The sequence below is a fragment of the Phocoena phocoena genome, chromosome 7 (assembly GCF_963924675.1).
Source record: "Phocoena phocoena chromosome 7, mPhoPho1.1, whole genome shotgun sequence".
In the NCBI taxonomy this organism is placed as follows: Eukaryota; Metazoa; Chordata; class Mammalia; order Artiodactyla; family Phocoenidae; genus Phocoena; species Phocoena phocoena.
This window is the reverse complement of record NC_089225.1, coordinates 62,306,963-62,379,051: the sequence shown is the minus strand read 5'-3', so window position 1 is coordinate 62,379,051 and position 72,089 is coordinate 62,306,963.

Genomic DNA, 72,089 nt, shown 5'->3' with positions numbered 1-72,089 from the left:
GATACTTCAGATCAAATGAGGAAGAAAAATTCATAGGAAGGTTGTGAGGGAAACAGTAAAGGGCAGAGATTTTGTTTCTGGAGTTTAAATTTTGCTGATTCTTTATCTGGATCAGAATCTGACTTGGTGACCCTAAGAGTAGTTTTCTCTACTCCGGTCCTCTGACAGACATTCTAGAAAGATTAAGGATGAGATCTTTGCCATTTTAATTTAAACGCAAAGAGTAATATTTGGGTTAAGAAGAATGACATCAAACCCAGTGCCAAAAGCGAAACATTTCAACTCTTTTATTTCATCTAACACTTGAAAATATTTTGCAGAAGGAAATATATTCTTGAGGAGGAAAATTTGGGAATGGAGACATCTTTGGGAAAACAGGCAATATAATTGTTAAAGTACCTAACTTGTAATGACTCAGAAGGCACCAGAGTATTTCCCCCTATCATTTTGCCTACCTCCTAAAATGAAAGCTTGCCATTTTTATTGTACTTGGAACAACTACTGGATATGTTATTAAAATGTCAGCCTTAAGATAAAAATTGTTTAATAATCTTAGTAATGGGCTACAGAAATGCCAAGTATGTATATATCTCTTCAGTGGCAGATTTTCACAAGAAGGCTGCACCAATACATGTCCCATCTTACATATTCTTCATATAATGTGATAGCAACACCTGTTCAAGAGATGCGGTCTATATTTCCTCTATTCTTTCTCTTTCCCTGCCCTCTCTCTCTGTTTCCAGTCACTGTGGGAAGCAAGCCTCCACACAGTAAGCAAGCCCATACTAGCCCACGTGGAGAGACCATATAGAGAGTTCCACGTGGAGAAAAACTGAGTCCTCTAACAGTTAGCTAGTCACAAATGACAGCTACGAGCCTTCAGATGATTCCAGCCCCTAGCCTTGAGTCTCCCAACTGAGGCCCCAGGCATTGCGGAGCAGAGATAAGCTGTCCCCGTTGTGCCCTGTCTAACTCTTAACTCTCACGATCCATGAGCATATTAAATGCTTGTTTTACTCAAATACATTTGCATAATGTATTATATAGCCACAGTAACTGAAACATCATCATATTTGAAACAGTACCAATGTTTTTGTTTTCTACTCTTGGCTTCTGTCATTAGTGCATTCTTTTTTTTTTTTTTTTTTTCTGCGGTACATGGGCCTCTCACTGTTGTGGCCTCTCCCGTTGCGGAGCACAGGCTCCGGATGCGCAGGCTCAGCGGCCATGGCTCACGGGCCCAGCCGCTCCGCAGCATGTGGGATCTTCCCGGACTGGGGCACGAACCCGTGTCCCCTGCATCGGCAGGCGGACTCTCAACCACTGCACCACCAGGGAAGCCCCATTAGTGCATTCTTGATTGTTCACAGAAATGATGAGACAGCGCTGCATCATCCACTCCACTCTTTCAGTGTTCCCAAATTTCCTATGCAGGTTCAATACACTTCCAGAGGTAGGACAAGGCACAGCCATATTCAAGATTAAATTAGCATTTTACAAGGCATATGGGAATAACATATTCTTTAGCCCTATCTGTGATGGTACGTAGATGCAGAGATATTTAACTTATTTCAACAGATACATATTGAGTATCTGCATGTGCAAAACAAAAGAAAGAGGGAATTAATGTTTATTAAGTAACTTGTACATGACAGGCACTATTAGTTCTTTAACTATTTACAACAACCTTATGAGATAGGACACCACCACAGATAAGATGCAGGAAGGTTAAATAACTTTCCAGATCTAATTCCAGTAGGTGGTTGAGTCAAGATTCTAGCTTATATCTGCATTATGTCAGATATATACCTTTTGCAGTCTGCCTTATTTTTATAATGGGAGAGTAATAGTATAACTTCAATGGTTGTGATGCAAATTAAGTAAGAGAGTTTGTGAAAATTGCCTAGAACATGGTAAACAATATTAAATATTATTATTACTGTTATTATACCATTTTGTCTTAACTTTTGACTTATACTAGATACTGTAAAAATACAAAAATGAGTAAGATATAGTCGTTACCTTCAATAACTTTACATTATAATTTTGGTGTGTTGAGTTGGTGCTCTAGTGATTTAGTTGTTGAGGCAAATACACTAAAAAACTATAATTGATTGAAATAAATTTTAATAAATAACTCAAGAAAGGTATAGGAGAGTGATTACATTCAGTTGAGATATCAAGAAAGGTTTCATGGGACTTCCCTGGTGGCGCAGTGGTTAAGAATCCGCCTGCCAATGCAGGGGACAGAGGTTTGAGCCCTGGTCTGGGAAGATCCCACATGCCACGGGGCAACTAAGCCTGTGCGCCATGACGACTGAGCCTGCGCTCTAGAGCCTGCGAGCCACAACTACTGAGCCCGCGTGCCACAACTACTGAAGCCCGCATGCCTAGAGCCCGTGCTCTGCAACAAGAGAAGCCACCACAATGAGAAGCCCACTCACCGCAACGAAGAGTAGCCCCCGCTTGTTGCAACCAGAGAAAGCCTGCGTGCAGCAACGAAGACCCAATGCAGCCATAAATAAATAAAAACAAATAAATTTATTTAAAAAAAAAGAAAGGTTTCATGGATATGGATACAAGGATTCCAACCTTGAAGGTTAAGAATTTATTTTAATGGATAGCAAAAATGGCTAATTCCATTTAGAAGGAACTGTGTAGCAAAAGAATATGAAGGTACTGGGAATATTTAAAAATTCTAAGACGTTCAGTATTCCCAGAGAAAAGAACTCATTAATTTTTTAAGATGGAAAAATTACATATGTTTATAGGCTTCGGGGAAGGAGTCAAGATTTTAAGGATAGATGTAGAAGGATGAAGGCTGTCATGGAAGAGGCGAGAATGAGGTGGGTTGAACGAGGTGAAAATGGAGTTGGTTATGAACAGAAAGTGGAGCACCTCATTTTCTGGGGAGTAGAGGAAACTATGGCCATAGATTAGGTGACTGTGCATGAAAAGATGGGGAGTGGAGGAAGGATGCATATGGCAACCTCAGGTTCTCAGTTGGGTAGGAAAGGAGATTATATAAGTGGTGGGAGTGAGAAGAGGGCTTGGAGAGGATGGGGGAAAGTTTAGGGTGGTTCTGAAAGGGAATAGAAGAAGCAACTGAATAAGGACAAACCCAGGGATTGTTGACAGTGTTGCTCCCACAATAAATATTTACTGGTTCACCTCCCATGCTAGATGCTGAGAGTATAATAATAAACAAAACAGATACTGATTCTGCCTTCAAGACAAAGATTAGGTAAGTAAATGGGAAATTACTATTCGGTGAGATATAGCCAAGGCACAGCTTAGGAGGGACACTGAGCTTCGAATTTGCAAGTTACAGGAACACTTTCCAAAGCACATGACATCTAGATTGAAAAGAACAACAATAACAAATCAGTAGGTGTTAATTAAGCGAAGAGAGAGAGGAGTGGGGGAAGTGTTACAACACGTGTGCAATGACCCACAATTATAGGAAGTCTGGCATATTTTTCACTGAAGATAGTACCTTCTTTCTTTATACATTACATCAAGGAATGTGAACGAAACCCCCAAGATATTAGAGAAGCACTATACGGTTTTACACTGGAGAAAAATTGGCTCAGATCTACATTCTGGCAAGACGTCTTAGTCAAAGCTCTCGGTGGTAAGAAACAGAATCCTACTTGAGCTGACTTAGGCAACAAGGAGAAAGTTCTTAACTGTATACTGTAGTGATTTTCCACCTTTTTTATGTCCTGGCACAGAAGGAAAGTGACAATCTTTATACAGCACCCTGAAGAAAACAGATGAGGCTGCTTGTGGCAGGAAGCGATCAGCCTGGGGACTCCAGCTGCCCTAAGGGCTCAAGAGGTGAATATCGAAGGACACATCTTCAGCACAGTGGCTGGGGAGCTTAGATCCATTCTATGAAATTACAGACTCACGGATAAATCATGAACCTGAAAGACTGGCTGAGCTTCATGAGGGGCTGAGGCTCGGAACTCTAAAGCCATCAGGAGTCAAGTTTGCCTCTCTCTCTTTCTGGGGCAATGGAGTATTATCTCTGCTCCTTTCTGTACACAGACTTCTTCCCTCATGAGCTAAAGTCTTGCTTCCTTGCGCGCATGGCAGATGATACTGCCTCATAACTACCACGTGTGCAAGTTCTTCCAGTTAAAATATTTAATAAAGCTAAATTGACAGCTCTTAGCGTTAACCCCAGGTTCCCATGAAAGAGCATCAGATTAGCCCAGGTGTCCGTCCTATTTGATTTTTGTTGTTGTAAGAGGTGAGAAACATAGGGCCACGGAGGCCCACCATGTGGTTGCAGGCAGACATCTCCCGAGAAGGAGCTGCAGAAGCTGACGCTGGAAGGTCCCTCTGACCGGACTATGTCCCAAAGGGAAGGCAACATGGAAGTCACGGAGAGGCGTTGAGAAGCTGCTGCTGCGAGCTAAGAAAGGGTGCAGAGTGGTCAGGGCTGGCGTGAGAGCAGCAGTACAGAAGTACAGGGACCTGGGCAACAGTGTAAAGGCAGAACAAGGCTTGGGGTTTGTCTACATGTGGGTATGAGAGAAAGGGAGCCAGATTTGTGGCTTGAACCAGGTGAAGAGGACGTTCTCTTTCACTGAGAAGGGACAAAAGAAGAATAACAAGTTTAAGAGATGAAAGAGCTTCAGTACTGGACACAAATTTAAAGTTTCCATGGGAAGTCCAAGTGGATATATCCAACAGGTGGCTGGTTAGGAGAAACTGGAGTTCAGAAGAGCCATCTAAGAGGATAGATTTAGGAGTTTATTAGATAATGACTGAAGTTAAAGATGCAAGGGGAGAAAACTGTACAGCTAGGGAGTTTAGGGTGACAAGGTAAGTGATTTAACAGTGGAAAGACCCCTAAGAAAACCCAGATTTTGAGGATGGTCAGAGTTAAAAAGGTGTCCAAAAGGATGGAGAAAGAACACAAAAATCAACACGGGGTGGGGGTAGGGGAATGAACGGCAAAAGAAAGGACTCTTTTTCTACAAGTAGGAAGTAGCCAACAGTGCCAAATGCTGCCAAGAAGTAAAAGAGAATAGGGACTAAAAAAGGCTCCATGGAGTTAGCAAAAGGGCCTTGGCAAGAAGGCAGTCTAAACAGTGGGATGAGTACTAAGGTCAAATTAGAAAGCATTTAAGAGTAAATGGGGGCTTCCCTGGTGGCGCAGTGGTTGAGAGTCCGCCTGCCGATACAGGGGACACGGGTTCGTGCCCCGGTCCGGGAGGATCCCACTGGAAGAAGTGAGGATCCCACCGTGGAGAGGCTGGGCCCGTGAGTCATGGCCGCTGGGCCTGCGCATCCAGAGCCTGTGCTCCGCAATGGGAGAGGCCACAACAGTGAGAGTCCCGCATACCGCAAAAAAAAAAAAAAAAAAGAGTAAATGGGAGGTGAGAAAGTAGAGCATGAATAAGATTTAAAAGAAGTTTGGCTGTGAAAGAGCAGAGAGATATGCCAATAAGTGTAGAGGGTTATGGGCTAAGGGAGTGTTTTATTTTGTTCTTAAATATGTCACACGCATTCCATATAATGGGGGTAGCTGGCTGGCATCCTCAGACTAGAGTGCAATTTGAAATGGTGTCAGTGGCTCAAAAAGAGTGCTGAACCTTTGCTACATGCACCTAAAAATGCAGAAAATGATGAAGTTCATGTCAGGATTCAGAAGTGGATTCTCTGATCACTGAACATATCAGGTGAACAAAGCCTCCAAGATGCTGACAGAGATCACTGTCACATTACCCATATGTGAGCAACCACAGCACATGGAGATGACCCTCACGGGAAAGCAACAGGTTGTTCCCTAAGCCAAAAAATGAGGCTGCTCAGAAGAAAAGATAACCCAAAAGAGACTGATGAGGGAAAATTCAGGGCTGTGAAATATACCGCACATGGTGCATGCAAATAAAGAGAAAATAAAAGGAGAGAGAGAAGGTGGTAACTAAAGGAACACAGAAGATCAAGGAAAGGGGTGCGTGTGTGTGTTTTGTTTTGCTTTTATGAAATGGGAGAGACCTAAGCCTTTAGTATCATATCCAGCACATAGTAGATACTCAATACATATAGTCATAAAGGAAAAAGAGAAGGGGGGAGAGAGAGGGAGGGAAAAAGGGGGGAGATGGAGGGAGGGAGGAAAAGTGTTTGAAGGCTCAGTAGAGAGACTCCTTCAAAGTTGGTGTCATCGAAGATACAGAAGAAAGAATAAATGAATGACAGTCCATAGTTCCAGGGAAGTTTGAAACGGTTGGGGTCCAGAACCCACAGGGTTTTTTTAAAAATTGATTGAAATGTGGGTTTTATAAGTGAAAGGTTTTGGAAGAGAAATAAATAAAAATAAGGATAGAAATATCTGAAAGAGTAGAACAAAGTCCCAGAAAACAAAGGCTGATAACACCAAAGATAACTGTAGCATCTTCAAAATGGTGTAAAAATTTAAACATAAACCCTAGCATTTGTTGATTATCTACACAAGAAACTAAACTGTAATCTTAGCTTTAGAGAACCAGATGTAACAGGATGTTGCCATGGACTGAAGCCCCCAAATAATTACTACCATATTCTAATTGAGGTACAAGATAAATATACAAGATTTCAAAGGAGAAGGCCAAGAACCAGTTCTGTGATTATTAATCTCTTCCCACATTTAGCACATAAAACGTTTGGGAGCTTGAGGAGAAGGCTGGAGAAAAAAGAACTCTTGCAGAGAGCTGGTTTTCTCAGAGATTCCCTCCTGAGTAGAAGTTGGAGTTGCCTCTTGCTCACCTCATGTCTAGGAAGCAATGCTCCTCAGGCAGCACTCAGGGGGTTTCATGTGTGTCCCTGGAGCCCAGGGAGACTCGGTGGGTTGTTGTCTGCCTCATACCTAAGAAATCAAGGCTCACAACACTGGGGCTGCCCAAAGCCTGGGGAGGAAGCGAGGAGGAAGTGGCTACACTGCGATGGCCTGGTGCCACATGTCTCTCAAGGCAAAGGGGGCCAGTATTTCCAGAGGGCCAAATGTCAGCCTCTTGTAACACAGGTAACAGGAGGCTTATTCAAACCCTGCCTTGAGGGATAAGAAGAGTTGAGCAGAGAGAAGGCGGAAGTCATCTGCTGGAGGCTGAGGAGCTCTAGGAGACATTGTAAGGCAGCAGTTTGAGAAAGATGTGTTACCTCTGTCCAGTCCACTGATAATGGGAGATCCCTACAGATGAGGCATCTCCAGGGAGCTCACAAAAGTAACATCACAGAAACTGTCACCAGGCCCAGACAGTGTTGATGCCAAATCTCTAACGCTTTCTTCAAGTAAAACTTTCCTGCCGCCCTTAATTTTATCTCCTCTGCCCCCATCCATATTCCAACCATGGAAGAATCAAAAACTATTAGAAAGGTGAACGAGGGGGAGAACTTCTAGACTGAGTGAGAGAGAATCTCGCCAAGACTTTCCCCTCGTTTCCTACTACAGGAGGCCAGCCTGGATAGGTCCAAGGAGGGAGACGATTAATTTATAAAGTTGGAGTGTTAATTATTACGCCAGGCTGGATATATTAATTATGGAAATGAGACTGTGATCCGTGCCTTGAAGTGGTTGGGAGAATTTTCACTATCTGTGAGTGACCGTGAAAGTCATGGGTTTGGCCAAGATTTCATCAAGGAGCAGGGTAAATGCTAACCTCATGCAATAGGTCTGAACAGTGAAAAAAAGTTGAGCTGTTTTCTGATTACCCCACAATACTCTCTTGTTCATCAATGTGTTTACACAGGTATTCATAACTACTTGCTCTCTTTCTCCAGGCAACAGAAAAACAGACATTTCTAGTTATCTTGCAATTTTTACCTGTCTTGCAACTTGAAATTTAAAAAAAGCAATAAAGGAATGGAAAGATCAGATGGAACCTAAAGTTATTTCACTTCATAAAATGCTGAAACAGTTTCTTTTCATTTATATGCTGGGAGAAATAACTTCGAAGTTTGAAGGAAAATTCCTTCTACCGACAGAACATAATCTTCGGTGCTGAATGTGTCCATACATTCCTGGATTAATTTACTCTCTTACTAGTGTTTTAATTCTTATTCTTGAAATATATTTTATTAATTACATGATCCCAGTGAAACATATTTGTTAGGAGAATAATGAAATCTGTCTTAGTGTTAAGGCCTATTTCCGTCCTGGCTGATTCTAGTTTGATAGACTGTAGATTACATGCTCTAGATAGAGAGCTCTTTCTTGCTTACATTCTGAGAATTCATGACTTAACTGTGGAATGCTTATTTCCACAAGCAACACTTGAAGAAGTGAAAGCCATCATTTGGAGGTGAACCAAGCTCTATGTCCATGCGAAGCACTGGACACTCAAGCCTAATATTAGAATTTGAGGAATCATCTCTGTCAAAATCACACATTGATTAGCTTAATAGTCAAGTAGTGTCTGACCCAGGCATTTTGAAATAAAGCAGGTTTGCACTGACTGAATAATTCTTGCAGTAGAATGTCTCCACAACATATTCTCCACCAAAATCAATTTTTGGTTAATAGCTTGTTGGCATATGGATGATACATTTTTTATAGAGGTCTTTTCGAGGCTTTAAATTTTTGAGAAGTAAAAGGTAAGTTTATTTTATCCTGCGACAGGTAGACTTGTTCAATTTTTCATTTGAGGCATAATGTTTTCTTAGTTTTTTCTTAGTTGTTTTAGGATGCTGAAATTTTTGCTGAGTTTGAATGATAAATTGAAAGGGTAAAATATGGTAAAGGTGTTTCATAGAATAGTTTTACTTGAAAAGTTCACAATAAATAGAAAATATTATATCTCTTAAAACAAAGGTTCACATGCCTTATTAAACATTTCTTTTAATATGTTTCCTTCCAATGGAAATAGTCCCGTAATGCTACAAAATGGAATAAAACAGATATTAACAAGGTCAAAGAGAAATCTGAATCATATGGTAGCTCTATTTTTGGTTTACTAAGTCAGACAGAGAAAGACAAATACTGTATGATATCACTTATATGTGGAATCTAAAAAATACAACAAACTAGTGAATGTAACAAAAAAGAAACAGACTCACAGATACAGAGAACAAAAAAGTGGTTACCAGTGGGGAGAGGGAAGGGGGGGAGGGGCAAAATAGGGGTAGGGGATTAAAAGCCAAACTACTATGTGTAGAATAAATAAGTACAAGGATATATTGTAAAGCACAGGGAATATAGTCAATATTTTATAATAACTATAAATGGAGTATCATCTTTAAAAATTGTGAATTACTGTATGGTACACCTGAAACTTGCATGCTATTGTAAATCAACTATGCCTCAAAGAAAAAAAAATTTTAAACTAAAAAGTTTAAAAAAGAGAAATTTGAGAATAGAATTTGCAGTAATCTGAATTCAAAAGCCTGATCTAAACTCCAAACAGGTGTTCTTTTTTACAGTCTACTGAATGGAAACTTCTTATTCATCACAAATCTGGAAGTCTCATATTTAGTCTCTAACTCCAAAATACATTTCTTAACTTGGCACAGGGTCTAGAAAGTACAGAGGCAGTGCTTCATACGAGAGAGGAGTGTCTCTGGGAAGACATTAATAACTGCTTAGCTTGATGTTTTTACCTTCTGCCAGAGAATGCCTTTGCATGGAAGCAATTTTAAAAACTTCCTGCTGTAATCATTAAAAATAAAATATACACACAGCATTGGAACTCAGAGCCCATTTGTTTACTTCTTCTCAATTCATATTCCCCAGGAAAAGGGCATATGACTTCTGGAAGGAGAGTACAGCTCATGGCCAAAATGGAGCCAAGGTCCTCCTTCAAGACCAGCGTTGTTGCAAAGACAATTGCCTCCTTTGCTCAGTAAGTCATTTCATTCTTAGAATTCTGAGGAAAAAAATTACCTGACAAATGCTGATCCACACAAGTGGCATTAGGAATTTCATGCCAGAAAATTGAGAATACTTTATTTCACATAAAGTTGGAACTCTTGACTATGTTCCCAGTATTTTATTGTAATTTATGCCCTGAAAGACTCGGAGTTTTTTGTTTTTTTTTTTTTTTTTTTTTAATTTATTTTTGGCTGTGTTGGGTCTTCATTGCTGCGCGTGGGCTTTCTCTAGCTGCGGTGAGCAGGGGCTACTCTTCATTGAGGTGCGCAGGCTTGTCATTGCGGCTTCTCTTGTGGAGCACGGGCTCTAGGCACACAGGCTTCAGTAGTTGTGGTAGGCGGGTTCAGTAGTTGTGGCTCGTGGGCTCTAGAGCGCAGGCTCAGTAGTTTTGGCGCACGGGTTTAGTTGCTCCACAGCATGTGGGATCTTCCCGGACCAGGGCTCGAACCAGTGTCCCCTGCATTGGTGGGCAGATTCTTAACCACTGCGACACCAGGGAAGCCCAAGACTCAGTTTTTCAAACAAAAACTTCATACGGCTGTGACAGTCCTTTGGGCTTCCTCCCTGTCTTTCTGCATAATGCGTACCTGTGTAATGCATACCAGAGCGTTCACAGAAAATCTTGAGCTACTGTGCTGCCCTAGTTTTCATGCCCACCACCTGTTTGAATCCTGTGGCTTCAACTTGTTCACTGATTTGTTCATATATCCACTCAGTAAAATCCGAGCCACAAAAGCCAAGGTCAACATTATTCCTGGAGCCCTCCATCATAGTAAGGAGTGAACATTTATCAGTTAATACAAGAGACTTGGGCCCTGCCATCATGCCATTTAAGTCTGAGTAGAAGAGAATGATGGCAAACCACCACTGGCATTACTAGTTACTCCAATGCAATTGTGATTAAGTGCTAGGAATGGCAGTACAGGGAACTGTGAAAAGGCATAATGGGGGAATGTGAACTAATTCAAAGTCTCAAGTATCCAGGAGTTAAGGGGTTAGAGGCTTCCAAGAAGAAGAAATGATGATTGAAGAACATGAGTGGAGAGAACATGGTGCACACCAGGAAATGAAATAAATCAGGGTAACTAAGACAGGTTTCCCAACTGACCTTCCATGGAATTCTAGGGTTCTACAAGGTGTCACTAGGGGTTTCACTAGATTGGGGAAAGGGGGGGCATTTTTTTTTAAACTTCACACACCACCCAACGTTAGCACTTGCAGTAATGTCTAGTGATTGAGTGGCCCCATAGCAATTTCATTAGCAGTCTTGCAGCTCTGTTTGAAAGTGTGCAGTAGGAACGTGTCACAGGTAGAGTGCGTTCTCAGCTTTTCCATGAGCTATAGGAGGTCACTGATAAATGGCGAGCGCTGTGGTACCCCAAAGGGAAGGTAGTAGATTGATGGCATCAGCCTCTCCATCCCAAATCTCCCACATCTTCCTCTTTTGTGCCAATGACTGCTTTATAGGAGTGACCTAGTTCTACTGGCATAATAGAAAATTATAGGGAAATTTTTATTCTAGAGAAGGTATCTTTATGCGTCATGACTCAGTTTCTCTCATGCTGTTTTGCTGTTATTATAAATGTTAGAAAACATGATTGTGTAGGTTAGCAGTGAATGATACTGTGGTTTCATGTTTTTGTGATTTTTATCATTTATTATTCATTATGTCATTCTGACATACTTTCTCAGTGTTTATGTTTTCCAAAATGTCTGGTATTCCATCATGGCAATTTTTGAAGACAGACTGAAGTGGAAAAGGAATATTCTAGGCCTAGGTTTATGGATAATTATGATGAGATTAGTGAGAAGAGTTGCAAACTTCTGAGTCACCTCCCTGTCCTAATGTGAGAAGAGCTACAAAATAAGTTGACTTTCACAATAAAAACTGGTTATCAGTGAGTTTTGAATGGGTTGGTTATCTAAGTGGTTGTACTGCATTATGCAAATGAGTCCACGGCTGCAGGAAAATTAAAAAGGCACCTGAGTACAAATCATAGCCATTTAACAAGTGACCGGTTGATTATTTTAGAGTAAAACTTTTGTTAAAAAGGTCACATTTAGTGAAAAGACTCAGGAAAAAAGTTATTTAGTAATAGAACTTATTGTCCAGAAAAATGAAAAAGATCATGCACTTGGTAAGAATCTAATAATACCAGCATATAAATATATAGTGAGGAAAATGCTGACAAGTAGAGAAACGGAAAAGATTCCATATAATACAATATGATAAGTTGTCATATTGATGACATGTCACATGATGCTGAAGAGCTCTGGGATGATAAACTACAGAACAACAGCTTCCCGTTAGACTGAGGAGTCAACAGATTTCATCAGTAAATGTCACGTTGTAGCATTTGTATGATTTCTAAATGGTGTTGAATTTCAAGAAAACTTTCTGTTGCATCTAGCCTGCCCAAACAAGCAAGGGCAAAACTTAATGTGGTGCCATCATATCTGGAAACAAAAGTCTTGGGGGACTATTGGCATCTGTGTTGACGAGTGTCCCATCAATGAGCAACATGAAAGGTTCTGTGTTTATTGTAAAAAAAAGGAAATTTCAATGATGTCAGACGAGTTCACTCAAGAATTTTTCGGGAACCCGGACAACATAAATCTGTTACCTGCCGAAATCCACATATTTGTTGCATAAGAGGAGATCTATAGGATGTGGGAGCTGAAACGTAAATTGCAGGAATATTTGAAAGGATACAGAAGGCCAGATTTTATTAAATGCTTGGGTGATAAAGAATAACTGCAGACAAACCTGCTTACCAAACATTTTTCATCACATTGAACCAGCTGGACAAGTCTCTGCAAGGCCCTGAAGAAAATGTTTTGACTTCAGGTGACAAGATGTTTGGCTTTAAAAGAAACAGAATCATTGGGAAAAAAATCATGTTGCAACAGGAAACTGAAATATTTCCCATGCTGCTTGGATTTCAGGGTGAGAAAGATTATTAGCCATCTCTAGCCTTACTGAAATCCAGTTGGTGAACTGCAGAAGAAAACTGCAGTTTTTTTCCTCCCATTCAGCACAAGTATCTGGCCGGGTGAAGGGCCCTTTCTCTGATTCGCTTGCTCAAAGACCTTCTTTTTTTCACATTTATGGAGTGAAAAATAAGCACGTTTCACATTAGAGAGGTGAATTTTATTCTGCTTTTAGTTTATGCGTGAACAGGCTTATAAGAGAGATCAAGAAAACAATACATGTGTATAAGAATTTCGTAACTGTTGAGGCCTATATTTGATCCTGACGTGGCTCAGCAAGAAAATGTTCTTCAAAGTCTTGTATAAAATCGTGCTTAAGCTATATTTTTCGTTCATAGTGCTTTAGCTAATGGCTTTGGTAGCTTTATTATTCAACAGTTAGTAAACTTTCATGTTGAAATAACAATTAAAATCAATTTATGACCTTTATTTAAATGAAATATACAGAGCCTATCATTAGAAAAATTAAATTCCATCTTGGTTCAAGGCAGTTATTTAAAAGAAATTTATTATGTTGTTTTATAATTGTTTTTGAATTTATATAAAGGAAAGTGATAATTTCAAAAGCAGTAAACAACTGTTTTTTTTACGGAAATTTGGATAAAAATCATTTTTAGCTTTAAATAAGGAAAAATACAATTGTTCTTGTAAGTACCATATATCACATACCAACCAAACCTCATCTGCATTATATATAGTAGAAATTTATAAGATTTCTGTCTATTTGAATATCTTTTTTTTTTTTTTTTTTTTTTTGTTACGCGGGCCTCTCACTGTTGTGGCCTCTCCCGTTGCGGAGCACAGGCTCCGGACACGCAGGCTCAGCGGCCATGGCTCATGGGCCGAGCCGCTCCGCGGCGTGTATGGATTTTCCCGGACTGAGACACGAACCCGTGTCCCCCGCATCGGCAGGTGGACTCTCAACCACTGCGCCACCAGGGAAGCCCGTGAATATCTTTTAAACATAAAATCAAACATAAAAATTTTGAATAAAAGAAAAGTTGGAGTTTCTTTTACCAGCAGGTTGACTTAAAGATATGTATATATCATATACAGAACATTCTACCCAGTAGTATTAGGTCGATCTGATCTCATGCATAGTTTAAGCCCAATGTTTCCTTATTGATTTTCTGTCTTCGTGAGCTATCCAGTGTTCAAAGTGGGGCACTGGGGACTTCCCTGGTGGCGCAGTGGTTAAGAATCTGCCTGCTATTGCAGGGGACACAGGTTCGAGCCCTGGTCCGAGAAGATCCCACATGCCACGGAGCAACCAAGCCCGTGCGCCACAACTATTGAGCCTGTGCTCTAGAGCCCACATGCCACAACTACTGAAGCCCGTGCGCCTAGAGCCCGTGCTCGGCAACAAGAGAAGCCACCGCAATGAGAAGCCCGCGCACCACAACAAAGAGTAGCCCCCACTCGCCACAACTAGAGGAAGCCCGCGTGCAGCAACAAAGACCCAACGCAGCCAAAAGTAAGTAAATAAATAAATTTATGCAAAGTGGGGTACTGAAGTCCCCTAATAGTATTGCATTGCTATTTCTCCCCTCATATGTGTTGATATTTGCTTTATGTATTTAGGTGCTCCTATGTTGAATGCATAAATATTTACAAATGTTACACCCTCTTGATGGCTTGACCATTTTATCATTACATTCTGACCTTCTTTGTCTCTGTTAAGTCTGTGGCTTAAAGTCTATTTCATCTGATATGAGTATAGCTACCCCAGCTTTCTTTCGGTTTCCATTTTCATGGAGTATCTTTTTCCAACTCTTCACTTTAGTCTGTGTGGGTTCTTAAAACTGTAATGAGTGTTGTAGGTAACATACAGTTGTGTCTTGTTCTTTTTTCTTTTTGTCCAATTACCCACTCATACCCATATTTTGATTGGAGAATTTGTCCATCTACATTAAAGTAATTGCTGATAGGTAAAGGACCTACTATTGCCATTTTATAAATTGTTCTTTTTTTTAAAAAAAAATTCATTTGTTCCTTTCTTTGTCTCTTGCTCTCTCCCCTTGAGATATGATGATTTTCTGTAGTGGTATACTTAGATTCCTTGCTTTTTATCTTTTGTGTATCTACTGTAGGTTTTGCTTTGTGGTTACTCTGAAGCTTACATAAAACATAACAATCTATTTTAGGTTGATAACAACTTAACTTCAAATACACTCAAAAGCTGTACATTTTTACACCCCCTCTTTACATTTTATGTTTTTGATGTCACAATTTACATCTTTTTACATTATATATCCATTAAAAATTACTGAAGCTATAGTTAGTTTCGATACTCTTGTCTTTTAACCTTCACACTTGAGTTATAAGTAATTTAACTACCACCATTATAATATTAGAATATTCTGAGTTTAACTGTATAGTTACTATTACCAGTGAGTTTCATATTTTTATATGTTTTCCTGTTACTAGTTAGTGTCCTTTAATTCCAGCCTGAAGAATTCCCTTTAACATTTCTTTTAAGGCCCATCTAGTGGTGATGAACTCCTTCAGCTTTTGTTTTTCTGGAAAACTCTTTAGCTTCTCTTCAGTTCTGAAGGACAACTTTGCTGGGTAGAGTAGCCTTTGTTGGCAGGTTTTCTTCTTTTAGCACTTAGAATATATCATGCCGCTCCCTTCTGGCCTGCATATTTTTTGCTGAAAAATCTGCTTACAGTCTTATGGGGGCTCCCTTGCATCTAACAAATTGCTACTTTTAAGATTCTCTTCTTTTCTTTAACTTTTGATAATTATTATGTGTCTTGGTGTGGGTCTGTTTGGAATAAGGTCTGAAGATTTAATATTTTACATGGCGACTATAGTTGAGAAATTCTGGTCTAGAGAAGAGGAAGTAAAAGACTGACATACACTGGATGAGGCTGGGGATGTAGGTTAGAACCAGATCTGGAGTGTAGCTTCTATACACTGTGTCCCCACAAAATTAGTGTTGAAACCTAATCCCAATGTGATGACATTTGGAGATGGGGGCCTTTGGAAGGGATTAGTGCCCTTACAAAAGAGACCCTAGAGAGCCCCTTTCACCATGTGAGGACACATCTAGGAAGCAGGACCTCACCTAACCCTGAATTTGTAGGTGCCTCAACCTTGGACTTCCCAGGCTCCAGTAATATTGAATATTGCTAAGACTACAAGATTAGGTCTGAAGATCATATCCATTGGGTTTTTTAAATAAGCAGTAAGCAATGGGATAAGCAAGAGGAGATTTGTTGAAGTTTTAAGCGTCAAAGCAAAATCAAGTGAGGAGAAAAGTAAATACGGGATGAGCAAATGGGATGTAGCAAGTTAAGAAAACCTTGAGAAGTCTGTTTGTGAAAAAGGGTAGAGGATTAGGGTAATAGCTGGTAAGCCTGTCCTTAACACTGAAGAGCCTGGGGCAAGAGTACCAATGATGGCCCATAGGCCACATGTCCAAATATTTAATGTCATAAGTTAAGCTGACACAATGTTAAATAAACGATCTATCTTCCTACCTTAAAAAATGTATATTTATAGCCATCAAGAAAAGCAAGTTCAAATTTGAAATTTCTGTACTTCTCAGAATTGTGCACTAGAATGTGACAGCATAGAGAGTACCTGTTCCAGGTCAGTATCCCTGTAGTTTGTTCTTCCTTCTCTTTTGGTCTCATGAGGGATGTCACACTTCTGTGTGAGAACACCCCAGCCTGGCTGTTCAAGCTCTCCCCAAACCTTCTGCAAATTGCCCTCACTTGCCGATATCTTTGACACAATGTGCAATGTGGTGCATGCCTGGGAGGAGGGACCTGAAGTCCTGAAGGTGGGCTCGGAGTCTCAGTTACTTGAAACACGGTCTAGGAGGAGGGAACATGAGCTCTGTGTAGATACATCTGGTTGCCCTGTGGACTCCTGGCCCTATGAAGTGCAATGCAGTGAAGTCAGGTCCAGGTCTTCCAAAGCACAGGGTCCATTTGAGAGGTCCCTCTTCCTTAGTTCTGAGGGTGGTAGTGGTAGCTGGAAAGAGGGTTACTTTGAAAACTCCAGTCACACTTTTTCCTCTTTTGGAATTGAACAGGTAAGTAGAATGGCCTGCTTCTCTTTGAGTCTTTCCTATTCAACATTATCCAGAGGAGGAAATTGATAAGGTTGTAGTACAGTTTCAAATGAAATAGGCTGGTTACCAAATTCTTGTAAGACATTGATTTGTGAGTTATTTATTCAAGTTCACTGAATAAGCAATTTACAAATCACTTTTCATTGAGCTTGATTCAGCACTCTGAAGAAAATAAATATGGAATCTCTATCAGGCTTTTAGTGCAATGTCAGTCTTGCCTAAATAGACAAGGCTGAATTTATGTTATAAATCTAACTCTAATTTGTTATATATTTTTAACATCTTTATTGGAGTATAATTGCTTTACAATGGTGTGTGAGTTTCTAATCTAATTTGTTATATTTGGATTCTATTTGCTGTTGTTGTTGTTGTCCTGAGATTCATATAAAGGTTAGATCTACCTTAGCAGAATAAAATGAAAAAGAAAAAAATCCCTGCAACATTATTTGCTGCAACAATATATTTGAAGAAGATGATTTAGCCTTAATTATCCACATAACCAGATTAATTTTCTTCTTCATTTTAATTGAGTAAATCTGTCTAAATATAGAGATTTTTCCTACTCTTTCTCTTTTTAACATTTTACAGTAATATCAGATAAAAAGCACTGTCTCTTATATTGTACCTCTAAACCTGAAACTTGCAGCTTTTCATGAAAAATACTTTCATATGATTTATATTTTGCCCTATATCAATATAATTAATTCACTACATACTATATTCAGTGTATTGTCATAAACTGTACAGATTTGGGAAATACCTCATTTGCCATACTAAAAAAGACAATATTAATGTTCTATTATGCTATTTCCTTTCTTTACTTAAAGATTTAAAGAGGGAAATAGATCATCTAGAGAAACTGTATATCAAAGTGCTGTTCTGTTGTTTAAGAAATCTTTAGAGAATAAGACTACTAGAAGAAATTATCTGGTACTTATCAAATAATTATTTTGATAATTACTAAACTGGAAGAATCAGAGGCTAAAGATCTTTGTTATTTAAAAATAACAAATTGACATACAAGTTAATCAATGAAATTTATTCCCAGGGATTCTCCTGTTACATGGATTTATACAACTAGATTATGTGGTATATAAATGCCTTATGAATTATTCCCACAAGTTTCTTTCTATTTTTCCCATGTTTGATGCAGAGTATAACAAGAGGCCCCAAAGTACCATTTAGAACGCTTATGGGTTGTTTGAAAATCAGAAAGATTTCAACAATTTTGATCACATTAGAAATTGCTTTTCTTTCCTGGGATAAACCCAGCTTTTGAAAAATATTGATACTAAGGCAGTAGGCAGAGGCTGACTCATATAATAACACAGTAACAAGCAAAGGGAGCAAAGGTCCACAGCCAAGGGTCAGGTTTTACTGATGTCTCCCCAGGTTCATGAAAACAAATATGCCCACCCTCTTTTGGATAAGAAGTAAAAGATAAAGTAAATAAACAGGAAGATGGCAACAGAATCCTAAATTGTGTTAACCCACTATTTTCTTGATGCTGAATAATAGGGGAAATCTGTTTTTATTTTGGACCATACATAAAGTGATTTTTGCCCACAAAAGACATTTAAAGTTCCCTCACCACTCTCCTGACTGCAGATCCCCAATGGTGCATCCAGAATGCTGATCAGGTAGCAGGAAGACTCATCAATGAAAACACAAAGACTCTCCACTGAAAGGGGTAGAGAAGCAACACCAGGCAGCCATTCACACTAAGAACGCACACAAAGCATTCTGGGGGCAAGCATCATCTACCAAGTATGATTTAGTGCTTAAAGGTTTCCTTTGTATGATTCTGTAAGCAAAGATAGAGGGGGGAAGAAAAAGTCCCAGTCATAAGAGACTTGAAACTAATGTACAGACATCATGGCACAAGAGAAGCATGACACCCGCTGAAGGGGATTCTCTCCTGATCAGAATTTTCATGAATACTTTTGAGGTTATTATATATTCCTAAGCAAAGAGGAAGTGAAAAATAGATGTTGATAGCCAATCCAATACATAGCTTTTGCAAATAGCTCTATATAATATGTGCACTAGACTGAATAGAGTTCTAATTACAGTGTATTTATTTGGTCACTATAAAAAGAATCCTTTTGTTGTTTTTGCAAAATACTAAGCTAAAATCTCCTCTACGTATGGCTATAGTTGGATAGCCAAAACTAAAATATATCAGGCTATAGAATTAGGCTCCTAGTGAACAGAGTGCACAGCCCAGATAATCTGTACTCCATCTGAAAAGAAAACAACTCATAAACACTGCTTTTAATAAAAGGTTCAAAAGTAGGAAAGGAATGGATCAAAAGCAGAAAAGAAAATTCTAAAAGTTTTGCAACCGTCTTTAAGTCTTTTCTAGAACAATTCACAATATATAAATAATTTAGTTAATACGAATCTCAGTATACATGCTTAGATGAACTAGAAGTATAACTTTATATTTTATAAACAACTTAAATCAATTGCAAGCCTCCCAAGAGAAAAGAAATATAGTCAGTGAGTTCTGGGTTTCATTCTTCCTTCTTAAGATTATATCAGTGTCAGAGGGTTTATATGTCTCTAGTTCATAAGAGATGAGAGAAAGGAGCATGAATGCATGGATCCATGAACCATTTGGGCATAAGGTAAGGTCTAACCTTGAAATAATCCTTAACTCGGTCAATCTGAGGTGTGGGTGTCTCTGAAAAGCTTTCTATGGCTCACAGTTACCTATAAGAAGCTCACAGTTATTTCTTCTCTGAAATACCTATAATATCTTACAATAATTATAATTGGGATACCTCTGAGCTCTGCCCAAGAGATAGACACAGATGATGCTCTCTCTAAGGCCTATTAACACATTTGTATCTCAATTCTTCTTTGCTATCTCTCCCAGTTGTTTTCTAGACTGCAAATTTGGCTTAGGAGACCCTATACTCTTCCCCTTGTTTTTCCCAAATATCTAATCTTTAAAACTCTTGCTTCTACTAAAGGCTTAGAATTTTAGAAACCACAGTTAGGATAATGCATGGGGTTTCTCTTCTCTCTGTACTGTCACACCTGATCCCGGAGGGATTAAACACAGAGTCCACTAGCTACTTCAATGGGATATTTCTTTCCAAGAGAAAAAAAACGGAGGAGAGAAAAATAATACTGGTTAATAGCTTAAAAAAAAGGCTTTGTGGGGTCTTTTTTTTCCCCCCAATAGCTTTTATAATGAGATAACCAAAAGACAACCTTTACTTTGAAATCCTCAAACATACCTCTCATAAAATACTGCCACATGTATACTACTAGAGCATGATTTTGGCTTTATATCACCAACTGTCATAGGCCATAATATGCAAGTAATGAATAAATGATACCTGGAACAATACTCTGAGTTTAAAAACTTGGTATTTAAGATGTTCCAAGAATGAACATATTTTTAAAACTTTTAAGCTAGACTTCAAGAATCAAAATATTATGATTTCTACTTTTTAAATGTCATCTTGTTCTAAGTCTTTTGCTTTTAATGATGAACAGACATTTCTGAAGATGTCCAGTAGCAGTCATGACATCAGACAGGAAGAGAGAGCCCTCCATATAACATACACCCGGGAGAGATGCCCTGCGGAGGAAATGTCACGAACAATGTTATGCTGGGGATTTCTCTAAACCCATCACTGCCAAGCACCTGTGCTCCAGGGCATCCATCCAATCAACTAGAGAGCAGGCACCTTGCCATTTCAGCAGATGGGTATTAATGTTGAAGGCGAAGGAACCATGTACAGTATATATTTCAATTATGAGTGTGGAGACTTGGAGTCCCAGTTGGAATCATGTCTGTTCCTTTCTTAGCCGGTAACAAACTAGAGATTGTACCATCCAGAATGTGCTTTACACAGAATTAGCTTTCAGAAAAAATACACATTTTCAAAGGGAAAAACATATTTTGTATGACAAGTCGAGAATCAAAGGACATAAGCTGAGGAACCCTTAACGAAATTTCCTAGGCTTTTTACTTTTACCAAAACAGCCCTGAAAAGGCAGAGGGGAGGGAACATTTTCACCACATAAATATACTGTGGCAGAATTGACAGAATTTTGAAAGCCTATGTATTCCTAAATGACAGTGTGTATTTCAGTTTTTTGAAGTGTTCTAGTTAAACAAACCTCAGAGGTAAAGTGGCTTCTGGGACAGGATCATCTTTCATTTCTGGTCTGCATATTCTAAGACACAGATGTCTAAGTCTATCCTTCTAAGCCATACTGATTTCTACACTGTTACATTTTTAACGGGTTTCAAGTAGAAATAGCTACGTTCTTATCCTGATTAATGCTATTCACTAGTCAATTATTATTTCAATTATTGTTAATATAACCTAGAATACTGTCTCACTTCCATTTAACTACTTACTTAATTATCATTATCATCAAGAATTACATAAATGCTAACTAATAATTTAACATATTATTCTGGCTAGTGAGCATTACAAAGCAAGTGGCCACACCTGGGTGAATTATCTAAAGAAACATCTTCTAGACTGTCGCCTTGCCTTGGTATAAAAATCCATGGAAGACTTCTTAAATAAGGATTTTAATCTCTTTTTTTCTAACAAGAAAGAGATTTTTCTTACGTTGACCAAAACTGTATCTATTATTGCACTTGGTATATCATCAGTTCTTATGAAATTGTTTTATAACACCTGGGGTTAGCATATGGGAAGAAGGTTAGCATGGGAAGAAGGTTAGATGGGAAGGTTAGCATGGGAAGAAGGTTAGATGGGATACCATCTACCCCATGAAATGTCTCTGAATTCTTGTTCAAGAATTCAACTATTTATTTTATTTACCAAAAGTGCTGCAGATATCCTCGTCCTGAGAAGCAGTCACAGCTCAAGAGCCAAATGTGAACTAAGTTTAGTGGTAGGGCTCCTGCTAAGCCACTCTTGGTGCATTACAGTTGTGGACCAGTTACAGTGGCACAGGCTTCAGTCCACTGCAGTCATTCCAAAAACTGATAGGTCTGCTTCTTTTCTAAAATGCTGCTTAAAGCTTCCTCTCCTTTAATAGTTAACTCTGGTAACACAGAAACTGCAACACTAGAGGGAGGGGCACAGGCAACCAGATGGCTGAACCAGTCCCCAGAGAATAAGAGTAATAGCAGCAACAAATACACCCACCATACTACTGTCTGTCCAATGTGGATTGAGGAGCAATGTGTTGAATCTAATTCCTAATCTTGCAATCATTTCCTGTCTCCCTCTTCTCTTAGGGTCTCAAGATTAAGTTCAGAACTCCCAGGCTGCTCTCACCATCATCCTGAAATAGAGGTCCCCATGGGTACAATGGGGCTGGCCCGGATCTGCATTCCCAGGCAAGAAACAAGACTTCCTGGCCTATGAACAGGCATCTTGCCCTGACTTACACTGGTATCCAATCCCACCAGTGCCACTGCCTCCTAATTATGGTAATAATACCTACTATGCTACTACGTATGAGCACATACTATGTATTAGATATTATGTTAACCACTTACTAACATTGCCTCATCTAATCCTCTCAAGTTGAAAGCACACCCAGCCTTCAGATTTAACATCTCCTTTACACAACAATATTGTGTCATTCCACATTTACTATCTTGAAATGAAATTCATAGCTGATATAACTTACCTGCACACACAGTTTTTAAAAATTAGTATAATGTTCTAGCCAGAATATAAAGGAGAAATAAAAAGAAAGTAATTTATATTAAAAAAAATTTTACATTAATATACGTCAGTTACTTTATTTGAATGAGGGAATGCCAGGCATAATTATTAGAAGACACAATGAGAGAGTCAGTGGTTTACACCCATAGGTAAGAGCACTGTGAATGCAACCTCCCCAAAAACAGTCCGATAAGGCTGTTTTACTGAAGAGCAAATATTATGCAGGGAGTTGCTGCTGGCTATGTGATTTCTTTTTCCAAAAGGGTGAACAACTTTTGATAAGAAAGCACAAACAAAACAAAATATTATCTTCCCTCAATTTACATCATAGTAATTTACATTACTGGAAAAGTCAGTGTATTTTAAAATTGTGCAAAAATATGTTCGTACACAAAACACAGTTAGGTTCTAGGCTTAGATAATTATGAAGATTTTCACTTACATAAATGTCTTGGGGACATTGAAAATTAGTGCAGGACATGGTACAGTCCTCCATGCTGGGACTGTCTCACACACTGCAAGGGGCCCAGCACCCCTGGCCCCTGCCCACTGAATGGCAATCCTGTGACCACCAAAAACTCCCTCCAAGGGAAAGTGCTGCCCCCTCCTCATTTGGGGAGCCACATCCTAAAGAGTAGGCAACATTAGCCCTATTTTATAAATTAAAAACCTGACTCTTGGAAATCTGAATCATTTGCCTAAAGTCAATACCTAGTAAGTGCGATTCAGACCCATGTCTATTTTATTTCTAAAGAACGGGCTTTTCTCATTACACTACACTGACTTCTTAGGCCAATAATTCCTCCATTTAGAAAATGCACAGGTAACTGAATTAGGTAGGGCTGAAATGAGGACTAAACAGTGCCTAGACTCCAGATTCATATTCTAGAAATTTCTATCCACGTTTAACTTTGAGTAGGAAAATTCTTTAGCTTCTTTAGCACTTCCACTACCTGTTCATTTTCTCACCCAGTTTTCTAATTTCTATTTTGATTTTAAAACACTTTAAATTGACCATAATCCCTTAAAAGTTAAATCGAAGAAAATGAAGAATACAAGCTAGGAAACCAACTATTTTAATTCTATTTTATGTACCATAAGTGTTGCCTTTGTTACTCTAACATAATTCCAGGGGCAGCCTTCAACAGCAAGGATTCTTCAAACAAACACTGAGCCCTTTGAGATGTAACCATTTACCTTTCTTTCTCCTGAATCTACCCACCCTCAGGTTCTTCCCTTTGGCCCAGCCCACAGATGAATATTCACTTGTCAAATTTTTCCTTTCAGTAAAAGACTATAAAGCGGGATTATCTCATCAATTTAAAGGATTTTCCTCATATAATTTCTACATAACAACTATTAGTATCTCTAGCCCCCTGTTGATAGAAACACTAAAGCAGTGGATCCCAAACTTTAGCGTGGATCTGGAATCATCAGGAAAGCTTGTTCAAACACAGCTTGCTGGGCTCCACCCTAGAATTTCTGATTCAGGAGGTCGAGGGTGGGGACCAAGTTCTAACAAGTTCCCAGGCACCTCTGATGCTGCTGATCTGGGAACCACACTTTGTAAACCACTGAAGAAACTTCGCTCCACTCCTATCTGACAAAGGAAATACTATATACAGTTTACATAACGGCTAAGAAACTACATACATATTCTTGTGTATGTTCCAACTAAATACTGAACAAATTGGTGCTGAAACCTTCATCAAAGTTACTTTTTAAAAAAATCCCTGAACTCCTGTTGTGAGGTGATAAGGAGGTGTGACTATCTAAACGAAATTTCCATACCTGGAGTCTAGACACTTTAACTAGGAGCCCTATTACCCAGGGAAACTCATGCTATAGTTAAGGTAGCAACATCTAAAATAATAACAATACAATATTGCTAGTAATAACAACCCATATTTATTTAATATTTACTACAGGCAAGGTACTGTGCTATGCACTTTCCCTGAATTATCTCATTTAGTATTAGCCTTGTAAGATGCAGCTATTATTACATTCCTGTTTTACAGTTGAGCAAATCAAGGCATAGAAAGGTCATACCCAAGGTATCAGAGGCAGAGAACTTGCTCTCTCTGGATCCAAAACATGAGTGTCTACCAACTCTGCTCAGCAGTTCCTCCTATTCTTCCTCCTTGCATTAGATGTTGACACTGACTAGAACACTTGAGCCATGAGATACGGGTGCTCATGAACAAGACAAATAATAGCACATATGGAAAACTTTCTAGTGCCCCACTGATCCCATTACCAAATGGTTAGTTGTCAGACTGGTGCGATTTTAGGATCCAGAAGATCAAAAGATTATGGATTCTTCCAAATCGGAAAAGAAGAAGTAAAACTGTCACTGTTTGCAGGTGACAGGATCCTACACATAAAGAATCCTAAAGATGTTACCAGGAAACTACTAGAGCTAATCAATGAATTTGGTAGAGTAGCAGGATACAAAATTAATGCACAGAAAACTCTTGCATTCCTATACACTGATGATGAAAAATCTGAGAGAGAAGTTAAGGAAACACTTCCATCTACCACTGCAACAAAAAGAATAAAATACCTAGGAATAAACCTACCTAAGGAGACAAAAGACCTGTATGCAGAAAACTATAAGATACTGATGAAAGAAATTAAAGATGATATAAACAGACAGAGACGTATACTATGTTCTTGGACTGGAAGAATCAACACTGTGAAAATGACTATACTACCCAAAGCAATCTACAGATTCAGTGCAATCCCTATCAAACTACCAACGGCATTTTTCACAGTATTAGGACAAAAAACTGCACAATTTGTATGGAAACACAAAAGACCCCGAATAGCCAAAGCAATCTTGAGAAAGAAAAACTGAGCCAGAGGAATCAGGCTCCTGGACTTCAGAAAGTCTACAAAGCTACAGTAATCAAGACAGTATGGTACTGGCTCAAAAACAGAAATACAGATCAATGGAACAGAACAGAAAGCCCAGAGATAAACCCATGCACATAGGGTCACCTTATCTTTGATAAAGGAGGCAAGAATACACAATGGAGAAAAGACAGCCTCTTCAATAAGTGGTGCGGGGAAAACTGGACAGCTACATGTAAAAGAATGAAATTAGAACACTTCCCAACACCATACACAAAAATAAACTCAAAATGGAGTCAAGACCTAAATTTAAGGCCAGACACTATAAAACTCTTAAGAGGAAAACACAGGCAGAACACTCTGTGCCACAAATCACACCAAGATCCTTTTTGACCCACCTCCTAGAGAAATGGAAACAAAAATAAACAAATGGGACCTAATGAAACTTAAAACCTTTTGCACAGCAAAGGAAACCATAAAAAAGACAAAAAGACAACGCTCAGAATGGGAGAAAATATTTGCAAACGAAGTAACTGACAAAGGATTAATTTCCAAAATATACAAGCAGCTCATGCAGCTCAGTATCAAAAAAAACAAACAACCCAATCCAAAACTGGGTGGAAGACCTAAATAGACATTTCTCCAAAGAAGATATACAGATGGCCAACAAACATATGAAAAGATGCTCAACATCACTAATCATTAGAAAAATGCAAATCAAAACTACAAGGAGGAACACACCAGTCAGAATGACCATCATCAAAAAATCTACAAACAATAAATGCTGGAGAAGGTGTGGAGAAAAGGAAACCCTCTTGCACTGTTGGTGGGAATGTAAATTGATACAGCCACTAAGGAGAACAGTATGGAGGTTTCTTAAAAAACTAAAAATAGAACTACCATACGACCCAGCAATCCCACTACTGGGCATATACCCTGAGAAAACCATAATTCAAAAAGAGTCATGTACCACAATGTTCATTGCAGCTGTATGTACAAGAGCCAGGGCATGGAAGCAACCTAAGTGTCCATCGACAGATGAATGGATAAAGAAGATGTGGCACATATATACAATGGAATATTACTCAGCCATAAAGAGAAACAAAATTGAGTTATTTGTAGTGAGGTGGATGGACCTAGAGTCTGTCATACAGAGTGAAGTAAGTCAGAAAGAGAAAAACAAATACCATATGCTTACAAATATATATGCAATCTAAAAATAAAAAAGAAAGGTTCTGATGAACCTAAGGGCAGGACAGGAATAAAGACACAGATGCAGAGAATGGACTTGAGGACATGGGGAAGGGGAAGCTGGGACGAAGTGTGAGAGTAGCAGTGACCTATATACACTACCAAATGTAAAATAGATAGCTAGTGGGAAGCAGCCGCATAGCACAGGGAGATCAGCTCGGTGCTCTGTGACCACCTAGAGGGGTGGGATAGGGAGGGTGGGAGGGAGACGCAAGAGGAAGCGGATATGGGGATATATGTATACATATAGCTGATTCACTTTGTTATACAGCAGAAACAAACACAACACTGTAAAGCAATTATACTCCAATAAAGATGTTAAAAAAAAAGATTATGGATTCTTTAATTAGCCTCCTTCTCTTTCATCATATGTAAATTTGACCTTTTAGGCATCATGCTTCAGGAAAAAATATGTTAGTGGTTCGTTAGTATGTCCCATTTCTATGAACTGTGATAAATTCAGAACAATGTTAGCATACTTTCTATTAATTCTTGCCACGATTACACAAGCTTGGCTTCAACTTAAATCAGGACTCCAAGTGACCATCATGCAAAGCATGGTTTGAATACTTCACTAACAGGAAGCTGATGTGGGAGGTGTTTTAAAAGAACCTGAAAATTACAGTGAAAACCTGTCTTTATCTAGTCCCCTCAGCCACATCATGACCTGAAGTGAGGGACTCTAAATAAAGAAAAAGAGTAGTCGGAATAAATCTTTGCTTCACAGTTGGAAAAACAACAACAAAATAAAACTTCTTTTAATAAATGACTGCAAATGTTAATAAAATGTCAGTAGGGTAAGTGATCAACTGTTGTGACATTAAGAATAAGAATTAAGTAATACATATTCTAAAAGGTTAGCCCACAATTGGGGTGTCATTTTACCTCATTCACATCAGAGCCTATAAGCATGTCATCTATAAACACAGCTTACAAACACACAACGATAAATAAAAACTACTAATCCTTATATGGTAAAATATTTTTCAAATGAAGCCCTCACCTTTTTATTAAAAAAAAATCTATAGTGTGACTTGAGATTTTTATGGCAACACTGATGTTTTGTTTTTTAATTAACCATACCTTCTTTAAGTCCTTAGTATCACAGTTATCTCTAAATATTTAGGTTTCTAAACAACTGGGTCATATAATCTTTTGAAAAGTGTTTTCCTATTATCATTTTTGAGCAATTCACCTTTAATTAACACTGAAAAGAATTTGATTTGCCACTGTGTTTCCCTTGTGAGAATGAAGTTTTTACCTAAGCTACAGTTTCAAACAAAATTTTCTTAATTAGTTCATACTGGAGCAGTACCCTGAAACATTGCAAGAAAGTCAAAGAAAGATTTGCAGTTAATAGCCTCCACACAGCATGCCAATCACAAAATACTCACTTCTAAAAAGAAAAAGATAGCATTGAGATTATTTTATCATTTCAGCAGAAATTCAACTAACCTGGATTTACAAATTTAACAAGTAGAAAAATTGAAACAGTATTTCCCAGCTGTTTTTCTAAGAGCAGGATTAATTTTTCACTATATTTGAGCAAGGTGAAATAAAAATGGATAAAAATGGCAAAAAAGGGCATACACATTAGACAAAAATCAAATGTTCTTTTTGCTTTGCCCAAGTTCTACTGGTTTAATTTTAAAGCAAGGATGTGGCAAATACTCTCAGTCTTAGTTTGCCAGTATTTTTGATGTCTGCTTAATCCTGAAAAATTTTGGATTGTGACTGAGGCCAGAAAGGGAGATAGACGACTGAGGGTTAGGAATAGAGTTGGTATTAGGGCTGAGGCCAAAGGAAAAGGAATACAGGGCAGCAGGAGACAGAGAGAAGTCAAAACAAATTGGGGCTGAAGCCAGAGCAAGACAGAAGACTGTCTAATGTAATAGGTTGAAGATGAATTAAAAATGGAGGTACTCCAAGGTAAATCTCAAAATATCAGAAGAATTGGTTTCATAAAATCTGTCCTCGATATGTTGTGGTATTTTAAATTGTATATTTTCCAATACCTATGATTAGCTCGTCTGATCACAAAAACATAAAACATTTGTATATGCCCTTATACGAGTTGTCCATGGATTTTTGTGAATTCAGATAAGGGCCAAATATGGATCCAACTCTGCCTTCACAAACTTAGGCAACAGATACAAACTAACTATGTTCAAAATATTGAAGCAGAACATAAAATCCTTTTATAAAACTTTGATAACTATGATAATTAATATTAATATCTGAAATGATGTATATGCTTGTTAACTAATTTTCTCTTCTCATTTATTTCTATGTCCATTAAACTTTCATAATAAATAATGACTTTTGGCCACAGATCCTAGCTTTGACCTGTTGGTTTGCCCAAGGAAACCCTGGCATCTCATTCCCAGTACGCTGAACCACAGAGTAGAAATAGCCTGCAGCTGGTGTCAGATTGGTTCACAGCAGCCCATATGCAACAGGCAACCTGATCACAGTGCTTTACTGAGGTGCATTACTTAGGGCCCTTGGCAACTGCCAGCCACACTACACTCCATTACGCAAGTATTGCATCTGTGGTCCAGGACCGGAGGAGAAATAGATTTTATTAAATACAGGTCATATTCGAGAAGGAAAAAGGAAATAAATCCTATGTGCCCTCCACAAGAAGAGTGCTTTAACATCTATCTAAAAAGCTATTAATAATTATTCCTTTAGTGTTGAAGCAGTTGATGCTATTTTTATGCAGTTTTAGATCACAAATCACACTGGAATGGGATTTAGATATTTCTGGTTCTGGCCAGGTCTGAGTCATTTTGTAAAATCCCTACTAAGAATTGCTTTCTTGAGAATCTGCCTGCTAATGCAGGGGACACGGGTTCGAGTCCTGGTCTGGGAGGATCCCACATGCCGCGGAGCAACTAGGCCCGTGAGCCACAACTACTGAGCCTGCGCGTCTGGAGCCTGTGCTCCGCAACAAGAGAGGCCGCGATAGTGAGAGGGCCGCGCACCGCGATGAAGAGTGGTCCCCACTCGCCACAACTAGAGAAAGCCCTTGCACAGAAACGAAGACCCAACACAGCCAAAAATAAATAAATAAATAAAGTAATACTGCGTGCTTACCAAAAAAAAAAAAGAATTGCTTCCACTGCTGGCCCTGGCCATCTGCTGCGATGCCAACCTGGATCAGAGCAGCCCTGTACGTGGGTGAGAGTGGTCAGCGGGGTTTGCCTGTAGTACAGCTGGTGCCCTTCCACAGTTCAAATACTGTGTCCCATGAAACAAATCCTAAAACCCCTCAAGACCTCCGTTAGAAATAGGGTGTTTCTCAGGATACAAATGATGGTAGATCTATACAATTTCTTCTCATTCTAACACTTTTTAATCCTCAATACCTCTAGGCACATCTGCTCAGAAAACAAAATCAGATTCTGCCCACCCCCTCCAACCTTTACAGCTCTTCCCTGCTAGAGGTACCAGGCTCTTGAAGTGTTTTGCGTGCATATTCTCCTAAAGATCACAATAGTTCAGTGAAGAGTTAATCAGAAGCAGTTACCAGCATAACACCCCTGCCTCCTGTATTGGTTACTTAGTTTGGTATTTTCGTGATAGTGTGTACCTAGGCAGGCATATTTTTCTCTAAGCAGATTTTGTGTTTCTTAAGGAAAGCTAAAAGAACCCAGAAGGAAACTGGAAGGGAAAAGGAAGAAAAAGGAAAAGAGTAAATACTGTTAAGAAACCATTTAAGTTTTGTAAGCCAAACACAGTTTTTGCAGGCACAAATTGTACTAAAAGCGATTTAAAGAAAACATCAAAAAGATCTTACTCTATTTTTCGTCCCCATGCACTCTCTCCATGCATCTATTACAGGGTACAGCAAAATATACTATAAATCTAAATTTTCATTGTCTTCCCCTCTATGAAGACAGGGACCAGCCCAATCAATTCTGTATTTATAGTGGCCACAGCTTAATGTCCACTGTTTAGTAGATACACAAAATTACTTTTTGAATAAATGCCAATTGAAAGAATGAATCAACAGTCTTAAAGCACCAATGTTCTCAGGATCCTCAAGGAGATTAGAGTAAGCCCTTGGAAACCGTTCTGGAAAAGAAACATCTTACCAAGGAAGTTCCTTAAAAAAGACTAACATGCAAGCACGTATATTTGGTTGACCCTCTTTACCAGCCCGGGATATAAACTGTCATATCTGTTTTAATAGTTAAAAATAATTGCTGGAAAACCTTCTTTGTCAAAAATAGCTGGCCCTCTAGTACCTCTCCCCTCTTCAGCCTTCCTTGTACAGCATATCTGGAAAGCTTCCTCAGTTTTCCTTTGAAACAAAAATGAGGTGATTACCTGAGGCTGTAAGAAGTTCCCCAGAAAGCCAGACTGGGAATGATTTGACTTTTTGGCTAGAACTAGATGAGTTGAAAACTTGCTCTACAAAAAAATTTTTAACAACTTTACTGAGATATAATTCAGATATACTATAATTCACTCATTTAAAAAGTACAATTCAGTGGGTTTCAGTATATTCACAGAGGTGCTGTTCTGCAAATTTTAATGCTTTCCTATCCACTGGCTTCAGCAGTAACCTTGCTGGCCCATAAATCTGCACAGATCACAGTGATTTCTTCAGGAAGGAGAATGCAACTTCTAGTGGTACCCAAGGTCAAAGGTGCCCAATGCTTAGGCAACACAGATTGTGACTCCATGCTTTAAACTCATAAGCCCATTGTTTCCAAAATACAACCCTTACCCCAATGCCAGTTTGCCTGAGTGAGAAGTAAATTCAGGTCTTGAAACAACCATCCACCAAGACCTGGCTATTGAACTCTGGTTAACAGTGCAGATTCTCTGTGGTATACACTGAGATGCACAACACAGAGCTCCCTTCAAAGAAAGACAGGCTGCCAGTTGCAGGCAAGATTGGTCAGCAGATGGCTGCCAGCTCTCAGTGCTTTTGGTTGTCTGCCTTGGCTGCGAAGAGTTGCTTGGCCCCAGATCCCGCCCTTCTTGGGGCAACCCACATCCAGTCACTGAGTGAGGCAGAGATATAAAAGTCCAGCCATCTGCTCTGATGGGCAATACTCATTCCAGAACTTTCTGCAGGGTGGGCTGAGATTTTGCTGGGCTGGTTCACTGTTTTTGTTTGTTTGTTCTCTTTCCAATACTGCTTCTTCTCCCTTCCTTTTACAAGTGTTGATCCCTAATAAACATCTTGCATCTCAGACTCCATCTTAGTGTCTCAGAAGTGACGGTTGTTTTCAGGAGTGGTGTGAGAAAGCAGGCAATAAGATGGTTTCAAAGCTGGATCACTTATGCCCAGCTGGCAATGAATGTCTCATCATTGGTGGAGGTGAAGCACCAACCGCCCCTGGCACAAAGTGGTAGCCCAGTCATTAAAACTTTCACTGGTGGTAAATTAGGTGGGTGTACAAGTGCACTGGGTACAGCCTACCAGGTATTTGAGACATACAGAAGAAATAGTAGCTATAACACAATTAGATGACTATTTCTAAGTGCCATTGACACTCTAAAGAAAGATATTATACAGTGAAGGGTGAGTGACAGCCAATTGAAATCCAGGTATGAAAGGAGTGAACCTCTTTGGTTACATACATACAAAGAAGTTCTCATTATTCACAGGGAAGGGCAGAAAGAAATGAGGATCAAGCTTAGTACTTAATAGTATGAATGACTTTATTTCAAAGAAGGCTAAACACAAAACCAAGGCAGGTCTATTACGTGCAGTTTGGAGAAATGTGTGGGTTTGTTGGAAAAACCCCAAAGTTGCTAGAAGACCTAGTCCATGTGAACTGATAGGAACAAGGAGAATAAGCATGGAAGTGGATCTGAGGTATCTGATCGGGAGACCAGAACATTAAGTTGCATAGGGAAGAGTCTATTGACCTTGGAGCTCTCTATTCAGATACACACTAACAAAAACCCCAAGAAAGAGTGAAGTCGCTACTAGGATGGATCCTAGAAGCATGGAAAAAGTGATGGCTCATTCTGAGGGAAGTCAATATGTCATAATTGTCATGGCAGACAGTGGAGGGAGGGAATAAAGTGCTCAGGGAAGTGGGCATTTGGGAATGAATATATCATGCGAGGTTGGAAGACACACCAAATGATCATGTCCCATGGGAATGCCCAGAAGACACACTATATAACATGGCTATAGGAATGCGATGGCGACAGGGACAACAGCATCACCAAAACGTTTTGTGGTGGCTCTCCTCTTAAATTCAAGATTGACAATAGGAAAGTTGTTATATAAACTGGTTTGTTGATGGCAAAAGAGGTAATAGGACCCTACAACCATAGAGCTAGGTAGCAGTGCTTAATCTCCAGAAGTCAAGGAGTTGCAATCATTGTAATGACCAAGCAGGTCAGAGTTGCAGCCAAGAAGGCCTGAGCTGCATAGAGTTATAGAGATGGAAACAGAACACAACACCCTAAGGGTCACAAAAATGTGTAGCCAACAAGGGTACTTCTCAATTTGTAATAGCAGAAGAACTCAAGCATGAATAACCAGAGGGCCGAAAACTGTTGTCCCAATAAAAAGTTACAATCCTTTATTCATTTTTCAAACTGGAGTTATTTCGCAGACCCATAACACAATGACTGAAGAGGTGGCTGGATTCTTAGAAGGGAGGACCCTGCACACTACATCAAGTTTACACAATAATGATTCCTCCATTCCTTCCCCAAAGGGATCTACGGTCATTTACTCAGACAACTGTACCTTGCAGAAAATAAGATATGTCCAGACATTTTAAGGACAGTCACACACAAGGTCAGAGTTGACACTGATATCTGGAGAACTGAAACATCAAGGTATCCCTGGAAGAGTGGGCCACGTGCCAGATCAGGCGCTCTGAGAAACAGATGCTAAATTATGATTAGAGATGAGAGAGATTTATTGGGAGAAACTCCTGTGACAAAGGAAGAAATGGGAGTAAGCAAGGAGAGTCTTCAGTTTTTCCCTAGAACTATGTCATTTCTCTAGCCTTCTTTCATGCATGTAGGATGATCTGGACATCATGCAAAACACCACTTGAGCCATTATACTGGTGACTTTTTGTTGGTTGGGCCAGATGAGGAAGAGACAACTAGCATATTGAAGGTCTCAGTAAGTCACATGCACTCCAGACGGAAGGAAATAAACTTTATTAAGATACAGGGACCCACCACAACCATACATTTTTAGGAGCCCAATGGTCAAGGTATGTCAAGACATCCTCTTCAAAGTAAACAACAAATTAGCACATCTTGTGCATCTTACCACGATGCTCAAGATGTGATCATTTAGATAAAGAATCACCATGATGGTGGGCCTCTTCCATCTCTGGAATCAGTGCATTCCACATCAATATCCAGGATGATAAGACTACCAGCTTTAAGTGAGTTGCAAAGCAGGAAAAAGCTCTGCTGCAGGTCTCAGCTACAGTACAAGCAGCCCTCACACTTGGACCATATTATCTGGTCCACCTTGTGGTGTGGGAAGTACCAGTGGTGGGAAAAGATGCCATATGCCAAGTCCCGATGGGAGAATCATAAAGTGGGTCCTCCGAAGTTTGGGGGCAAGGTACTGCCACTTGCAGTATGAAGTTATACATCTTTTGAAAAATAATTCCTGGCATGTTACTGGGCTTCGATAAAGATGGAATGTCTGACTATGACTCACAAAGTGAACATATGGCTGGAACTGTCCATAATGAGTTGAGTCCTATAAGATCCACCAAATGACAAGGTACTGTGGACCCAGAAGCAATCCATAATAAGGTGAAATGGTACATCTGCAACTGAGCACAAACAGAACTAGAATCAACCACTGTTACACCATGCCCCTCTCCTTTGGCTCATTCTTACAGCTGTGTGGGGAGTCTTAAATGATGAGCTAGAGAAGGAGGAAAACCCTCCAAATGAACAGATAAGGTGCAGTGTACCTTGTCTTCATTTTGGATAAAATGAGTGAGGTTATAATACATTCAGACTTATAGGCAATGATGAAAGGCCCAACCAATTCTTCAGGGATATGGAAAGAAAAAGATGAGAAGTTTGGGGATAAGGAGGCTGGATTAAACATGTGGATTATGTACGAGATGGACATATGTGAATGGGTATAAAGTGTGAAGAAGCCCACTAAAGAACATCTACCACAGAAGATGAAGTAATCAACCAAGTAGGCAAGATAGCCAATTAATGTCAGCCAGGCTCTGTCATCAGTCACCTCAGTGCTGGCTTGAGGAACAGATGAATAAAGTAGTCACAGTGGCAGAAAAGAACATGAACGTGCCAACATCATGGACTCCCACTTATCAAGGCCAGTTTAGCTACTGATTTCCAACCTGCCAACAATAGACATCAATGTGGAGCCCCTGATATGGCATTGTTCAAGGCACCCATCTAGCTACATGAGCCATCTCCATCCAGAAGGGACCATTAGTTTATGTTCATAGGACAAGATACAACATGTATTCCAGGTACGGGTTTGCTCTTTTTGCCCAGGGCCTCAGGCAGCACTCTATATGAGGGATTATGAAAGGCCTGATCCAAAGTATGGAATCTATTAAAAAAAAAAAAACTAATAAATTAAAAACCTCAACTAAACAGAGTTAGGAGACCAGAAGTGGAAGTTCTCATGCCCCATGGTGACAGCAGAGCCCAACAGGAAGAAGAAAGACTCCTCTTCCTTCCTGGCAAAGACTCGGCCAGTGAAAAGCAAGAAACTGTTTACTATAGCCCTCCCAACTTCTTTCTCCTCTCTCTAAAAACATTCTCCTTCCCTTGCCGTGGGGGTTCTTGCATGTGGCTCAACACAGGTGCAGACCCGAAATTGCAATTCTCTGCTGATTCTGTATAACTCCATCTTTGCTGGAGAAATATCTGGCAGCCTATTTGTTTTAGGTCAACATTTTGGTGGGACCAGAGAAAATTCCCGATGGCTCTGGGGCTGGTGAGCAAACAGGTGTGGTATCTACAACTGAGCCCGTTGTCACTCACTGTTTTTCTCTCTGACCCTGGAATTTGAAGATAGGGCTTCCTCCTGGAATTGAGGCCATGCTCTCCTTGCATTTGAAGCTCTCCAGGCTTTATTCAAGATTTATTTAAAGGTTTCGTCTTTCTGGTTAAGGTCTTGTTCTGTACGTGAGGACTAGTTTGGCACTTCAGTCTGATCTTGAGATCAGACTGTTTCAACTAAAGCTGGCTGAAAATGCCTTCAGCCCAACTCCCTCAGGAAGGGGCTGCTTCAAATGAAACTGTGCCAGTATGGCTGCTGGCCTCTCCTTAGGGAGGGCTATTCTCTGGAAGCTGGCTGATAAAGCCTTTGACATGGCTACTCCAGAAAAAAAAGCTGTTTCCTTTGAACTGGCTGGTAGTCAGGCTTGCAAGATGTTTGAACTGAGCTGGTTGTGCTTTAAGCTGTTCAAGACATTTGAAAATTGTTCTTTACTCTAGAGGAAAAACCTCTAGAAAATGGGATCCCAGTTATCTAAGTATTTTGAGCCACCTACAGGGATTCCAGCCTATTTTGTGTTCAAAACCGGCAGTCCTTCTTTATGTACATTTCTAACCAAATGGACCGACCTGACCAAAGGCAGTTTAGAATACCAATGGCCATTATGGGGAACTTCTGAGATTCCCAAACTTAATTTCCTTGAAACTGAATTGGACTATAATAGCTCAAAAATTTCCAGAACTGAGTGGAATGTTTATTTCAAATGGTAATTTGAGGTTTCTCAACCCTATCAGGAATCTAAATTTGCCTCTCTGCAAAATACTATTTTAAGATTAACTGAGGGGGCTTCCCTGGTGGCGCAGTGGTTGAGAGTCCGCCTGCTGATGCAGGGGACACGGGTTCGTGCCCCGGTCCGGGAAGATCCCACATGCCGTGGAGCGGCTAGGCCCATGAGCCATGGCCACTGAGCCTGCACGTCCAGAGCCTGTGCTCCGCAATGGGAGAGGCCACAGCAGTGAGAGGCCCGCAAAAAAAAAAAAAAAAAAAAAAAAGATTAACTGAGGCAAACTAACGATTGAAAAAAGATAAAATGACTCCTGAAGCCCGAGGCTCTCTTCCTTGGCTTTTTTGTCTCGGGTTGCACCTCTGGTGCCATCTTGTCTCTCTCCCTTAGCTCCTCGTGGCAAGATTCTGCCTCCATTGCCACCTTCTTCCATCCCTTCTACTCCTGTGTCTCCACTATAACCTCAAGTCCTCATACTAATTATTCCACCAAATTTCCCCTTTTCTCTGAAACTCTCCCCACTCCCTTTTCCTCTGAACTTGCCAGAATCTCTTCCTTTAAAATTAAGCCTTCTGAGGATCCAGAAGCTGAACTCTTAATTTCTTATATTCCCTGGACTAAAGTTGAACTGCAAGCCACCAACAAAGATTCTCCTAAAGTAACCTAAGATCCTCACAGATTTTCTGAGGAGTTCAATATAGTCATTCACATTTATCAACCTGGGTTCTCTGACTTATATCAGCTAGTTCGTATGCTTGTCAGCGAAGGCCAGGCCCAGCACTGGATGAAAACCCTAATTGGGAAAATCCTGAAAGGTATCTAGAATTACAACTGGGAAACCAGCCAGCTAACTTATTATATGATTAGGCTTAGACAGTCTCTAGGCGACTTCATCAAGCAATTCCGAGGGCCTTTCCAAAGCCTGTTGATTGGAACGAACTTCATGCTTGTACACAAAAATCTGACTGATCTGTTCATGATTGTCACAATCGACTTCACAATGTTTTTAAAGAAAATTCTGATCTTCCTTAAGATGTTGATTCCACCTGGGTAGCTTCTAACTCTTTATTAATAGGCACAACCAGGACCTTTCCCTTTTAATACAAAAGACCACGATAGAATGGGAAACTATGTCCACTTCAGATTTAGTTAATCTGGCATACCAGTTCTCTCATACTCCAAATGAGTTACCTCCAAGGAAGACCGATATAATTCTTAATCTTCAACTCCAACAAATGAAGGCTTCTAAACGAAACCAAAACCCTCCAAGTTTCTGCTATGATTGCAAAGAGCCAGAATGTTAGAAAAGAGATTGTTATGAATTTAAGAGCTTTAGGTACCTTCAGCCCTCTAACCAGCCTTCTCTTTGTCTTCCCAATTCTCAATGACAGGACTCTGAGGAACTACAGGGGCTCTTCCCAACCCTTCTTCTTAATCAGTTTAGAGAAACGTTTCTCCAGATTGGAGATGAATCTCTTCCACTTATAATTGACTAGAGCTACACTCTAGGTGCTCAACCCCACTACAATAAAACAGCCCCTGCCTCGGCATACTAACTCAGTTCAAATAGTTGGGATTTCTCATGAAACTCCTGTCTCTGAATGTATTTCCTTTTTTTTTAGGCCCTTTGAGAGATATACACCCTTTTCTCCTTATTTCCTCTGCCCTTATCCATTTATTACATCAAGACTTCTTAGAGAAGTATAATGCTAGAATTTCTTTCTCCCAAAAGGGGGAAGTGTTCAATAATTCTAGAATTTGACAGTTGTCATCAAAGTAACCAACCAGGTGAATTAAATGACACTCTGACATCTTTTATTTGTTTCATCTCTGATGGTATTAGAGCAGATTCTGGAAACACTGATCATTTGACCCTATTAAATCAGCTACCACTTTCCTTATGGGCAAAATCTCCAACTGATGTTGGAAAAATTCACAGTGTACCTCCCATCAAAATTCAAATAGACCCCCCAAACCTCTCCCCAGAATTAATCAATATCCTACAAGTGAAGAAGCCCTTCAAGGCATAAAACTCATAATAAAAGATTACAAGGCTCAAGTCTTCATGATCCCTTTTACTAGCCCCTGTAACACTCTCATTTTACCAGTGAGAAAACCTAAAGGCCAAGGGTGGAAGTTTATCCAGGACCACCGAACGATAAACAGCACTGTTATCCCTCAACACCCTGCTGTTCCTAACCCACACACATTATTAACATCCATTCCCACCGGAAGTAAATTCTTTACTGTTATTGATTTACACAGTGTATTCTTTAGTATTCCAGCTGATGAAGCTAGCCAATACCTTTTTGCCTTCACTTGGGAGGAAAAACAATTCACCTGGACAGTAATGCCTCAAGGTTATACTAAGAGTCCTTATTTTTTGCAAATTCTAAAGGCTGAACTGGATGATATAAAGTTCCCTAGAGTTTTACTTTGTTATAATATGTGGATGATTTGTCTTTTTGCTCTTCTTCTCAAGCCTCCTCACAGGAAGACACCATCTACTTGCTAAAGCTTTTAGCCTTAAAGGGACATAAGGTTGCCAAAAAAATTGCTATTTTCCCAAACTCAGGTTTGATATTTAGGGCATCTAATATCAGAACGAGATCTACACCTAGATCCAGATAGATTTCATGGTGTCCTAAGTGTCCCCAAACCCAAAACTTAGCACCAACTGACAGGTTTTCTCAGGCCAGTTGGTAATTGCTGAACTTGGATTCCAAATTTCTCTCTTACAGCCAAACCTCTGTATCTTTTGCTCAACAACAACAACCCCAACCTAATTTTACAGGAAGAACTGAATGACATAGCCATCGAGGCCTTAAAGGAGAGTGTGATGAAACCACCTTTCCCTTAGGCATCCCAAGGGATGTCCCTTTTTGTACATGAAAAGGAAAGGAACACCCTAGGGGACTCACTCCCAAACATGGGGACCACCATCATTAACAATCAATTGACAACTGAGTCTTCATTGCCCCATTTACAATCATAACCAAAGATCCATGGGGAACTTTGTGCTCCCTGTCCCTTCAACTCTGCACTCTGCAGGGTTAAAAGTCCTGATCTACAAAAGGGTGACAATTTTACCAGAGGAAAACATGCAAGCCTATAAGCTACGACTGCTGTCTAGGGATCTGGGGCAAGCAGAGGAGTCATCATCTTGGCAGGAATAACTGAATTAGATCATCAGGAAGAGGCAGAACTGCTGTTACACAACGGTGGCCGGAAAAGATACCTATATAGGACCCAGCTAACCCACTTGGGGGCCTTGTGGTAATCTCTTGCCAAACTAAGTGTAAATAGACAGATACAGCAATGCAGGTATGAGACGAACATGGCGACCAAGAGATTGGACCCCTCAAGAATGACAGTCTGGGTAATGCTACCAGATGAGCCACCAAGACCAGCAGAGGTGATGGCTAAGGGTGCAAGAAGTCTAAAAAGAATAGTACAGGGGAAAGAAAGCAGCAGTTGTGGCCCTGAGGTCAACTGCAGCAGTGGGGCTGGAGTTGATTCTGCTAACCTCCCTCTTTTAAATTTCAGGTCCACAAGAATCCTGGAGGAGCTGCTCCTCAAACATATACAGAAAAGGGGATACAAGAGACTAATGCGGGGGTTGGAGGGAGGCTATACTGAATATTAAGATGTGCCACTCAGATTCTCCCCCAGGGAAGGACTAGCTGCCTTCAGGGTTTGTCAGCTGTATGAGCTATCAATTGCTGCTATCAAGCTATCCGCCAAACTTAGCAGCTTAAAACAAGAATTTTATCTCAAATTTTTATAGATCATGAATCAGCATATGGCTCAGCTCGGTGCCTCTTGCTCAAGGTCACTCATGAGGTTGTATCAAGCTGTTGACTGGGGCTGCAGTCTCATCTGACGATTCTACTATGTGGGGGATTTGGAGCATCACTTCTAAGCTTACTGATGTGGACCCACAGCCCCTTACCAAGTGAGCCTCTCTGAAGGGCTGTCTCACAACACAACAGCTGTCTTCTCCAGGGTGAGTGATCCAAGAGAAAGTGTGATAAGGAGCCTCACCCCAGAGCAGCCACACCCAGTGACTGAATGAGGCACAGATAAAAAGGCCCAACAAATTCACTTTAACATAGGTTGTTGACAGGTAACACACACCTCCAGGATCCATGCCAGGCTCCCTGCCAGGTTGGCCTGGGCATTGTCAGACCTGAATCACAGTTCAAATTTTTCCTCTGCCCAGTCCTACTTACCTCTCCTTCCTCTCATAAGAGTTGACCCCTAATACACATCTTGTACCCCAAACTCCATCTTCTTTGTGTGTGTGTGTATGCATGCGCGCACAGGAGGTGGCATGATTTCCTTTCCTGTTCTTGCTGAGTGTTTTCCTCCCGGGAGACTCCAAGTCCCTTTTCTAATTCACTACTTCCTCCCCACTGACAAGATCTATAGGACAGTGGACAGGGAGGGTCAGTCACTCTTAAGCCATAATGGTCTTGTAATACTTTTCCCAAGGTAGCAGCTACTGCCTGGTCTTGTATTTAATATGGTTTTGGTTGTAACGATGGTAGATGAGATGGAGAGAAGTTCTCAATTTTCTTGAATTAAGAGGTCTATCCTACACTTAGAAATTTAACCTAAATAGACATAATTAACTTTCAAATGGCGATTTTCTTTAAATTTCACAAAATCTACTTAGTAAACAAATAATGGTATTACCATGTGAGAGGTTCTCCTGTAGATATACATGGAGAGTGGCAAGAGGCACATCAAACAAAGCAAACAACTCAGTTTTGTTTTTACTTTTGTTAATAATCTAGTGATTTAAATGTTTTAAAATTTGGAATGTACATACTACTTAGGTTTCATCTCAAGATATGTATTCTTCAATGAATAAGAATTCTCCAATTCTTCTGAGAGTACATAAATGACCAAACATAATACATATAACTTAGAAGCAGAGTTATAATGAAAATGCAAATTAATTCAAAGGTCCATAGTGAGCTCATTCAGCCATATGGTCACTAATGAAGTTCCTAATTGTTACAGAGTCAGCACCCCAGTCATTAGATAAGATGGAAAATATCTGCTGTCTTTTGATTTCCTTATAATATTTTTAAATTTTTAATTAAATTTTAAGAAGTAGTTTCCATCTTAGAAATGTTTTTTTACACCATGGAGCATTACAAACTTTGTAACTACAAAATGCTAAAATTTTTTGAATAATTATTTCCCATGTTGTATAATGAAATCAAAATACTACATTTGTAATTTAGCATACAAAATATATACCAATGGGGATTCATTAATTTATTCATTCAGCCAAGACGTATTTATTAGCATCCATAATGTGCCAGGAACTGTTCTAGGTCTTGGAGAGATACAGCAGTAACCAAATCAGACAAGATTCCCTACCTTTGTGGTGTCTCCCTGGGAGACATAAAGTAAAAATAAATAAAATATGTAGTACATTAAGTTAAAAGTTCTAAAAATAAAAGCAGAGAAGAGTGACATGAAATGTGGGTGAAGGGTGGGGAGTGAGAGTTGAAAGTTTAGATTCTGTGTTGAGGAAAGACCTCACTGAGAAAGTGACTTGAGTGAAGACCTAAAGGAAATGAGGAGATGAGCCTCACACACATCTTGGGGGACGAACACCCTCAAGCAGAGACAGCAATTGCAAAGTCCCTGAGGCAGGAGTCAATCTTGCATGAGTAAGAAACAGCAAGGTGGCCAGCGCTGCCATTGAGGAGTGAAGAAGGGCAAGATACCAGAGATGAACTCTGAGATGGGGAGGCGGGAAGGACACTTTGAGGGTCACAAGGAGTACTAGAGCTTTACTCTGCGGGAGACAAGGTCTTTGGAGGGTTTTGAGCACAAACAGCATGGCAGGATCTCACTAAGTTTTAACAGAATCACTCCAGCTGTCCTGGGGAGTGGTAAATGGAGCAAAATTAGAAATGGGGACCCAAGTTCAGAGTTATATCAAGGAGAGAGGTGATGGGGACTTGTCCAGGATGATGACAGCAGAGCTGGTAAGAAATGGTCACTTTCTCAGGTAGACCTCTTCATTCAAGGACTTCAAATACTCACGGCATTTTACTTTACTCTGTAATCCTTGTCATGTACAGAGAGCCACCTAATTGTTTTCTGTTTCAAAACAGACAATACATGGGACAACCTAGGACAACCCTTTGCAAATTAACCCAAGAAGCCTTAAATTTCCAGTCATTTTCTCCATGCTGCTTCTGCTAATCTCTTAGTCTGTCATGCCTTTTCTGTCCCCTTCCTCTTACTCTATCCTATCCTTGAACTCTATTTACAATGGTTAAATTTATGTGTTAACTTGACTGGGCCAGAAGATGCCCAGATATTTGGTCAAGCATTATTTTTGGTGTGTCTGTAGGGTGTTTCTGGAAGAGATTAGCACTTGCATTGGTGGACTGAAGAAAGTAGATTGTCCTCCCCAATGTAGGTGGGAATCATCCAACCCATTGAGTGCTCAAATGTAATTTAAAAAGTGAATGCAATTGAATTCTCTCTCTGCATGACTGTTGAGCTGAGACAATGGTATTCTGCTCTTGGACTGGTACTACACTCTTGGTTCTCAGACCTACAGACTCAAACTAGAATTTACATCACTGGCTGTTTTGGGTCTTCAGCTTGCAATGTGGGATTTCTCAGTCTCAATAATTTTATGAGTCAATTCCTTACAATAAATTCCATTTAATATTCTTCTCTCTCTCTCTCTCTCCCCCCCCCCCCACCGGCCAATTGGTTCTATTTCTCTGTAGGACCGAGACTATTAATACACTATTCAACCCCATGCATCAAGACTCATTGTTGAAGTGATACTTCTTATATTATTGCTTTCTTATTTTTTCCAACTAAAAAGGAATCAATTCGTCTTTGCTCCAACCACAGTGTCTCCTATTTCTCTCATTTCTACCTTTGGACTTGTACCATGGTACAATCCTTACCACAGCCATTAGAATACAATCTTTGTGCCTTCTGGTTTCCAGAACAGTGCTGTGAATATTTCTTGAACTTACTGAATACCCAAAGGGCCTTTGTTTATAATTAGACCTAGCCAAGAGTGAATGCCACAATTCTTTACACACTTGACATTATGATAGTTGTTAGGGATACTGGTATCAACTGTATTAAGTTAGCTCAGTGATTTTTTTCCCTAGGTAAAAAGAGCCAAATTATTAGCACCATAAAATGGCAGGAAAAGAGAAGACTAAAGAGAGAAGAATAAAGTGATGTAGTCATTGGATACCAACCAGGAAAAAGAGTAGGGTCTCCAGACAAGAGCAGAATATAAGATCTGGACTAGACTTAGACACATGGAAGCGAAAATGGGAAAGGACCTTGTCTATAGGACTTAATACCAGAAAAATAAAATAAAATTCAAAAATCAGGGAGGGAAAAAGAAAACAATTGAAATTAAAATGATTCTAAAGATTTAAGAAGCTGACACAAACTTACCACAAAAAAAAAATGGATACAGAGTCCATTAGGAGCAGCTCATTTATTGTTCAAATAACAATTATGGGAATAACAAACCAAATGTATGTTGGAAACATTTATAAGCACTTAATTGCAAAAATGGAACCTATAGATGCCTTTCCCAAAATAGAAATATAATGCCAGTCATGAATAAGTTGAAATCAAGGTCAAGAATATATCAGTATGACACATTTTGGAAGTAGTCACAAAATTCCTAGAAAAAGTTCATTGTTATTAATGTAGGGCAATCTAAAACGAACCTCTTAAAAGAGAAGTTGAAGAAATGAGCCAGCACACAGGATCAGATTGTCAAACCAGATTCATATGACTCATATTTTACTCAATATCAAAGGTTGCTAAATAATTATAAGAATATTAGGCATTCAAGAGGCTCAGATGAAGCAGAGTGAGCTCTAGGACATCAACAGTGGCTCCCCAGGTCCTTTCCTCCCACATGGGACATGCATCTCTAGCCCAGGATAATAAGTTCTTAAAGAGAGGCTCTTGGGTTCCTCATGCAGCAGGCCATGTTTAAATTATGAAATGTCTCAGCTTCATACTCAGTAGTGCTCTGTAGCCTAGGCAACATTTTCCAAGGAGCCATGTCATTTATCCTGGGTTCCATTTATTGTATGTAATCCTTAGTTAGGGATATCCTACTATGGCATTTTAGAGATAAGGTCTGTTCCTCCTAGCAAATAGCTAGTCTATTTACCCAGAGGTCCATTTGTTAAGGAGATTAGACTGGGTCATCTGCCTTCTTTTCCTTCCCTAGGGGACCTTCCTCTGGTGAAGGAAGAGAATGAATCCCATGGATCCTGGCCAGCTGCTTTAACATCTTCCTCCCAGGAAGTTTAAGACATTGTCTCTTATGACAATGTAGTGCTTTTTGTAAGAAAATGCAAAGTTAGTTTTGGAAGGGGGTGGGATGGATTGTATCTTAAAAGAATTAAGGTAAATAAGTGTTTATAAAATCCCTGAGTCTCCAATTTAAAGACAAGGAAGTGAGAATGGTATTTGGAGGAAGGGTAAAATAAATGACAATTCTATTGAGGATACTTCTCATAGCATCTGGGGAAACACAGGGTAATGTGTTTAAAACTACAAAGAATGTGGAATGTTCTCACATTATTGGTAGCAACAATGATTCCCAAGCTGGCTTTAGCCATGAACTAGATCACCTCCCTTCACAAACAACTTAATATGTTGAAAAAATAAAAACCACATGTGACAGAATATTAAAATGAGATTCTTCCTGCTTCCTGCAGCTGATCAAGAAGATAACAGATGCTCTATCCCTAGGTGAGTATTACCCATCATGACCTAGAACCCATTAGAGGATGTGAGATAACAGGACCCCAACAGCAAAGGCTTTGAGGAGTGTCCTGCCAAAAAATCAAGGGCCACTGGAGAAGCTGTAGCAAAGCTGCAGCCTGAGGGAAATGCAGCACTGCAACCCAGGAAGTTGCAGGGGGATGTTCTTAGTGAGAGCGGAAACCCTGAATGTGTTCCCCAGAAAGGGGCAACTTCAAAACCTGCAGGCTCACAGAGCACCAAGTGTCTTAGGAAAAAAACTAATCAGGTAATAACTCTCCTGTCCTGTCCCTTTCCTTCTCTCCTTCCTCTACCTCCAAATTTTTCCCATTAGCAGCCTAAGAGAAAAGTAGAAACACTATAACGATGAGGAAACAGAGAGGAAAGATCAATTTTTCTGTATTTAGGTTCTGCCTGCTGTCAGTCTCAAAAGTTTATTATCTGGGACAGGACCTTCTTAATTACTGAGTTGAGATTTGGGGTGTGTGTGTGTGTGTGTGTGTGTGTGTGTGTGTGTGTGTGTGTGATTTCTATTACCTAAGAGTAACCAGAAGAAAATTTTATCCAGTTGTCAAGGTGGGGATAATACCCACTGATTAGATTTAAAGAGACCGTGAGAGACAAAATGAAATTGCTTTGCAATTATACCTTGTGAAAACTGCTTGTTCAATGTATTGGTCACATTTATTTACTAACTTTAATCTTAATATCCCTGCAGAAACATAATTAGTAGAGTTGAAAGTACCTTAATTGGGAAAAAAATGGAAGAAATCAAACTGACTCTAAAGGAAGAGAATATGATTTAAACTATTGTTTCTATTTGTTAAAATAATGAATCAATAATTGGCATGTAATCAAAAAGTACACATTTGTTATTTTACAAACTGAGGAAGTGCATAGAAGCACAAACAAAAGAAAAATAATTGTATTTTATCTTGCAGCTAATAACCACTATTAAAACTCTGGATTATATCTTTTCAAGTGTTTCATAGATGGAATTCTCTGTGAATATTTTTTCTACTAAAAACGTATCAAAATTCCATGTCAACAAATATAGCTTTTTAATTTTAAGGGTGGTAATATAGCCCATTTTAGTTAACCACTTGCTAATATTAGATATTCTTTACAATTTTACATTATTATAAACATCACCCTTTACACTCATTATATATTTCCCCCACTTTTCCACTCATTTTTAGGATGAATTCCTAGCAATAGAACTGGAGGTTCAATATATATGACTTTTATTTATGCCAATAAATATTGTTCCAGATAACTTATATTAACTCCCACTTCATCCTCAGCAATTAGGAAGGTAATCTTGATATTTACCTGAGAATTGGAAAATGGTACCTTATTTCTGTTTGTACTAGGTTCATAGGGCGGCCATAACAAAATACCACAAACTGGGTGACTTAAAAACATCAGAAATTTATTTTCTCACAGTCCTGGAAGCTAGAAGTCTATGTACCAGCACGGTTAACTTTCTCTGATATTTACAAGAGAGAAACCTTTCTTGCCCCTTTCTGGTTTTTACTGGTGGTTGGCAATCTTTAGCTGCTCCTTGGCTTTTGCAGCCACACCACTCCAATCTCTTCCTCTGTGGTCACATGGTATTCTCCCTGTATGTCTCTGTCTGTGTCCAAATTTCCCTTTTCTAGGAACATCAGTCACATTGGATTAGGACCAACCCTAATAACTTCATCTTACTTGATTATATTTGCAAAAACCATATTTCCAAATAAGGTCACATTCACAGGACTACGAGTTTGTACTTCAACACATCTTTCTGGGAAACACAATTCAACTCATTACACTGTTCTAATCTATATTCCTCTGATTACTAGTAAAGTTGAGAAATTTCATATTTTATTTGAAACATTTTCATGCTTGATCCTTTGTCTATTGTTCTAGTAGAGATATGTATTTTTAAAAATTTACTGGAAAAGTCTTTTCATAAATTAGACACGTTAGTTATTTTATAGTTTATATGTTGCAAATGTTTTCCCATTTGTCATTTGCCTTTTAGTTTTCCTTACTATTTTTTTCCTTTACTACATAAAACTTCAAAATGTTTTCTTAAATCTAGCAGCACTTTCCTTTGTGAGCTCTGATATCAGTGATAAAAATCCATCTGAATAAAATATTACATTGATAATCATGTAATTTTATTCTAAGTACATTTCCAATTTCATTTCATTAAATATTTTTAATTTATCTGAAATTTATCTTAAGGAAAGATGTTTATATAAAGTTCCAACTTTGTACATAGAAACTATGACATATATAATTATATTGTTAAAGTCTAATCAGCCAAAGACTAGTACAGGAACAAGCCTGTAGTCCAACAAAATCAGATTTATCAACTCAGTGTGACAAGGCACTCCAGAGGAACCATGGAATGCTGCCCTTCACCAGAGACAGAGAGGAGGAGAGAAAATTCTTTTGTAAGCTTTGAGTTCCTACACAAGTATTCTGAAGAGGAGATAAGGGGCTCTGGGATCAGCTCTGAATTGGTTACTATTTCTGAGGTGGGATTGGAGAAGCTGGATTAATTCGGATTGGGTGCTGTCACCAGACAAGGATGGTTTAGCAATTGTGTATCCCAAGTAGCAGATGGATGCAGCAAAGTGGTCTGGGGGCATCATTAGTACAAAAACGGCAGTTACACAAAGAGTATTGTTTTGGCATTTTTCAGGTGTTGTATCACCTCAGAAGAGACAGTGGTTCCTGTCAACTTTGGAGCAGGCTTTTTCTGGGTCTGTACCCAAAGCCTGATGAATGGTAGGACTACTTTTTCCTTTTTTTTGTATAAGCTGATTTTCACTCTTTCAGTCGCAGGAAAGTTTCTACTCTTTCAATATATTTATTATATATTTAATATACATATTTATGTATTATATGTATATATTTTATAACAACCCATTGGTCATACTTTAACCCACTGATCTGAACTGCATTATTAATCACATTTCTGTATATATTTGAACATTTCTATTCTGTTTATTTCATTCTAAGAAGGTTTCTGATTATAGTGGCTCCAGAATTCTATTGTTTTGATTTTAAAAAAAGAGAGACATAATATTCTCTTTCTTAATCTAATGTCTGATTCTTATTTTCATTTATCTTGAATTACAAGTTTAATATTAATATTGCAAAATGTACTTAACAGTTAGGATTAACTTCAACTGTAAGTGTGAGAAACCCCAAATCAATGTTAAGTCTTTTAGAAGGTTAGTGGTCTAGGACAGATAGGGTGCTCCCCTGTCAGGGAGCCAGTTCCTCCTGTCTTTATTACTAAGTTGTGAGTAGCCTTAAGTTTATGGTCCTGGAGAGTAGCAACCATGTTCCCAGCTGCAGAATAGGGAGAGGAATGAAGACTGAGGAAGGGATGAAGAAGAAAGCAAAGAGCACATATATACTATTTCTTAAGGAAGGCTTTAAGAAGCTGGTATGGGACAATGCTGCTTACATCTCATTGGCCAGAGATGTCACATAGCTAAACCTACTAGCATAGGAAGCTGATAAATATGGATTTTATTCTGGGATACTATGAGATTAGCTAAAAATTCCATTATCATGGAGGAAGAGGACAGGAGACATATGGGAGCAGCTAGCAGTCCCTACAGTAATGTACCCAGTATCTCTTCTCCAATTCTTTTATAATATTTATTTTTTCCTTTCATTGGTATCAAAATTTTTCTTTTTTATATTTGTTTTTTAATAAATTTTTATTGAAATATAGTTGATTTACAATGTTGTGTTATAGTCAGGTGTACAGTAAAATGATTCAGTTTTATATATATATAAATATATACATTCATTATATATATTCACTTAGATTCTTTCCCATTATAGATTATTACAAGATATTGAGTATAGTTCCCTGTGCTATACAGTAGGTCCTTGTTGGTTACCTATCTTATATATAGAAAGAAGTGTGTATATTTTAATCCCAAACTCCTAATTTATCCCTCCCCCCTTCCTCCTTGGTAACCATAGGTTTGTTTTCTATGTTGGTGCGTCTATTTCTGTTTTTTAAATAAGTTCATTTGCATCATTTTTTTAGATTCCACACATAAGCGATATCATATGACATTTATCTTTCTCCGTCTGACTTACTTCACTTTGTATGATAATCTCTAAAGCTTTTGCACAGCAAAGGAATCTATAAACAAAAAGACAACCTACAGCATGGGAGAAAATATTTACAAAGGATGCGACTGACAAGGGTTAATTTCCAGAATATACAAACACCTCATATAGCTCAACATCAAAAAAAAAAAAAAAACAACCCAATCAAAAAATGGGCAGAAGATCTAAATAGACATTTCCCCAAAGAAGATATACAGACGGCCAACAGGCACATGAAAAGATGCTCAATGTTGCTAAATTATTAGAGAAATGCAAAACAATACTACAATGAGTTACTCTCACACCAGTCAGAATGGCCATCATCAGAAAGTCTACAAATAATAAATGTTGGAGAGGGTGTGGAGAAAAGGGAACCCTCCTACACTGTTGGTGGGAATGTAAATTGGTGCAGCCACTATGCAGAACAGTATGGAGGTTCCTTAAAAAACTAAAAATAGAGTCACCATATGATCCAGCAATAGCATTCCTGGGCATATTAGCTGAAGAAAACTATAATTTGAAAAGATACATGTACCCCTATGTCCACAGCAGCGCTATTTACAATAGCCAAGACATGGAAGCAACCTAAGGGTCCATCAATAGATGAATGGATAAAGAAGATGTGGTGTATATACATAATAGAATATTACTCAGCCATAAGTAAGAATGAAATAATGCCATTTGCAGCAACACGGATGGATCTAGAGATTATCTTTTTTATATTTGTCATAGAAGAATGTACCAGCAATAATTTTCTAAGTTTTATTACTGTCCCAAGGATTCTCTCTATATCCTCCACAGAGGCAACCACTATCAAATATTTGACTATTACATTCCAAAAATCATTTTACACAACATTAGGTTTATGCTGCCATTTAAAAAATGTTTCTGTTTACCATGGATGATAAGGAGTTAGCTTTTTCACCACCACTCTCCCTCACCCACATATTTCCCATCCACCTAGGATCCAGTTAATTATAATTGGTTAGATCAGCATTCATTTTTAATGTAATTATGATTAAGTAAATGTTAAAAGCTGAGCCATGTGGTATAAGCTGATTTCATTTCTTTTATAACCTCTCCCAATTAATTGTTTTGTTTAGTTTTCTAATTCTTCCCTATATTATCTACTATCAGCCATTCTCTCAATTTCATCTCCTTAGACCTCTCTATATCCCTCTGATCCAATCTGTAGTGATGTATCACTAGTATACATCTCTCATCCTTGTATTTCCCTTCACTGTCACCAAGAGGATTCTCCTTGTCTCTCTCCTGTATAATATTCTCTGATTCCTGATACCAGGTTCCTCTTTTTAGTTCAATCCCACTTTTTGATGGGATTGAACTCTTCCAGTAGGTAACTAAGATTGTTGTTCAAAAAATGAAGTTTTTCAGAATTTTCTTTTTGGAAGGTATGATAGAAACTTGTTCTTAATCCTAATTTCATGTTTGAAAATATATGTTGAAATTCTTGATATCTAAAGGATAGAAATAATTTCTGGACTTGTTATATGCTCCAAACTCCTTATAAGTCTCTTACTTGGATACAAACATCTCTAAGAATAAATGAAAGGTTTTATCATCTCTAAAATCCTAAAATAGAGATTTTTTAAATATCTTGACCTGAATCTACTTTCTAAATGACATATATAAGTAGTTTCAGTCTTTGTGTGAGATTGAATCTGGCCTCTTTGTTGGCACTTTTATGTCTAAGGTAGAGAGGGCACCAGCTCTCTGGAGAGACAGACTTCAGATTCAGAAAAGCGTTTTCCCATATTCAGGGGAACCCATCAGAAAAAAAAAAAAGTTAGAGAAAAGCCCACCACTGACAGGCTTTCTCTTTGGGTTAGCCATGTACTTGATCTTTTCCTGCTGAAACAGCTGAGTGAGTGCTGGTATGGATTTTTGACAGGATGAGGGTCTACACTAGAGGGCTCTTATCCCTCCTATGGACGATATGTGCCTTTCCGCGTACAGAGTTTGCTTAGATTTCCATTTCTTACTTCTCACAACAGCACATGGTTTCATCTGGAAGAAAAACTGGAGTTAAGCTGGTTCCACCTGTATCCACGAAGCCATATTTACTAAAAGTTTATGACATATTATAAGTATTTTTTGCTTGCTTCAGCAAGTGGCTTCGATTAATTTTGTTTACCCTGATCCCACCACCCTTTGACAGTTGTACTCTTTTACTGGAGGAAATTTTTAGAAATTTGCTCCTCTTAGAGTTCCCTTTATCTCAATTTTTCCCCCCTAAGGTAAAGACAGAATACTATCCGTACGATAAATTAGAAATTCATCATTTTGATTTGAAATTTTGGAGAGAAATCACAGCACTACTTTTTAGAAATTAACAGAATGGTAATGGTTTTTTTTCCTATTTCACCAGAACTGGTTACTAGGATCCAGAGTTGAGGACAAAAATTTGCCAAGTTTCTGATATTCTCAAGAGAACAAAATTAAAGAGGAAAGAAAAACCACTTCAGAATTCATTAGAAGACAGACAAACTATCTCTATTACCTTCTACTGTTATCCCAGAGCTTCCTAACCCCAGTCTATACACATTGAAAACTAAATAGGAGAGAGATGTGAGAGGAAGGGAGTCACAGGCGTCTTGAGATATTGGCTGTATTCAGAGGAAGAGTCCACAGAGTTGAGGGAAAGGAGATCCCAAAGAATCACTCACAGAGGTTAAGGATGCCAGTGAGTAAGGAAGACTGGCATTTCATTCCTCATTAGAATACTTCTGCAGCAGTAAATTTTCTGATCTTCTCCTGCATTTATCTGAACTAGTGAGAAAAGAAGAGAGAGACAGCAGGGCAGAGAAGAGTTCAACAGTGTAGCAACCTGCAGTTCCATCATGTGGCATGGCAAGTTTGTGGCTCAATTAGATACAATGAAAGTTAGCCTGACCCCTATCCAAGATGACCACCTGCTGGAAAAATAACCCTAGTAACGAGCAGCTATGGGTACCCTGCTGGGGTATACATGAAAAAGCAGAAGTGGAAAATTCTTGGCAGTAATGAGGATGTCCCCATAGGGCACCTGAAGAACTCAACCACGCCTTCAATGAAAATGATAGCATTTGTGTCTGCTGGCAAGAGAACATCAATGGCTAGTCAGGATTCTCCAAAAGAACAGCAATATCAGAGAGAAGACCACAACACTAACTATGAAAGAGACACCTGTCCCTTTCCACCTTTCTTATTCCCTCCTCCCAGACTCCAACCCCAAAAGAGATATGGATCCAGGAGTGAGAGGGGGGAAATGAGTGGAGGAGTAGACTGTGCCTCCTTTCCACTTCAGGATGAAGTTCAGGTATTCCTGGGAAGAGCGGAAGAGATGATAATGAAATTGAATATAAGGTAGATGCTTTTAAACTGGGTTTAACTAAAAATATCTTTTTAATAGTGATCAAAGAGTTATGGGATCTGTCTGAGATAGCTTTAGGGGATGATAAAAGGAAAGTCTGCATGGTCCAGTTGGGACAGCAACTGGAGTAAAAGATTAGACAAGCACTGTTATGCTCATATCCTACTGGATTTAGCCTATTAATAGGAATAAATGTAGAAGAAAACAAATATGAAATAAAATAACTTTATAAATAAGTTCAAAGAGGAAAGAATATAGATAAATTTTGGTTTTATTTGGAATTATAGGGGTGTGGGCAAGGATGTCAAAAGAGATGCTGAGGAATTTTAATAATTTACAATTGCCAATGAACAATTTTATGTCATGATTCTTAGAAATCAGCTTTTGATGGTCATAAAGTGAAAAAAAAACCTCAGAAACATTTTCATGCATTCTTTTCTTCAACTGATTGAACATCTCTATGTACCAAACACTGGCTAACTCACTAAGACACAACAGACCTCCTCCTGCTCTCCTGAAATCTATGTTTTTTCTTCTAGATGCTCAGAAGAAAGAGCTTCTTAGGACACTTAACAAAGGCACAGAAATCCCTACGATCCATGATCTTTCATGTAAGGGAAGAAAGCATTACCTAAGCACCTGTTATGTTCTAGGTGCTTTTATGATCATTACATAATTTAAACTTTAGCGTAAATATGAAGTATTTGTCCCTATGTGGGGAATGAACAAATTGAGGCTTTGAATCAGTAACTTGCCTAAGTTCACTCAGCCACATAAATGTCAGAGCAGTAATAAGACACCAGCTTTACCTGGTTCCAAACCCCGTGCTTTTTCTAGTACGATCATGCAGCCTCTCTATGAAATAGCTTCATAGAAACAAACTAAATCTGTAGAAGAGATATTGACAATTTACAATTTGGAGATCAGAGCATTATGGGACCACATTTCTCATGAGCATTATGGAGAAAATTCCATGTAACATGGGGTCACTTTGGATTTTACCCTTAAGGTGTAATTCCCTACTAAAGACCCATTAATAAAATGAGTGCACGTGTAACTAAAATCATATAACTTCGACAAAAGCATTTTGAATTATTTAGAGGAAATGTACTTATTATTTTAATAAGAACTTCCATTTAGTGTAGAATTTCCTAATATAATTGTTGTGACCCCATGATTTTCAAATATTTACAGAAATTAATTTCCTTTGTTGCATTATCATATTGCCTAGACAATTTACAACTGTTCCCCAAACATGAAAAAGAAGAAAAAAGCAATAATAAGAAGAAAAAAGCAATAAAAATCTTCCCAGGATAAATATTACTATAACCCCCAGCATGTAATAACATATACCACCCTTTTGTATTGTCAGAGAAGAATTATCATAAGGACAAAGTAGTTAGAAAGGTTACATTCTGACCTCTGGTACATACTGATGTTCCCAAATATTAAATGATGCCAGAGGAAAATGCTTAAACAAGTTATTGTTATTCTTATCTATACACATCCTGGCATTTATAACTTTAATTAGGATGTACCCAATTTCAAACATTTATTTATCCATCAAGCATTTATTAGGAAGCTACTCTCACTTGGGTTCTATGAGACATGAGAAATAAGAACAAATAGAATCTCTACCAGTAGACGATTAAAGTGAAGCACACACATGGAATATATACACAATTTCTATAAGATATAGTGTGAAAAGTGCAAGAAATAAATGCAGAGATATGAGAGTTCAAAGCAGTGATTACTTTCAGCCAAAGGAAACAAGGATGACTTTTTGAAAGAGGCAGCGTTTGAACTAGGCTTAAAAAAGAACTTTGAAATTTACCACGTGCTTTTTAGTATTTAAGTGAGATTAAATTGTTTTCTTCCTTTGATTAAATTTATATAACTTACTTAATTTCTTAGTAGTAAGTCATCTGTATATTCCTGTAAGGAAAAATACATTTTAAAAAATATTATGTTGGATTCAATTTACCTGTATTTTATTTTGAACTTTTGTACAGACTTATTCATGTATATTCCAGGAGACTGATGGGTGGTTTTCTTTCAATGTACTATGTTTATCAAGCTTTATTATCAGGTTAACATAAATCATGTAGCATCCCATCATTTTCCATATACTGGAAGAATTTATCACGGGAAATCATAGTCCCTTGGAAAATAAGAAAGGATCCTGGTAAACCTATCCTGCTTTGGATCCATTTTTCTTAAGGTAATTGGAAACTCTGATGGAATTTTCAGTTTCCTCCATGGCTATGGACACAACAATATCTCTGTTTATGTTTGTTACTTTTTCCTAAGTTAATTGTAGTAATCAATATTCTCTAGAAAGTGGTCCATTTCATTTCATTGAGATTTTAGAATTCATTTTCATAGAACTTTACATAGTTTTCTTCCTCCTTACAGTCTTTTAATAGACTTCTGTCATTGTAACATTGTTCTTTCTCTAATTTTGTTAACTGAGTCTTTTTAAAGGTTCTTGGTTTATTTATTTTCACCAAGAAGGCTGGTCTTCAACATGACTGAGATTGGGAGGCACAAAGGTGGGCAGGAAAGGATATGCTAATTGGCTGAAATAAAGACATTAGAGGTAGAAAAAAGGAAGATAATATTTTTATTAAATGAAATACTTCTTTAGTAGTAAGAGAAAGAAAAACAAGATCGGGTCTTCCATGGATAAGAAATATTGTTTCTATTGATAACATAATAATGCTTTTTAAAGTACTATTATCCCCACTTAAATGAGTACTGTATATTAATAGGCAAGCATATTTATCAAAATAAATGTCTGCAAATATAGGTGGTGTGGACTAAGGCTTCTATTTATCCAGAGAAAAGTACACTGAAAATCAAGACATGTGTGGGCTGGTAATGATATAAGGCTGGGAGAACCGTTTTTAAGTATTTTAACTTCCTCTTTCTCATCCTATACCAGTAGGGGATGATACTGGCTCCATCTTTAGCTTCCAAGGGTATTTCGATGATGAGTAAGGAAACACACAAAGTATTTTGAATCTTTATAAATGGGTGGTTAATTAGAAAAATGCAAAATTTTCTTTTAAAATATATTTAAAGACACATCTTTCCTGGTTAATGCTAATACATTTGCATCTTTACCAGAATACGTATGACATGCTTTAATTTCAGTGTTTTTGACCAAATGGAGTGAAATCAAGGTTATTAAAGAACTGCAGCCTCAGTTTGAAACATCTCAAAGCAGCACTGTGATTCCACTCTTAGGTACAGGCAACTGGCAATGTTCAACGTCAGACTGTCTCCATACTGAAATAAGTAGAGCCATTTCCCCAGGAAGCCTCCCTTATTTACATTGTTGGCCCCCTCCCCTTCTATCAGCAAGCACAAGTACAATGAGATCCCGGAACAAATGAGCTTATTAAGATCATGCTTAGACATATCGTTTTTCAAATCACTCTCTACGAGACAGATATGCTGGCAAAGCTGTAATAAACATCAAGGCTCGAGGCATCATCCACCATTCTTTTCAGCAGCCCAATGGCTTGGCTAGAAAAGCTTTTCATAAATTTTAGTGCACACCTATCAAGTGGCAGGTGCGATAGTCTGCTACTGCGGAACCTAAGCTGTGATTTCCCGGCTGGCAGCACCGTTATCGTTTTCAGCGCAATCATGTGCTTTTCTCTGTTTGGGACCAACGAAATCTATGTGATCACGCTGAGAATCTGCGAGTTTTGGAAGACCTGCCAGGGGTATTCATCACATAGAGATTATTTTAGATTGGCTGCCATGAAGTCTTTTTTCCCATTTCTTAACACAATGGGGTTTCATGACGACGACAACTGAAATACATTCATTTGTATATGAGTCTTGTCCTTGTTGCAGTTACAAACCCATTCCACCTTTCCTGTACTCCTTTAACCTATCACAATCAATCTTCTACATGAAAGGACTGCAGTGCTAATTAAGTCACATTTTATGTTAGGGAAAAATGAGGGGAAAAAAACTTTTATTTTAATAAGCTAAATTTGTGAGTTAGAAATAAACTTTTGATCCAAATTATGTGAAATAAAATTGTATGTCATATACATGTATATATATGTATGTGTATGTGTGTGTGTGTGTGTGTGTGTGTGTGTGTGTGTGTTTAGAAAATTTCTGAAAGGAAATTCAAACTGTTTATAGTGACACCACTAAAGAGAAAGGAAGATTTGGAGACAGCTGAGTCAAGAATCTTCCATTTTCTTCTCTGTATATTATGGTAATACTTGGATTTCTATGATAATATATTCATATATTCCTTGTGTAATAAAAAAGTAAATTTTAAAAGAGAAACCTAAATATTGATATCAAGAAGAGAATAGGGCCCCAAAAGACCATACTTAGATCAATAGCGCCGTATGTTTATAGAGTGCTTTCATATATATTGTATTGTTAAGTCCTCACAGACACCTGGAGGGATGATTGAATAAGATAGTAGCATTCTCATTTACACAGGTAAAATCGGAAACTTCATGAGGCTCAGAGACATGGTTAAGTTTTCAGTTAAGTTTCTAAGTTGGGAATAAGAACCTGGTTCTTCCAACATCTGGTTGAAGCTTCCACTGCCTCAAGCCCTACCCTCCACTACCTCATTTTCTGCTCTGAAAACAATATCAACAACAAATATATTCTTAGTGTCGTTCTATTTGCTATAAAACATTTTTTCCCATTTTTAAGTACTTCTGAGATAGATATATACACTGTGTAGATATTTCAAGTTACCAATAGAGTCACAGTTTTATATTAAACAGATCAATCACTTCATAGAATTGCTTAGACATAAACAGATTCTGGAACATGCACAAAATTTTAATACTAAACTTTCTGATGAAGAAAAAAATAATTATGTATAGCACAACTTTTTTTTTTTTGCAAAATTATGGCAAATGCAAGGCCTCTGGTTTGTTTAGTGGATGTCTGCCATAAATACTATTTAAGAAAATAACTCTTAAGTGGAAATATTAGTTTGCACTGATGGCATAGTCTACTCTACCAGAATTAATAGCAATTCAGCAGTTGAGAACAGGCACATTTTTAAAACATTAATCACTAACGAATAATTACTTAGAGCAAAAGTTTCATGTGAAAATTTTAGGAAAATGCTTACCTTCCCACCCTTTCTGTATATCCAAGTCGCTGCCCTTTTATGGTAATAAAATAATCTATAATTATTTTGCTTTTCTCAACCCCTTTTGCAAATGATTTAGAAGAGAGAATAGATATTGGGAAAGGACTCACATTTGTTTTGATACTAAAACATAACAAATATTCCAAGCTATATACACAAGGACTGCATTCACATACTAAAGATTCCTTGTGACCTAAAAACCTCACCTGCAACCTTGGCACTGAGTTTAGTGATTTCCAACTTTGTTCCTGGCCCTCTCAGGAACTACAATTGAGGGTGTGGTTGAGAGAGAAATGTTTGGGGGGGATTAAAACTCTCCAGACAAAGTAAAGGAAGTCAGCCATGACAACCATCACAACTACCAGATAGCTGTATCTCACGTGCTTTATCAAAGCACCATGCTGCCCTTTAGCGCTGTCACTGTTTGAAACTGTCCCCTCTGAGCTTTCCTCACAAGATCAAGTACAAGCAAATACTTGACTTCCCTTTGGGGCTGCTACCTGTGCCTCTGAAGCGGAAACATCAGCTTACGCTCTGCCAACTCATAGGGTACGCTCGGTTCAACATTCACTCTGGCAGACGTTGACCAAACTCATTATCTATTGAAGAAAAAGACAGTGTTATGCTTTGTAATATTGGAAACACAACTGTAAAGGGGAGATGGTAAGTGACTGCCATAAAACAATGGTTGAGGACTACTGCTCCACTCCTTCCCCAAGTGAGCCCACAGCTGCTGCTGGCCCAGTGACTCTTGGGAGTGGCCAAGCATTTCCCACGACTGCCTGCTGAACTGGAACATCCATGCCCTGGAGATGACTGTGATTTCTGCATCCTGTACCTTCCCCTGAAGTTCCTCAATCTGCACTAGCAGTTATCCATCTAGGGCCTTCCTGACTTACTGAATGGAAGAGCTACAAGAGTCCTGTCTCCTGTATCTGTGAGTTTAGCGGCAACACAAATTCATCACATTTAACAAGAAATGGCCATTTTGATATTTGTCTTTATTTCCAACATTTTTCTGTCTTCCAATAATTGCTAAGATGTGTTTAATATGTATGAGGTACACTTTTAAGAGCTTTACATTGGTTAATTAAATAATTTAATCCTCAAAACAACCCTAAGAGAAATATACTACTATTATCCACATTTTATAAATGAGCAAATCGAGGCACAGAGAGGCTAGGGAATTTGCCTAAGAGCAGATACATAGTAAGCGTCACCTCGTTCCTGAGTCTGGGGTCTGAACTGCCAGGTGATGGTGTTCCATTTCCCGATTTCTCTGCCCACTGGTTCTTCCTCTGCCTGTATTTCCATCTGGACCAGGGCACTCAAAATTTCTAGGTTCCCCAGGCATCTTATAAAGCCTCAAGTACTGAAAAATAAACTAATTAAACCACTTATCTTGAAATTAAAAGCTTTGAAATTTTATTTTATTGTATTTGAAAACCTAAAAAAGTGACTAAAAGCTGGGCTTAATAATTATAGTATTTTCCCCTAGAATGCTTAGGTGGTATACTCCCAAAGCCAAGCACTTTTTTGAGAATTGATATATTTTATAAACTATCTTTTACCTCAGAGTCCTAAGAAAATGGGATAAGGCACATCTAACCTTGAAATCCCTGCTGACCTTCTTAGCTCATTGTAAGAAATGGTCTAGTTCTGTGCACACGCACCTTTTCTTTCAATAGCTATTGAAGTTGTCACTTGATGAGGGATTGAGAAGGCTTGTGAATAAAGCAGAAAGGACACTTGCACTAATTCCATCTCCAGACTGTGACATTCTACCTCAGATGAAATAATGCAACAAATTATGTGTTGATTTTTAGAAAAGGTTTAATGGAAGCTCTGGCACTTAAATGAATCTACAGCTTGTTTCCACCATTAAAGGGATGTTTCAATTAACGTCTTACTCTGCTACATTTTGGTCGAGCATTTTCCTCTTTCCTTTTACTCCCCTAGGGCTAGGAGCCCAGCACTGCTCTGGGTACCAAAAGTACAGAAAGAGTGCCTATGGCATTGTCCCTGCTCTCCAGGATTTCAATTGGTTTCTACAGCAATTTCAGCTCGCTGAGACACATGGCTTCCAGGGGCAGCTTCACGTTCATATTATAGCCTGCCAACTTCCCAAGCTCGAATTTTAAGTCACATTAATTGTTCCATTGTCCTCTCCAGCTGTCATCCCAATGGCCTCGGAAACAAATACCTACATCTTACCCTAACTGGTGATCAAAAACTGTTGAGTAAATGAACAAAGCAGTGGAGACTATCAATCCAAAGGAAATGCTCGTTAAATGCTGACAGGGAAACCATTAATACTTGAATAGTTGCAGGGAGTATAATCAGACTCCTGATTAATTCAAAACTGTGTTCTGTGGGCAGACTATGCAATCCTGAACAAAATGGGGCTTTTCCCAATCTGGCTTGATCCCTACGAGGTAAGGATTTAAAGGGGATATAGGACCTATAAATAGTCCCTCTGCTGCAAGGATCAATAGTTGAGAAATTTAAGCAGACGATAAGTAGCTCAGCTGGTTCATTTCTCTGATGTTCTTGCAATAAAGACTCGGCTGACTGCCTTTAAAAAAATTTTTTAGGGCTTTGTTGCATTCAATTTGACATGAAACTGTAGTTTTTACCTAAGGAAGGTGTGGGATGATTTTTCTTCATTTGTAAAATATAACCACTGTGATAGTTGGTGAATTGTAAACATGCTAATCGTCCCCTAGCTGCATTGCTAGAGGTTTTCCTCACACGTTAAGTCATCTACTGGCTGCAGTTCTAATATCCTTCACTGAAGGTAGGCAACACTAACTATGTAAATACTGCTTTATGGGCACCCCAACGTCCTGATTCCATTGCTATTTGACTGCATTGTGTAGGGAAATAATATAAAAATCTAAGATACCTTTACAGACAGCTAGGTGAGCAAAATACTATTTAAAAAAGAGAAAAAAAAACAGCTATCATGTACTGAGCCCGATCACATAGTAAATGCTCAGTAGGTGTTCAGTTTCATCGTCAACACCATTATTGACTCTGACAGAACTGTGCTAGTACATTATATATTGATACTTTGTGAAAATTACTTTTTACAAATGTGTGAGATAAGTACTATCGTTGGTTCCATTTTTACAGATAAGGAACTGAGTCTAAGAAAGACCAAATGACTTGTTCAAGTTCACTCAGCTAGTCAGCTATCCAAACAAGATGGGAACTCTGGTCTGTCTGATTCCAAAGCTAAACTCTAATGTGGACCAAGCTGCTACTGACATTGAGATGCTGATTAAGCTGTTAGTTTCGTAGATAGCATGGGAAGCCAATTTGCAGTCACTTTGGGGTTAAATAATACATTCAAACCTTACTTGCTTATTGTGGCAGCTCACAGTAAGGTAATTATATATATATTATGGTTCTTTTTTAAAATAAGAGTGGGGTCACTTTTTTTATTACATCTGTAATTCTTTTTTTTACTTACTAGCTCACACACATCCTTTCAAGTTAGCACACACTGATCAACGTATTATTTCTCATAACTTCATCCCATTTCATAGTAGAATAAACCATCTGCACCTGAACATTCCTCTGTTAGACGGCATCCAGATTGTTTCCAGGTTTTGCTCTGACAAAAACTGCTACTATAAAGAGTCTCTATAATGTGTACACGAGATATATATACAGTAACAGACACACATGTACATATGTGTGATTATATATATATGTGTTTGTATACATACACACACACACACACACACACACACACACACACACACAGATACATTGGAGACTTTATCCCCACTGATAGATTCCAAAAGTAAATGGCTGGCCAAATAGGTATAAACAAGCTCAACTTTTTCTAAACTGTTTCATTACATTTTACATCCACCAGCAATACATGTGAGTATGTTTCTGCATTTCTTCTCTATATCCAACTTATTACTATTTTTGGTTTTTGACAATCTGATGGTAAAAAAATGATTTCAATATTATTTTTATTTTATATTTCCTGATTAATCAAGATGTAAAGCTATTATAGTTACATTTTACTATTTTCTACTAAATATCATTATATTAGTTGTCCATTTTTCTGTCTGGCTGTGTTTTTATTAAGTTGTATAAACTCGTGGTATAATACTGCTAAGGGCTCTGAAGATCTGAGGTTTTACCCTACTTGCAAGGGAAAGATTAATCTGCTGTAGTTTTGTGGATGCTGGCAGAAGACGCAAGATGCCTCGGCCAGAGACAAAGGGCACTATTTCTAATATCACAGGAGGCCTCGTGAGTGTCACCATATTTGTGTCAGTTCTCCTGCCTCCAAGTCCCTCAGGGGTGCCCAGACGATGCCTGCACAGTCAGTGGGTTGTGCTACAAGAAAGAGACCCAGGCCATAAGCATGTCTGCCCTTTGCTCTGGAGGGAGACACTATCTCTATCTTCTTAGGCTATCTGCTAGACATACACCTTTGAAAAGATTAGTCCTGAACAAAGGGCAGTTAATGTCTCATTCATAAGATGTACAGAAATGCAAAAGACCCATGGAGAACTGGCTCCTAGCCATTAGGGAAATCAGCCTTTGATCAAATATACTGCATATGTTTTCTCTTAATCACTACTTATAATAGCATTTCTATTTTGTCCTTGTCTGTCCTCCTTCCTATGGTCCTTGGTCTGCTATGTATACTATTCTCATGTTAGATTTAGTATAATAACATTGAAATGATTTCCCTAATTTTGGATACAAATTACTGCTTTGTTCCTGATCAAAATGAAAACAGATATTGTCTAATTGCCACTTTATGAAAACTGCCATTTTATATGTCCATTATTTCTGTTCTGTTTTTGCCCTGATAAATGAGGAATAAAAGGCATAGAAAGGGAAGCCCAAGGGGACTTTTTCCCAATAAAAATAAAGACTTAAGGTTCCTAACTATTTTCTATCAACTGAATTGCTGCAAATTCAAAGGATTAGCAATATCAGAAGAAGATATAGATGCTGGAGCAGATCGATGTTTTGTGGCACTTGAAGCTTCTATAACTTTGGGGTAGTGTTTGTAATTTTGTATTTTCATACTTCAAACACAACATCGCTCTGGCCTGTACACATTTATATGGGCAGTACAAACATAACGTCCTGAAATGTCAGCCAAGCTTGTTCAGATTCATGGTAAGTCTGCTCTATCTGGTAAAGGATGTAAAAAAGAAGGTTGAAGCCAATCACGATATGAAGTTTTCGCTTTTCTAGGCCATAGTGCTGCTTAATCGTTCAGCTCAATATGCAGCTTTGGCCCCTCATGGAAAACATTCCACAGCCTCTGTCCTTTCTGACCTTAGGTTATGCTGAACTGCAGTTCAAGATGAATGACGTTTTGTGGAGTATATCCACTGAGTGCAAAAATTATCACATCAGATCCAGCAGGATTACCTCAGTACTTGGGGCTGTGGTCCAGGGGAGGGATGGATCCTACAGCAATTCATCCTGTCAGGTGCCTTCCTGTGACCTCTCAAAGGTTTGTAAGGTGAAGTCTGTGCTAAATGGATTTGGAAGGCAAAGAAGGAAAGCAAAGAGTTGCAGAAGTACCACAATATAAGGAGTGACATTTAGAAATGTCCATGAAATGAATTGGGATAAAGTATTTTCAGATAGCCTTCATTCTTCCTGTTTTATCTTTCTGATTGTTTATATATGTCTCATATATATATATTTAATATAACAACAACTGGCAGAGCTGCCTCTTTTTCTTTGAGTTGCCCTAGTCACTTGGTTCATGTTTCATAATTAGCTTTAAAAAATAAATAATATTAATTGAGTGTCTAATATGCACATGATAGTCTATAAACAATAGACACGTTAAAAACTATTACAACACTCCCAACTCTTACAGAGTTTACAGTCTTCTTGCAGAAATAAAGCCAGTACACAGATATATCCAGTGCTCGGTAGACTATGCCTAGTGGCATGAGAGAGCAACAGACAGTTATTTGAGTTTAAAGGAGAAATTTTTCTTAGAGGGAGTAGCATTTAAGATGATACCTGGGGCTTCCCTGGTGGCGTAGTGGTTGAGAGTCCACCTGCCGATGCAGGGGACACAGGTTCGTGCTCCAGTCCGGGAAGATCCCACATGCCGTGGAGCAGCTAGGTCCGTGAGCCGTGGCCACTGAGCCTGCGCGTCCGGAGCCTGTGCTCCGCAACAGGAGAGGCTCCAACAGTGAGAGGCCTGTGTACCGCAAAAAAAAAAAAAAAAAAAAAAAAAAAAAGATGATACCTGAACGATGAGGTTGCCTACCATGTAGACACAGAGAAAGTGTTCCAGGCAGATGAACGGGCAAAGCCCTGGGGAGCAGAAAATTGCAAGGAACAGGAAATAGTCCAGCTTCAGTTGGAAGATATACTAAACTTAAAGAGATTGAGCAAGAAAAGTGGTGGCACTGCATCACTGAGATCTTTGCACTCCTGCCAAGTGTAAAAACACTAAGGCGGTATAGTCAATGGGGAGCCATTTTCTGCAGGGGAACAGACTGAACACAGAAGTAATTTTGGAAAGTTAAACTTAAAGAAGTATGTAGAATAGGGGAAAGAGATGGGAAAGTACTTGGAGGCCAGGTTAAGACCTCAACAGAGTACACAAGGCATTGTATTGGGTATGGAGGTGAAAAGGCCATTTGTGGATCTCCCTACAGAGATTTAATGCCATGACAGGAAAGGGAGGTGCAGGGAGAAAGAGGATGACAAATTTCCGGGAATCTTGCAGCTCTGAGATCCTAAAGGGCAACTTATGTTATTTGTACGATGTTACCATGTTTACTATGTATTTTTTCTCTCTTTTCTTTACCACGTTATATATACCACTGCCCTAATGCTCTCTTTCTCCCTCCTTCTTCTGTGACTTACCTGTCAGGTGCATCTGCCATCTTACTTAGCTTTGTTAGTGGCAAGGTGGATTAAAGCCCCTTAGCAACATAGACACTGTACAATTTCACCAAAGAAAAAGAAAGTCAATTATTTTTAAGGGGTACATGACTTGCTTGAGATTTCATGCTAAGGAAGTAAAAGTGACAAAAACATGCAAACATAAATACCACCAACTACCTCCATGTGTACAAAAAAAGAGCACCAAGGGATAGCTCCCCGGGGAGGAGGGAAAAAACACAAATGTGGGGAGAATGATGAGGTGGCTGATGTCAGGTAGTGATGTTGTGCAAAACCTTCATGACCAAAAGGAGTCAAAGGGCTGCAGAGTTACTATGAGGTTTGGGAAGGTAGCAGGATATTAAAGACGGAGGCATTGGTAGGGGGCATGGTTTACTAAGGAGTTTCACATCAACTATGAATTTCTTGGTCCCCTGTTTTCACCTCCATCTTGCTTTCATCATCATAGTCATTCTCACATGGAAGTGACAGATTCAACAGGAAAGATAATCTAATGTTATAAAATATTATACAACATCGTATCCCTTTGAAGTACACCCTTCCATGCATTTTCGTACCTCTCAGTTCTGTAAGGCAGAATCATGCAGTCTTGATTTTGCCTAAAAACTATCAACAGATTCAATTATAATTAGAGACAGTATATGAGTGAAGGGTTCACAATAATTTATTTGTGTGCCATAAAAGTACACACTGAGAAGTATGTCTGGAATCATTTGGAAATGACTTAACATTTTGCCACTCAAACTGGCAGATTTGTTCAAACTTTCACTGTGCCCTTATGTGGTGGGAATAACCGCTTTAGGCTAGGAACTAGGATTCTAGGAGGGCTCCCTACATTACTGAGTTTGTGATATTCTGCAGAGCTGTTTTGAATATCTAGTGAAGCAAAGTAAATGAAAATTTCCATAAACTGTAAAGGCGCATATAAATGAAAGCTCTTGTATTATTATTACTAAAGAGTCCATCATTTCCTATAGCACTCAAATCCCAGTTTGGTGGAACACTGGAGAAGGCTGTCAGGAGTGGCTGGTTTTAGAAAATGCCTGAAGCGTCCAGATCTTCTCTAGGACCTGGCTACTGTTTACCAGCAGCACATGGCTATTCAGGAGCCAGCAGGCAGTTTTCCTTCACAGGAAACTAAGTCAGAAAACTGTTAGAAAATGTATCCAAAGGACATACCCCGGTTTTATCTGGCCTAAAGCCTATAGTTTAGAGACCTTTGTTAGAAAAAAATATAAATTACAAGTATATACTTTGGTAAACAATGAACATGCACTTAGAATGAGGAAAGAAATCATAGGAAATCACAAATTTTAAAAGGCTGCTGAATGGCTCAAACATACGAATTCCAGGAAAATAATAAAAGTTTAATAAATGCCTGACCCACATCCCAACTTCTTTTGTAAAATTTTCGGCTCATACTTTTATTACCTTTTCATGTAACCATAATTTTGTGATACCATTTTCCGTAGAGAAAGCATAATGACAATTTAGCCTTTTCTCTAATATAGTTGATTGAAAACTATTTTTTACTATTGATAATTGAAATGTATAAAACATGGTTCTTCACACGTAGATGTACTCCTTTTGCTACTTCAGGTTTGTGCTTTCATACTAGGAATTCTAATAAATTTCATCGTCTTTTTAAAATATTATATGCATAGTACATTTGTAATTATGGGTATTCATTATTGAGAATATTTCTGACAGGAGAGAACTTCTGTTTAGACCCGATGTCAGTAAGAAGTGTGTCCTGCGCTTACAATTTCACACATCAGCTTTTTGGAAGGATTTACCACAGATAACTTCTGGCTCTGTACACTTCCACCCTTGTTTCCCTTGTCTGCCCACATACATCCCTTGTGCCCTACACACTTCTGACATGACACCAGGTGAGTTGGCACCATCGGCAACTTACAGAAGCAAGTCTTACTTTGATTCACAGATGTGACAGCATATCTCTTAAATATATCTCATAAACTACAAACAACAGAAATATGTCTACCCAAACTAAACGTATCCCTGACTCTACTTTCCTTACCTACATCCCCAAAATTCCTGTAGCCACACAAACACTGTCATACAGGAGAGGACAGAATTAGGATCCTAGTGGAAGGAGAGCATTCTTCATGGGGAGTAGTCAAAATACCTTTCTTTGCAAATATTTTTAAACCATATGCCATACGAACACACTGCTAAGGTCATCTCTGGTCCTTGGAAGCGGCCCAAGCAAATGAGGAGTCTGAAGCTTAAGCTCAATTAGCCTCATAGTAAGTCTGTCTCTGAATCAATGATGTATGAAACCAAGGAACGAATATTGATTTCGTCCGCCTTTTCTATGTGTATCACAGGAGAATAATGTCAAGTGTAGATTAGTGATAGTCAAATTATACTTCTTCGAGCTTGAACAAGGATTAGGATGTGAGGTCAAACAGATACAAAAGAAAAGGAAGTTTAACCAGGAAAATAGGATGACAGAGTTGAAATTTAATGGAGCTGCAGGGAGTATCAGATGAAAGAGATGGGAATAAGATGACAAGGATCAGAGTTCAGGATCAGTAAGTGAAACCACCGAAGCAGTTATACCCAGAGATGCCTTCTCCATTGAACACTGGTTTTCTGATAACACCTGGACACAGCCAAACACATCCAGTGTAAGAACCTGTCCACTCCAGGAATATGAAAGGGAAGGCATGCTGGTGTTAGTCTAAGTGGTTAAACAGTGACATACATCTCTAATCACTCTGGTTTGGTTGACACTCCAGTGGCTTTACGAGGAGTTTCTTTCAAATGAGTTACTCTGTGAATGAGTAACCCAGCTGAGGAGATGCTGTGTCATTAGTGCTTGAATGGGACTATTAGTAATGGCACCAACTTATGTTAAGAATTTGTAAACATTTTCTTTTAGGACTATCAGGTTTTTTTGAGCTTGGGAATTTACAGTCACTTGGGAGGGAGGAACTATCAGAGAGAATTTTTTTATTACCAAAAAATAAACAATCTCCCCCGAACACCCCTCCCCCAAAAAAGCACCTCACATTTCCAGAAAAACATCACCATACTCCTTGAGTTTAACGTCAAATCTGGGAAGGGGATACCAGTAGTGAAGTTTAGATTAGAGGCTCAACGCTTAGTGTGGGTAGTCTTAACTGCTATTCTCCTTGAAATATCTTTCCTGGAAAAACTACAAAGATTCACAGGATTCAGGTAGGAGCCAGACAGCAAACTGAACTATACCCTCCAAAACAAGGTTGCCCAAAGGGTGATCCTAGGTCCACTTGTAGTGGAATTCCTAAGGGTGCTTGTTTAAAATGTAGAATCACCAGCTCACGAAGAGACTTAAGGAAATGGACACTCTGTGTGTGGGTCTCACAAATACGTGTGGCTGACAAGCATCCCAGCGAATTCTTATAACCATGGCACTAACTCCTGAAAAGTGGTAAAGGCTGCCATCAAGAAGTAGGGATGGATTGAAGGAAGGGTCCTTAGCCACCATCAAAACAGTTCCAGGAATTGCCTCAAGTTACAAGGCCAGAGTCACAGAGAATTTCAAACTAAGGACACTCATACATTTGAATCCTCTCTTCCCTCCTCCCAGAGTTATCCTTACTGAAGATGAATGCTGTACTCATTAGAACGCCAATTTAACTTTGCTGTTTCCTATTACTGCTCCCTTGCCTTTTATTCTCTGCTTCTTTTGCCTGATGCAACTTCATTTTGAGTGTTCCCATGACCCTCCTGTTCTTTCTGGACTCACAGGATTGAATGGAATCTCAAATTCAACCAATGCTTTGTGATATTCTCTCCCTCTGTGATATTTCTAAAATGCTACCATGTGATTTTGGCTTGACTGACAATTGAAAGGGAACTCTGGGGCCACTTGTTCCATTTTTAGACACTGCTAATCATCAGAACCATGATCCTTATCACAAATCAAACTATGTCTCGCTATAATTAGCACCATTGGTCATAGGTCTGCCTTCTGGAGATATACTCCTGGCAATTGAGTTCCTCTTCCACATGACAGCTTTGGCTACATTCTCACTGATGAGTATTTAGCTTTGAATGTTTTCTAACGTATCCAGGATGAAGGTATTCTGTGAATGTGAAATGGGAATTAATCGTCTCAGTTGCCATCCCTGTGATTATACCTTCACAGCCATGCCCTCATTAGATAAAAACTCCAACAAAACTGTCCTCAGAAGAATAACCTGTTTCTAGAATAAATCATCCAAAAGCCTCGGGAGACTTTTTTTGTTTGCGTTGTTTCAGTAGTGGTTCTCAAACCAGGGCACTTTTCTCCCTCACCCCCACCCTGAGTGCAGGGAACGTTTGGCAATGTCTAGAGACATTGATAGTTGTCACACTTGAGAGAGGGGTGCCACTGCCATTTGTGGACAGATGCCAAACATATAAATATCCTACAATGCCCAAAACAGCTCCTTACCTTCCCCTTCCATCCCTACACGAAAAAATTATCATACTAAAATGTCAAGCGTTGAGGTTAAGAAACATTTGTTAGAGAATCTCAAAGTCAACGTAGAAAAATGTGTACAATGTTTGACTTGCTACTCACTCTTTCTTGAGATTTCTTTCAAAACAGGTGAACTTTTCACACGCCGTGTCATCTTTCACCTGGAAAAGAGTTAAAATATATTTTTACAACTTAGGACTATCATTGCCAATGTTATCAGCCACTTAGACACTGATCTTAGTGGAAAAGTGGAAAATTCTGGCTATTTGGACATATTTCATTGGATGTTTTGCCTATACATAGTTTCTCTAACTGGCATCAATCATTCACCCTCAACTTCTAAAACAAAACAAATGTCAGCACATGAGAGTCTGGCTTTAAGATATTCAAAATCAGCCTTCTATAAACACTATCTTTAACTCTACTCCAATAAAATAAACATAAATATGTTTAAGTCACTTATTATGTAAAGAGGAAGCCAAAAGTAATTTTTAAACATTAATGCATTTGCATTTTACAATCATTCATGAGGTATTTAATGTGTGACGGGTACTGGGTCAGATGCTAATGATATAAAGACAGCGAATATGATGCCTAACTTTGACAAAAAGTCTGCTGAGGGAGACCCAAATATAAAGTGTTTTCTCAGAGCTGATGACCTTCTTGTTCCATTAAAAACACGAAAGAATCAGAAGAGCCCTTCTTCATCCTCGACCACTGAATCTTCCAACCCACCAGCACCTGTAACCCTGTATGCTTTGCCTCAACACTGACTCAGTGGATTCACTGTCCATGTTCTACATGGACCAACTTCTCTCACACACTGGGCCCCCATCTCTGCCTAGTCAAAGACTTTTCTCAGGCAATCATCTCCTTTCTCTTCTCCCTCATCACATCATCATTTCCTCCTCATTTCTGTATCACTGACATCATCATAAAAGCATGCTATACTATTGATCAGTTAGCCCTAGTTTCATCTCTCTACCCTCACACCTTTCTGCTCTCCCATCACCCTCTTAGCTCGAACTTGCAGCATCATTTGATACAGCTCATCACCCCCTCATCTTTTAAATCCTTTTTTTGTTTTTTAACTTGGAATTTGGTACAGCATATTCTCCTGATTTTTTTCTTACCCATTTGGTGGCTACTTCTCAGTCTTCTCTGCTGGAGCTGCATCTCCCCAACCCTGAAATGCTATAGCACCCCTTACTCTTAGATGACCCTATCCACCCCAACAGCCCGTCAACACATTCTATATGCTGATGATGCCCAGATTTCTATTTCCAGAATGAACCTTTCCTCTGAATAGTCATACTTTGTTCTAGGATGTCTAATGGGCACTTCAATCCTTGCAAATCCAAAACTGAGCCCTTGATTCTCACCCCTACCCCTTGCCAAACATGTTTTTCTCTAGAGGTTCTTATCACAGCGGTTACTGCCATAAAGCATCCCAGGTCAAAAATCTGGTGTCACACTTGATTCTTCCTCATTTCTCATAATTTTTCTTCCAATCCATCAAATGAATCCTGATAGAACTACATTTGAATAATATCCTGCCCCAACCTAATCCAAGCCATCTCTGTCTCTCTCCTGGATTCATCACCTGGTGCCCCAAAAAGTCTTCGGCTTCTGCTCTGGTAACTCGACAGCCAGTTCTCCCCAAAGTAGCCAGAGTAAATATTCTTAAATGGAAATTATGTCACATCACCCAGCTCCTGCACACCATGTGGTAGTCTTCCAACACTCAGAATTAAATCCTAAATCTTTATTGCAGCCTATTAGATCCTACCTTATCGGGCTCAAGATAAATTCTCACTCCCATTTCCTGTCATTTTTCTCCTTGCTCATGACACTTTGTTGGCCTTTTTGCAAGTCTCAAACACTCTTCTACCTCAGAATCTTTATAATCACTGTAACTACTTCCTGAAACAATCTTCCCCCAGGAAATCACAAGGCTCATCCCCTTACTACATTCATGTTCTGCCCAAATATCATTTCCTAAGAGACAAGCGTCTCAATAACAACTCTTCTCTAGCCACGTACCTTGCTATAATTTTCTTTCTAGCATTTATTACTACTTGATTTTATATTCTAATTTGTTTGTGTATTTCCTGTTTATTCCACTATCATATAAATGCCATAACCACAGGATTTTTGTTTTGTTCTCAGCTCTATCCCCAGTGTCAAGTACTGTGCTTGGAGTATCATGGGCGCTCAAATATTTACTTGACTAGTGAATGAACTAGTCTCCATATTAAGCCGGATACCACCTAGAACATACAATCTTAACTTTTGTAATTACTCATTTCACTTATTTACTGACCTTATACTTTTGGAAGCAGTATACTATCCCTACGTTTTTTATAGTTAACTGAAAATAAGCATTTATTTGTAATACCTCCTGTATTTGGTCACATCTTACCCTGAGGTGGGATCAAACAACATATGACAGAGTGAATACAGTAACCACAGCACATCAATTAAATACAAATAAATGATTAAAATAATTACCAATACATCACATTATTTAAAATAATCTAATTTTTAATATTTTCAGTAATTAGCCAAAACATGTTTACAAGAGTTTGTGTATTTGGGGGCTGAAATAGGATGACACCAGTGTGCCATCTTAGATATTGGAACAATTTGAGCTCTTCAAAGAGAATTGCAGTATATCTAATGGCCTTAAACCACATTTGATACAAGAAACACTATCTCTGTCTCTTCTGAATTAGGTTTTGATGTGTTCCCTGACATCTAGGATTTGAAGTTCAACAAGCTGA